This window comes from Anolis sagrei, chromosome 2 (assembly GCF_037176765.1).
Source record: "Anolis sagrei isolate rAnoSag1 chromosome 2, rAnoSag1.mat, whole genome shotgun sequence".
Classification (NCBI taxonomy): domain Eukaryota; kingdom Metazoa; phylum Chordata; class Lepidosauria; order Squamata; family Dactyloidae; genus Anolis; species Anolis sagrei.
Genome location: NC_090022.1, coordinates 52,465,980 through 52,538,068, shown reverse-complemented (window position 1 = coordinate 52,538,068; position 72,089 = coordinate 52,465,980). Strand labels below are relative to the sequence as shown.

Below are 72,089 nucleotides of genomic sequence, written 5' to 3'. Positions count from 1 at the left end.
TACTCCATAAACTTGAATTGGTTGAGACCTGATGAGATATTCATTGAAAAACTATAGCTAAATGTGCTACAGGATGATCGCAAAGAACCAAATTTTTTGCAGTTATTTTTTTTTGCAATAATTTCTTCCCATGTTTTGAGATAGAAGCAGTTAGGAAATGACATTTATAACCCAGGAACAAAAACTGTGTTACATAGTGTAATGGGCAGAAGAGCAGTGATACAAAATAGTATTATGAGAGATCAAGAACAACACTTCTTTCCAGAAATTGATGAGGTTGGCAATTAAAGGTGGGAAAGGTTTTCAAAAAGTCTGAACAAAAAGGAGAGCAATTTAACAGAGCTAAAGGACATCCCTTGGATTTGTAACTGTGCCATTATATCACATGCTTTTGATCAAAGATCAAATGCCATTTGGCATTAGTATGCTGCCATAGGACAGGGAAGGATTTTGCAGGAGTTCAATTAGAATTTAGGAAAGATGACTGGAATCTGTCAGTCTACAGACCTGAGTCAGCAAAGGTTTCAACACTGCAAACCAATGAGCTTTAAGTTAAATCTCCAAACCTGAGGCCTTGGTGAAATCCATAAGGGTGGCATCCTCTGTGATGCAACTTTGAAGAATTCCAGCTTTTCATTTATTCAAATGTCACCTTGTTATAATGCAATTTAATGAACAACACAATTAGTATGTTTTGCTCCTCCCATTGCAAACTGCATATATGAAAGAAGGGGTCATTTGCTGCAATGCCAGGTTGGTTAAATTACAGAAACTCGTGGAAGGATAGCATTTCAACAAAACCAGGAGTGCTGCTAAAATTAAGTCATTGTTCCCCCAGACCAGAATTCTGTCTCTTTGTAACCCTCCTAGGGTTCCCAGATTTCTAGCACTGCTGTAACTTCAGTTCCACATTTAGAAATACACTTTAGGCATTCAAGGAAAGAAAGAAAAAAGTAGGTTAAAGCAGCTAATACAGTATAATTCACAAATGCAGTTTTCTTCAATGTAGTTGAGTGTCTATTTTCAAATTGGAAATCTTAATTTTCTGTGTGGTTTGGGGATTTTGAGAACTTTCTTCCAAAAAATTAGTGTATCCAAGTTCAGATTCTCCCATGAGCAAAGCAAGTATAAATATGACACACCTGCCTAGGCATGTATTTGCTTTTGGGAAAACACAATATCAATATGAGCAAATACTACTATGAAAACAGTTGGTTTTCCTTCTTTAATTGCTCCTATTATACAAATTACCGATTTGGCTACATGTAAAATCACACCCCTATTCATTCATACTGGAATTAAGTTACCATGGGGTTTAATGACAGGGCGTTTTAGTCTTGCAAATATTTACTCAGAATTATGTTCCACTGAAATTACTATATCCTAACTGACTATATTTTAACTAGAAATTGGGGAAATTACTTTTCTGAATTCCAACTCCCAGAATTTGCAACCCTTAGCAACCTGCAGTCTTCTATTATTCCCATCACATGGATTTCTTTGTGTGTCAGGAGCGACTTGAGAAACTGCATGGTGAAAGAGAAAGAAGAAGGGAAAGGGGTGAATTGTCTTCATTTTCTTCCTGAGCCATTGTTATCCTCACACCTAGCTTCACACCTCCATGATTTTCAGAGAATCTTCTTAGTCAAGAAATATTCAATGCAGTATATCTGTGGAAAAAGAATAAGTGTGGCAGCAAAGAGCAGGGACAACTCTGTACAAGTGAATTTGGATATAAAGCTATTTCATCTGCTTTTCTCTGAACATCTTGGAGATGCTCTCTAGCTGGAGATCCTGCACTGAGCAGGAGTCTGGACTCAATGGTCCATGAAGCTTCTACCAACTCTATGGTTGTATGATCCTATAAGATTTTTTGTTTTATTTTTATGGCTGTGCTCAGTGCCAGAAATATGGAGTAGGATACACCATCAGTTAAATACTACGGAGGAATGGCATTTAGTACTTGGTCAGTTTGCAAACAGAGTCAACCTCAGCCACTGTTTCTCTCTTCCACAGTTCATCAGATTAACATGTTTCATTTCTTGGCCTGTAACATTTTGTCACTGAATCATTGGTATCTTTTAACAGACTGCTTTTTAGGAGAATGATGCTCTAGGTATTCTATGGTTTGGTTTTTATAATAAGTGGTTTTGGGGGATTCTGGCTTCTTTGTGTACCCAGAGCCATTCCCACTAACAAATAATGGTTCATTAGCCAGCTACAAACAGTCATTAGGAATCCTTATTGTTGCCTTATGATCTCTGGCTATTTTAAACCATTGTGATTTATTCTTGGCTTCTCCATCAACTGTCCATCACAAAATAGAAGTTCACAAAAGGTGTGAGAGAACAGGAAATGAGAAACAGATGAAAATATGTTTTGCAGGTTTTTTAACCATTTAAAGCATCAAAATATGGCAAATATTCGAGTGATGGGTAAACACAACCTAGAACTCTTCCCTTCTTGTTAAGCTGGGCCAAAAGTCCTGCATGAGAATATTCCCATCAATTGTAGCGTGCATCTTTCTTATTTTTTTGTGATGTGCAAATTCCACATATGCAATATTGACAGGAGTACTCAGTACTGAAAAGATCTAAAATTAGGTGTTTTTTTTAGGACAAGGGTTGAGGCAAACAGATGAACACAAGTGTATTGCATGAGTGCTCTGGTTAAAATGAAAAGTTTCTAACCAATAATAAGGTCCAAACAAGACAGCAAGGGAAAGTCAGCGTTCCAACCCAATGAACCAAGTCACCCGTTCCAGAACAGTGCTTTGGTTGGTGGAACGAAGTAGCAAACTCAATGTACATTGCTGAGATTTTTTTCAAAACTAAGAATGTTCGTTGCCTAATTCTTATTAATTTTAACAGAGTTAACGTGTTTAAATCCTGTCCTGAAAACATCAGCTCTTTAAAAAAAATGCATGCTGTTGGGATTTCTTAAAGTGCTGTAAACCCTTGCAAGAACATTTTGGTCCATGGTGTAGTGGGTTGATCACTGGACTATGGAGATCAGAGTTCAAATTCCTGCTCAGCCATAGGTTTTTAAATTGTGACCTTGCACAAGCCATGCTTGCTCATCTTTAGAGCAAGGCAAAACCAAAGCCCCACTAAACAAATTCTGCCAAGAAATCTCCATGATAGGTTTGCTTTATTCATAATTGACTTGCAGGTACATCACTCCACTCTCAATTCTATTTTTATCCGTAAAAAAGAAACTTCAGAGGTAAAGCAACATGCAACACAAATTAGGCCATGTCAATGGCTGACCCTACATGGCTGGGCTAAGAGAAACCACACTTTTGCAGTGTTCTGCCATGTAGATGAGACATTCATTTTTCCATTTGACTTTTGATGCTCGTTCAGTACTACAGTTCTCCAGACATATGGTATTGCTTTACCTTGAGCATAATAAAGTGCTTTCCCAATAGCAATTCCAATTACAAAACACAAACAAAGACTAATGAGAAGGATATGTTTAGTCAAAGATTGGGAGACTTTAACTACTTATTTTGCCTTAGTTGGGGGTTTTTTATCCCCAAGGAAAACTCAGTTGCCTCTGGAGCAGTTTCCACCCTAACAGTGGCTGCCCTATTGTTGTGAATATTCCAAACTTCAAAGTTAACTTCTGTACTTCTAATAGAGATATTCCTTCCTTTACCCTAAGTAATAGTGTGTTTACAATTTTCCAGAATGAAGATGATCTCCTCCAGATCTCCCCCAGATCTTTGAGCCTTTCTTGAAAGATAATCCAAGATGGTCACCACTTGAAATGAAAGATCAGATGATATCAGTGGTTGCCACTGAAAAGTCCAATGCAGAGGTTATTGGGTTTAGGCATTTCCCAGGACACCAAGGCAAGCAAAGATCTAGAACAAGGGTCCCATGGACCCCTTTGCCCATCAGATTGTAGTGGCAGATAGTTTTATGGCACTCAACATCAACATGTTGCACAATGGTTTATACACAACAGAACTGTGATCACATGTGATTTAACATCAGGTCTAGTAACTACCATAATTTAAAATTATGGATGAACATCAAGAACGCAACAATTGTAATGTGATATGAAATAAATACTGCTGTAATTTATTGCATACATCTATAAGTGAAGGAAATTCTACATTTCAGATAGAAGTCAGTGAAAATAAAGATAATAAGTTTATTTTTTCAATTCAGGTTCATGGACCCTCTTAAATCTTTCCACAGATTCCCAAGGGATCCATGGACCATTCGTTAAGAACCCCTGATCTAGAGGATTTACACTTTCAATAAGTCATCTCAACCCAACTATTTTCAGTATTTCAGGTTTAGGGGACCCCCGGAGGCTGGCCAGTACCAGGTTCAAGATGTTCCTGGGCATGGTATCATCTGTGCTTTGCTCATCTCCAGGATCACCCTGCCTTTCTCCTGCAAATAATTAACATAGGCCAGAAACAGACTGATTCCATCGCCCTTATTTAAAGTAGGACTATATTCTTTTGTTCTCATTTAACTGGCCAGGCTTTGAGAATTCAATTCTCCCCCAACCTTACCCCTCCCTGATTTTGTTGTCATCATTGGTGTTATGCATAGCTGTTTTGGACTACAATAATTCTTACTATCTTCCCATGCTGTTTGCAGCTAGTGGAAGTTATTGTACAAAACATATGAACAACACCAATTTGCTTGACTATACTCTGTAGCTTTTTTCATATAAATGCTTGAGAAGCCATACTTGGTTAATCTCTTTCTGTGAAATTACTACTAGGATGGGAGACTTCTGAGCAACTGTTTACAGTCGATCTTGTTATGATCTGAGTGACTTAAGAGGGGGAAAGGGAGCTTTATTGTTGTGTCTACAAATCATTTCTGATTTATGGTGAACCTTAGACAAAGGTATTGTGGGGTTTTCTCAGCAAATGGTTTTGAAGATTTTTCCGTGTTGCTTTCCTTTGAAGCTCAGAGAGTGTGGATTGCCCAAGGTCACAAAATAGGTTTCCATGGCCAAGAGGAGGTTCAAACCATGTTCTCCAGAACTTCAGTTTAAAGTTTAAACCACTACATGACACGAGATTTTTCTCTGCAGCCTGCCAATTGTAATATTACAATGCATTCAATTTCTTTTGGCCCCTACTTGGGGAAAATATTGCGATGCTTTCAAATGTATCATCATCATATACAAGGATCACAGCTCTGTGCCTGCACCCTCATGTTGACAATGACCAAATGACATTACACTTTCACTAATACAGCTAAATCTCAAGAAAGAGTGGGGGGTTGTGAAATTTAGGGTTATCTTTGTAGTCTTGACTGTGCTACTAATCCTTTGTGCTGCGGATATTGTTTCATAATTTCAGTAAATATTGTTCTCTAGTTAAACATCAGTAACATGGTTCTAGTTTCTTTTCTGACTCAGAGCTGAGCCAGAATCAAATATATAAGAAGAAAAACAATGCCTAGACTGAGAGTGGACAACTGCAATGCCTAGATTGAGAGTGGACAACTCCTTAAAATCCTTCTCATAATGGTTCTCAGATGTGACGTTGAATCATTTCCTGTCCCCATTTTGAAAGTGAATCTGATAAAAATGTTGGGTGTGAGGACTAGAGAGGTTTACGGAGGAGTGTTTCTACACTATGCACTTGCTGGGTGAGGCTTTCTCTGAAAACCACAACAAATGTTTTGTGAGGGATTTGAAGCTTTGGGAAGACTTCAGGGGCTGAAGAATGTGGACCACACTTGATTGATGCTTGCTCTGTTTATTATTTTATTTAATTTTAGAGCACTTCAAGGCAATTCCCACCTATTCCTCATTTCCTGTATCATGTGTTTGTGCAATCCGTGGGTATAACAGTGAAGTTTACTTCTTGTACAATATTGCCCTGTATCTCAAATCTGTCATTTTTCCTCCAATAAAGTTTTAAGAATTTTGATCTTTGTCATCTAACCAAGGCAGCAAATGGCCTCATTTGGCGTGACAGTGCAGTGAAGGGATATACTGACATGTTCCTTGTCATCTGGATGATAAATTTCATCAGCAACAGTGAAAGAGTTTGGAAAATGTGCTTAGCTGAGCAGGAGCTTTGTGCAAGGGCAGAGAAAGTGAAGGCAAAGAACACATTTGGCAACCTCCTTTGAAGATAATATGAGAGACAGCAAGAGTGGGAGGGAGAGACAGAGAGAATATAAACTGGGCAAGAAAAGTCCTGTTATACCAAGCTATATTTGTGCTTTCAGGTACAGAGGCACACTTGCAATCAGACCATCGTTTGATGAAATGCTATAAAAATAGTGTGAAGTGTCACGCCTGTTGATTCAACTTGTTATTGTTAGATAAAACAACTTTTATGACACTTCTTTCTCTCTCTATATTAGCAACTGCAGGTTTTCTAAATTTAGAAGCAGCTCCCTTTGAAACAAACACACACAAACCTAGTAGTAAAACAAAACTGCAAGTCTGTCCTGTCTGCAGTGAAATACTTAATTGTTTCCTGAATGAATAAGCTACTTTTTTACTGGCACTCCTTTGTCTAGGGCCATTTTATCCCAAAGTGATTTCCCTTATCTAATGAGCAGCATGGGACCTAGCCATAGTCTTTATCATAATGCACAAACTGCCTCAAGTGGTGTGTTTCGAAAATCAAAGTAGCCAGGACTGCATTGTTAATTGGACAAAAAATGGAGGCATGCCGAAAACCCATAAATAGGTCACTAGTGAACATTCCTGTTGCTATGAGATACTACAGATTGCTGTAAAGGATTTGTTTGGACTTTTTGTCAACCAAGGCATCAGAGAAGAGCAGGAAGGTATTCTGGAAAAGTCTAATTTACTGTTGTTGTATGCTTTCAAGTTGGTTCAAGATATTAACTACCATCAATTCAACACAAGGTGTATCTACACACTCTAGTTAATGCAGTTTGACTCCACTTAAACAACCATTGCTCAGTGCTATGGTATCATGGGAGCTATAATTTTACAAGGTCTTTAAGTTAGGCTGGATCTACACTGTTAGGGTGCTTCCAGAAAGCAATTTATTCTGTGTGGAAACCTGTTTTGTCTGTGTTGCTGTTTGCATGGGTGCCCAAAAGAAATGGGCATTCCCATCACTTGTCCCCATTGCAGCGCAGTAATTACCGCATTGGAATTGGGAAAACCTAATTCCCTCCCCACCCCAAAAAAACATTTAAAATAAAATAAAATAAGTCTGGTGACTTTCTGGTGTGTACCAATGTTGCACCAGGATGCGGGGGGGGGGGGGCAATCCCCCCCCAGTTCCTTGCACAACATTGATACATGCCTCGAAGTCTCCAGACTTCAAGGAGAAAGTTTTTATTTTATTTTAAAGGTTTTAGAGGGGATTTGGGGAAAGAGCGGGTTACCTCTTCACTTCTCCAGACCCACAGGGCCCGAAGAAGCAAATTGGGCAGTGCAGACCGACCCTTTGGTAGTCCCAGGACTACCTGGGGGTCAGTCCCCACAAGGCCCATACTCCATTACTCCCGGGTCTTTCAGGAAGACCTGGGTCTAATGGAGTATCTTAATAATTCATGACAAAGCAGGGTTTTAATGCTTTGTTGTAAATTATTTCTCTTTTACCTGAGGCATTGTTTAAATGTTTCTGATAAAAGCACAAGGGCTCGTGCATCTTGGGCCCTGTCTGGATGGGCCCTTAGATAGAAATGGCACAGAATTTTTAATCATATAAAATACTGTTTACTGAATATGTGGTTAATTGATAGCACCTGGGTAGGACTGTGAATGTCATGATGCAATACCTAAGGGAATGTGGTATTGGCTGAATTATAACCATGTGAGGGTTATTGGCATTACATCATCCAGTATCCCTTACCAATGTTCTATCAGCAGGTGGCTCTATAAGGAGGATGAAAGACTCCATCTTTCTTTCTCCTTTGTGACTCAGTGTAAGTATCTACCTATGTTGTATGCGACTATTTGATGACTCTGATTGTTTGCAAGTACAAGGAATGTGGATCTGCGAATCCTGTTTGTAAATTTGTATATATTGCACCAGTAAAGATTAAACCCTCTGGATATTTTAGAATCCATGCATTTACTAACATAGTATGTAGATAAGGACCGATGCTAGGAGTTGGACTCTGCTGATAGACATGCAACATCCTATCAAATCCTGGGGTTTATAGTTTGGGCAGACATTGAAATGCTCTGCCTCAAAATTCTATGTTGTCCTTCCCTAAACTGCAAATCCCAGAATTTCATGAAACAGAAATATAGCACTATAATTTTAGCATGGGAGAGCCACAGTGCTTGCAAAAGAGAAGTGTACATCAAGGGAACTATACAGGAACTACCTTTTTTTTTCATTTGTTTGCAATTACTTGGATTTAGGAGTCAGCAGTGAGCTGGCCAAATCTGCACATGATACTCAATTATTTATGGTATTTAACCCCCCCCCCCCCAAAAAAAAAGAGAACAAAGAGGACACAGACTTTATATTTGTGTGAATTTAGAAATAATGACCCAAAGGGCCAGTGTGGTGTATTGGACCAGGATATTGGGAATCATTGTGGTTTATTGGACCCAATAAATGATGTGTATGCTCAATCTGCTTTCCTGGTTCCTGCTGCAATGAACAGCTCTTCCTCATGCATTGTCTTTTCATGTTCCTCCTTTTCAGCCTTGCTCTATGAAGTCATAGTACTGATGCACTTCTTTCAACTGCACATTGCTCATGCTAGTCAGGGTCTGTAGTGAAACCTTGGGGCTTCTCTGTTGTTATGTTTGAACTATACTGAAGGCTGTATTTCTTCTGCAAGTGATATTTCTTGGTTCAGCATACACAATGAATTTTGCATTGAGATTACAAAGCACGGTTTTTTTCTTCTGTGTCACCAGATAAATAATTCACCTTCAGAATATCTGGGTCCTGTTTATGAAGCTGGGAAATGTTCTACTTGATTCAGAAACTTGGCAATGTTTATTTTCCTTCTTCCCCGGGAGAACTGGGTCACTTGAAACACTGAAAAACAGTCAGCCTTGCACCCCACAAGATGTTCATAAGATGTCATTAATGGCACAAAAAAGAAGGAAAGGGGAGATAAAGGCAAAGAAAACGCATCATAATGTGTTTTTTTACTATATTTTGCTTTAATCTCACATAGGCACCAATTATTTCTATGTTTTTGCAGTAGCTTTGCAATTCATTGCTCTATTCTTTTCTGCCTTGTGTACACAATCTTGATTTAGTGCATGAGCAAATCTCTTGTGTTTCTAATGGATGATTAGATGGAAAGAAAGATAGGTCTTGTGGACAGGTCATTGCAGGGCCCCATTCAAATAGTTAAGAACTCTATTTGAGTATTCCTGCTCACAGCATTCAACTCATGTGAAAGGGGAGTAAAGTCTTGTAAACTGTACCCTACCAGTGACATCCCTGTCACCCACCTTGGCTGCCTTCAGTGCACTGTCTCCAGTGATGAACCTGACATACCATATATGACTTTACAACTCTGAATCTCTTTGTGTGGCTTTTGGAACTCATAAAGCGTTCTAAATCACACAGGGCTCCCATGTAGACATAAAAGGCCCCTAGATTCAGAAGAGTGGGGCCAGGAAATGTACAGTACTTCCTGACTTTTCTTTCTTACATGACTTGGAAATTCATGAGCTAGAAAGGAAATACAAATGGTGCTAAAGAGCAAACTATTTACAATTCTGTTTAACAGAGATAGCTCCAAAGCAAGTCTCTGCAGCATCATACCATCACAGAATTCAAATCTAAATATGAAGTTGGCTATTTTAACACATTTTACATAGTGTAGTAGTTTGACCATTGAACTAACTCTGAAGACTAGGATTCAAATCCCCACTTAGCCATGAAACTCACTGGAAGGACAGGAAGGCAAAGACAGTCTGAACAAATCTTGCTTGGAATAAACTCTTCTTATGGTCAGCAAAGGTCAGAAACAATCGGAAGGCGCACAACAACAAAATATTCTACAGCAGTGGTTCCCAACCTTTTTTTTTTGACCAGGGACCACTTTGACCAGGGATCACTTTGACCAAGAACCACTTGACCAGGGACCACTTTGACCAGAAACCACTCTCCAACATTAGTATCAAAAGGGTTGTGAATTGGTTTTTGGTAAACTTTAGATTCGGTTTGGTTATTTGGGGTGCTGATTCAAAAAATTGTATTGGATGGACCACATCAGTTCTTATTTCTGATACAGAACATATGCCACACAGTAGTCGCCATCCGCTCACCCACAGAAAATCTAGAGCTGCAGACCTTATTTTAGGTCTGGCGGCCCACCAGTGGGCTGCAGCCCATGGGTTGGGAACCACTGTACTACAGTGACCAATTCTACAGAAGAGGAGCACAGTGGTGTAGTAGTGGACTAAAGAATGTTCTGAACCTATCTGCAAAACTCAAGTCAGTTATGAAACTCAAAGTCTGGCCTTCATACAGCGACTATCACACTAAAGACCTCATCACACGAGGTCTGGTTTCTGTCCTAAGATGTTTCCCTGATGGAGCAAGGATGGAGCCCACCAGAGCTCATCACATGACACAGGGCTACTTCCGTTAGGTCTCTGTCCTGGCTTTATCCAGAAAGCATCCTGGGATGGAACCCTGAGAACACGGGAGGCTTCTCGCGTTCTCATAAGGTAACCTGGGGAAACCACGGGGGAAGCTGGGCAGCAATGGTTTCTCCTGTGGGATAGGGAAGGGGGTGATGCAGGGTGTGGGGCAATGGTTTTCCCCACTGCCTGCCAGATTTGCTCCATTGCCCCATGGATTTCCCCTACTTTTACCTGGCAATGTGATGAGGTCCATAGTCTCACAAGTTTGTTGTGAACCATTGAGGGTGGGTGGTTTCCATTTTAATGGGCAGTGAATCCATTCTGAATTACAATCAGAATTTTAAAAGAGCCATGTCAGGTGCAGAATCTATTTTGGGGTTAGAATTGCACACTTCAGAAATGGCCTTTAAAGGTCAGGCTAAACTTCAAAGCACATGCACCAATACACTGATACGGATATTATGTGTCACCACTATTCTGAGGTTAACATAGGAGCCTGACACCATCTATGCCATCTTGCACTGCTTCAAGGGACCATGAAATAGTAGGCCTGGGTAACAACGCAAAAATTTGTTTCTAAAATCGATTTGTATTTGGGGGTTTTTTGCTTTTCGATATTTAAAATAATTACAAAACTTTCCTTTTAAAAAGTTCAGTATTTACGAAATTTCGTTAATATTTTTTTTTAAATTAATCTTTATTGATTTTATAGATACAAGTCATCCTAGTGCAGGGAAAATGTAGGGAAAGATAAGGGGAGGGCGGGGGGGGGGGAGTGCGGATGGGGGTGGGGGTAGAGATGGGGGAGGGGGAGGGGGAGAAAAGAGCGGGAAAAAAAAAAAACCCTTCACCGTCTTCTTCTGTACATTGACTTCCCCTGGTCTTCCAAGAGTTCTGATCTTCATATCGAAGTCCTTATGTTCACATGTCTTGTTGCTGATAAGGTTAAACTGCATGCCTTCCTTTTATTTCTAAAAATTCGTCAAGTCAATTGTTATAGGTATATCTTTTGATTCAAGATAGTCCTTAAAGCCTGTCCAGTCTGTTTTCTTTTTCACTCTGTTGATTCTTTGTGATAAATTGTCCATTTGAATGATGTCGAAAGCTTTTACGATCCATTCCTCTTGTGTCGGTGTTTCTTTTAGCTTCCATTTCTTTGCAATCACTAATCTAGCCGCTGTGCCTAATAGGAATAATATTTTATCTTGATTTTTATTTAAACTAGTTATCTTATGTATGCCTAATAGATAAACTTCTGGGGTTCGTGGGAAGGTTATATTTAGTATTTTTTGAGTGGCCTTGTGGACTTTACTCCAGAAGTTTTGAATTTTCTTACATCTCCACCATTGGTGGATGAAAGTGCCCGTCTTTCTTCCACATTTCCAGCATTTATCTGAGGGGGCTTGGATTTTTTGGAATTTAGCTATTTTAACTGGTGTATAATGCCAGCGATAGAACATCTTGAACCAGTTTTCTTTAATATCGCTGGCTGCAGTATATCTGAGTTTTGTAGACCAAATTTCTTCCCATTGGTTTATCATAATATTGTGTCCTAGATCCCTGGCCCATTTTATTTGGCATTCTTTGATTTGTTCTTCTTCTGTGTTCCAAATTAGTAATTGTTTATATAATAACTTTATTAATTTTTTTTCTTTTTCCATAATAACCTCCCATAGACCCTTTTTTTGTTCGAACCCCAATTTGTTGTCTTCTTTGAAGTCTTCCCGGATCTGATAATAATTTAGCCATGAAAGTCTCGGATTTATTTTTTTAAATTCCTCGTATGAGATTATTTCTAGGATTCCCTTGTCATTTTTCTTAAGTAGCTCTTGATAAGTTGGCCAATTTTCTACTCCCAATTCTTTTTTGTGCTTAGCTTCAAATGTAGAGATCCAAAGTGGTGTATACCTGAAAAATCTATTCTTGTATCTATCCCACGTTTTGATTAAGGCCGCTCTTATCATATGATTGGTAAAAAAATTTTCTATCTTTCTTCTGCCATACCAAATATAACTATGCCATCCGGCTCTAAGGTCGTGGCCTTCTAATGTGAGAATATGTTCATTTTTTAATTTGGTCCAATCCTTGACTGCTACTAAATTGCATGCCTCATAATAAGTTTTTAGGTCTGGTAGACCGAGACCGCCTCTTTTTTTGTCATCTGATAGAATTTTATAACTTACTCTCGGTTTTTTGTTGTCCCAAATAAATCTTATTATGTCGGAGTGCCATTTTTTGAACAAATAGTTATTTCGTATCACCGGTAAAGTTTGGAAGAGGAAGAGTAATTGCGGTAGTACTACCATTTTGATTAGTGCGATTCTGCCTAAGAAAGAATGATTTTGGTTGCCCCATTTCGCCAAATCTTTTTGAATTTTCTTCCATAATACTTCATAGTTATTTTTTATCAATGCCGCGTTGCTTTTGGTCACGTAAATTCCCAGATATTTTATTTTGGACACAATTTGAATCTCTGATGTTTTTTGTAATATGTCTTTGGCCTTTTCATCCATGTTTTTGGTTAACAATTTAGTTTTCTGCTTATTTAGTTTGAAACCTGCGAGGGCTCCAAATTCTTCAATTTTCTTTAACCAATCTCTAATATTGATTTTGGGGTCTTCAATGAAGCACACCACATCATCTGCGTATGTTTTTAATTTGTATTGTTGCTTTAGAATCTTAGGTCCTTTTAAATTCGGATCTCCGTTTATATTTCTCACTAGAGTTTCCATTATTAATATAAAGAGCAAGGGTGATAATGGACACCCTTGCCTGGTTCCCTGACGGATTTGAATCGGGTTTTTGGTTTCCTGTCCATTGATTACCAGTGTAGCTTCTTGTTTTTGATAAATTGCATTGATTGTGTTTTTAAAGTGGAAGCCCATGTCCAGCTCATTTACTAATAATTTTAAGTAACTCCAATTTACCTTGTCGAATGCTTTTTCCGCATCGACAAAGAGTAAAGCCAATTCCTTCTCTGTATGTTTATCGTAATATTCAAGTATATTAATTAGTACCCTAGTATTGTCTTTTATTTGCCGGTTGGGAAGAAAACCTGCCTGTTCCTTAGATATCCATTTTTTAAGAAATTCTTTTAGTCTCTCCGCCATGATTATGGCAAAGATTTTGTAATCATTGTTTAGGAGGGAGATTGGGCGGTAGTTTTTGATTTCGGTTGTTTCTGTATTTTCCTTGTGAATTAAAACTATATTTGCTTTTTCCCAGGACTTTGGTATGTTTCCTTCTTCTAATATGTTGTTTACAATCTCTTGAAATAAAGGGCTTAGTTCGTTTTGGAAGGTTTTATAATAAATCGCAGTGAAACCATCTGGTCCTGGCGCCTTGTTGTTTTTTAGTTTTCTGATGGCTCTGTCAATCTCTGCCATTGAAATTCTCCCATTGAGAATTTCTCTCTGTTTTTCTGAGAGTTTTGCTATATTTAAATCGCAGATGTATTTGGTTATTTTTTCTTTTCTTACTTCTGCGCCCTTGTATAAGTTTTTATAGAATTTAGAGAATTCATTGGCAATCCTAATGTCTTCTGTATAGGTTTCCCCTTTAATTTGTATTTTAGTTATCAATTGAGTTTGCTTTTGCTTTTTAATCTTATTTGCTAACCACTTGCCAATTTTATTTGCATTTTGGAAATGAAGTGCCCTTGTAAATTTCATTTGCTTTTCTATCTTTTCGTTTTGTAATAGTTGTAATTTTTTGTTAAGGGCCAATATTATGAGTGATCTTTTTTTGTCTTTAGGATTTTGCTTTAATAATTTTTCATTTTCTGTTAGTTTTTCTAGTAATTCTTTAATTTCTTTGTTTTTTTTTTTTGTTTCGTTAATATTAACGAATCGATTCGTTAAGATGGCGGACACCCCACGCATGCGCAAATCACCTCTGAAACTTCGTTATGAAGACGGGGGTCGATTCGTTAAGGTGGCAACGAATCGATTCGTTAAAAAAGAAATATTTATCAGAAATATTTAAAAATGAAAAATTAACAATGCTTGCCCTGTTTTGGAGCGAACACAGCCACAGGACAGGGACAAAACTCACACACACAGGCACACAAGGGTCTTTTCTTTTTTTAGAATTTTTTTTGAATTTTTTTAAGAATAAAAGAAAGATATTTTTCAGAAATATTTAAAAATGGAAAATTAACAATGCTTGCCCTGTTGTGGAGCGAACACAGCCACAGGACAGGGACAAACTCACACACACAGGCACACAAGGGTCTTTTCTTTTTTTAGAATATTTTTTGAATTTTTTTAAGAATAAAAGAAAGAAAGATATTTTTCAGAAATATTTAAAAATGCTTGCCCTGTTGTGGAGCGAACGGCAAAGCCTCCCCGCTGCTCCCAGCCCAGGGAATGAATGAATGCAAGCAATGAATGAATGCAAGCCAAGCCTCCCTCCTGAACCTCCCGTCTCCTTGCCTTCCGCAGCAATGAGCAATGCGGCCACGCGGAGCCGCTTTTAAAGGGCAGCCCGCCCAATCACAATCAGCCACAGTGCTTGGGAGCGCAGGATTGGCTCCCAGCGCACCCAGCATCCTCCATCCCTAAAACGTCATTTCCGAAATGGGCGGAAGCCCGTAAAAAAGATGGAGGATGCCGTTTTGATATTTAAAAACACTTCCGGGTTTGAAAATATGTTTTGTAATCGTTTTGTAATTGCTAAAAATAACGAATATTTAACAAATTACAAAATTAACGAACGAAACCGCCCAGGCCTATGAAATAGAAATACCTTACCGAAATATTTCTTTCCTGCCCTTGAATTTTTAACATTCTGTTATGTGTGCAGCCTAGCACAATAAAAATATGTTGCACCTTAACAACATGGAATATATTGTGTGCATCAACTGGTAACAGTGAGAGTCCATTTGAATTCCAGATTGTAACACAAGAAAAAGTAGGGGGGGGGGGACCAAGAGCAGGGAGTTAAGGTACTGTAAACATAATTGGAAACGGATAAGTAGCAGAAGTACAATCTTGTAACTATATAAAAGAATGTGAACCAGTGTCTTCATCATGATAAAACAATTGTAAGTGAAACTCTTTACCCTCCACACTCAACCTGGCATTCTTAATGCATCCCCAGAAAACATATGCTAAAAGATTTCTACAGCAAAAACCCTTACATATTTCAGAGGGAAAGAACCTTTTCTGGATTATTGTATAACAAGTGTGGGTATCAGATGATCATTTACATATAATAAAAAATAGGACATTGCTCTTCATCATAAAAAAGAGGTGAAGGGGACACCAATTTTCATAAAAGTATTGCAGATACCAAAATCCATGATGCTCAAATCCCAATAAATACATTCATGTAGAAAAATAGTGTCCCTTATATAAAAAGGTGAACAACTCAAACAAGGGACAGAGAAAGCCTGAGGAGCTATGAAATGGCAGGAGACTACAGCAGAGTGTGCCAAATGGCAAAAGCTCCTTGCTGCTCTAGTTTGTTGGCCCAATGAGACTCTGTAGACTGTCACAATAGCATAATTTATAATATGCATCCATTTGTACTTAACCAAATACTTAAGGGATATAGATAACACTTCACAGGCTGATTTGAAATGAAAAATTGCATTTGGGTTTGTTTTTTTTAATGATATCAGAAAATCTAAGTCACTTGGCAAGAATTCCTTTTCTTACATCAAACTTGCAAGTTAGCAGATATTTTATTTGTTTCTCTGCTGCCTGGCTTGGAAGACCCTAGGAACTAATATTGTGCAACAATTGCGCTGAAACATCCAGTACGTTTCTGATAGCCCCAACTCATGTTTGCCCGAGCAATTGACTCCAAGCACAGACACTTATCGACAGAGGCCTAAACAAATTAACTTTATTATTTTTCGCTGACTGAACGTCAAGGTCTTCCAGGGCTTCAGTTGCTGTAGCAACACTAAGGCACCCACATTAAATGATCAACATGAGTGCCAAAGCTATCAGAGTTGAATGACCAAAAGTTAAACATTAATTTCAATCTGCTGTTTGCTTTTTTCTTAAGGCCCATACTTGATTTAGTTATCATTTGCTCGATGGGGCTACTTTAGAACATTGTGGAAAACATGACCATAAGATTTTTTAAACATATAAATGTGACTAACTACTGATTTATTTAACTCAGGTATCTGGTGTATGTCAGTAACTAGATACCACACATAGCAAGGGGCAAAAAAAAGAGAGTTATATTGGATGGTTAGGCAATAAAATGCATTCTATGGTAGTGTAGATGGGGTCATGGTGTTCTCCTCCATTCCTGAACCTTTCCCTTACTTCTGCTTACATTTGGGCATCCCCTTCTGGTGACCCTTCTGGGCCGAGGATAACAGGTGGAAGCTTGGCACCAGCTAGCTGTGGTTCAGCAGCTGACTATGAGGTGTGGCTAGACCCCTGAGGAACAGCCCCAAACACCAGAACATCCAAGGTGATGCCTTTTCTGTGTTGAGGTCAAAAGATGTTATTAAAAATAACATTTAATGACTCCTTTGGTATTTCTGATTCTTATGAGAATTCCAATGCATTGCTATGGACACAAATACCTTCTGTTCAAGGTTAGCATCTATGGTGTGAAATTAAGGGTGTTTCACCCAATTATCTTGCATCAGAAGACATGGGTTGGAATGAAGAGATAATAGAAACAGAATAAAATGAAATCCCAAAACAAAACTTGTCCTTCTTTTAGTGTGCATATTTCCTGGCTGCAGTAAATTCAAACATCTCTTGAATGGAAGAGATATCAATTTCCCCCAAATGAATTCAACTGAATTTCAAAACTGCATCGCCACATTGTGATTTGCTGAAAAATAAAAGCTCCAAGAAAACTCATTTCTACTTGTCAGGAGAACTCCAGCAGTACCTTAATGGCAGCCCAATAAGTTTTTTCTTTTTTTAAGTGCTTGAGGGTGGGGTTGGGTGGCCCTATGCCATCCAGGAAGTTACCGAGATGGCAAGGGGACACCCCACCGGGAAAGCCAATTTGGGGGGTGGGGTGGCATGGGGAATTAAACCCATGCTGAAGCAGGTTTCTTAAACCCACTTCAGCATGGGTTTAAGCCCTGTCTGGGAACACCCTGAAATAGAAAGCGAGATGGGCAAGTAATGTGAACTTTCCCTGTTGCCTGTGACTTGTTGCTTCCAAACTGACTAGAATCAGGGCTGTTAGAAGGAATTGAACAAAGGACTTCCACAGTTGACTTCTCCATCTAGATTAGGTCATTTCCATATAGGAACTATAAAATAATCAGTGGTTTTCTTTGGAAGAGGAACCAAGGAAACGCTCTCTGTTTACCAGAGTTTCCATTTCTGGACCACTTTTTAAAAGTGAGAGAAAGAGAGAGAGAACGAACAGAAGCTCCTAGAGCTCTGTACCCTTCCATTCCCCACAAGCACTAAATATAGAGGGTTTTTTAAAAACCATGTTCACAAATAAAACTAGCTGTGGCTGGTAAAATGCCATTATTTATCATCCATGTTGATCTGAATGACTGCATTTAAAGTTCTGTGAATCTTAAATGTTTCACAGGTGAGGCACAGATGTAGCATTGTTCCTTGGCAAGAACTCACTTTCAGCTCTTTATACCTCAGTCTTCTATTCAGAATGCTTCAGACATGGAGTCTAGTAGCAAAAACAAGAATATGACCTCATGCTTTATGACTTTTTTAAAAAACTAAGAGGAGAACTGTAGCTAAGCACAGCCAGTTTCTCTAGCAGCAAGTATCTATGAGCCTTTCTGAAATGCAAAAGAGAAACAATACTTTCTCTCATTTAATGTTTGTTTGTTTAATATTTATTTATTTAAGAGATTTCTACATTACTTTTCAGTCTAAAAATCCAAGAAAGGTTTATAATATTATGGCATGAGAACCCACACAGCCCAAAAGACTTAAATTACAAAACATGGATAAAATTCACTATTTTGGAATTTAACCCTAAATTATGGGTTTTAGTAGGGTTTGGATTACCCTTATGACTAGGGATAACTGACTAGTTTGGTGGGCAGGAAAATACCTCACCAAAGAAATAAGGCAGCTGGAGCCAATATTTTACTGAAAGTTACTGGCATTCCATACCACAACCAAACAAACTTCACTAGGTCATAATGTAGTAAGTAAGAGGATACTGGGTTATGTTCAAAGTAGTACCTTTATAAAAGGAGGAAATTTGGGTTGTACCCAGATTTTATTCCTCCAAAAGGACAGTACCTGGTGCCTTCACAGAGAAGGTCCACACCGATTTCTTCCTACACTGTATTTCTCCCAGTAGACACAGGGGTGCCTCCCCTCAGAAAATCTCAGTCTTTAGTCACACTCACACACACACACGCGCGCACACACACAGCATATCTTCAAGTTGTGAGATCTCAAACCATTTAGAGCAGGGGTCAGGAACCTTCGGCTCTCCAGGTGTGGTGGACTTCAACTCCCACAATTCCTTGAGGCTCGGCATTCGCCGCAAAGGCTTACCTTGGCCCAACGAGGTTTGTTTGGCTCTACGTTACGCTCGTCTCTCCCCCTTTGCTGCCCGTCCTCCATGAAAAAGAGCCAAACAAACCTCGTTGGGCCAAGGTAAGCCTTTGGGGCGAATGCCGAGCCTCAAGGAATTGTGGGAGTTGAAGTCCACCACAGCTGGAGAGCCGAAGGTTCCCCATGCCTGATTTAGAGCTTTAAATGTCATCCCTAGTATGTTGCATTCACACTGCAAGCAAACTGGAAGCCAGTGCAGTTCTCTTAACATTGGTGCCAAACAGTTTCTATGAGATGTCCCTGTCAGAGGACTAACAGCTGCATCTTTCACTTGCACAACTTTCAAATGTAATGGTAGTTCACAGAGCAGACTCTCATTTGTGAACATGTGGAATTGCAAGGACAAGAAGGAAACCAATAATAAACAACCTACAATGATTTCAGTGCCTGGTTGACTTGCAAAATGGACTGAGGTTCCCACTAACATAGTCACGGCACCACCTGCTTGATTCTTCTCCTCCCTCTCTGAACTAACTGCTTCATAATGTCTCTGCTGGCTTCTCATTTTCCTTGCCTGCAACCTCTCAAAGAAATTAAATGGGAAGATGTAAATTGGCCATCGGGGCAATGGTAATGGAAAGGATCCGGGAACACACATTTAGCCAAACATAACCTGGGACATGGGCTGAAGACACGTAATGAAGGTACCTTATTGAAACTAAGCAGATCTAGCATCTGATGGAAGACCAGATTGAAACTCTGTATATGTTTGCTGGAGAGCCATGACAGAAGAAAATAGATGGAATAAAGCCTGCACGTTCTCTCCTTCCACAAACCTGCACGTTCTTTCCGATCCTCGGGGGAGGCCCTCCTCTCACCTCTTCCTCTATCACAGGCACAACTTGTGGGAACGAGGGAGAGAGCCTTCTCCGCTGTGGCCCCCTGGTTATGGAACTCGCTACCTGGTGAGATTAGGCAAGCCCCCACCCTAGCAGCCTTTAAGAAAGATCTAAAGACTTGGCTTTTCCAATGTGCCTTTGGAGAGTGACCATATATTCCAGTCCTGTTGCTTCACCTACACTGTTTCCCTCATATTGCACTTTCCCCACCTTATTGAAAGTCTAATTCCACAGTTTAGTCCCCTATGAGCTTCTCCCCCACAAATGTACCTGTTCATTGCTATCTCATCCAGTGTTTTATCATTTTATATTATGCATTTGGCCCTCCCACTCTGTTTTATTTTTCATTATGTTATTTTGTACTGTTTATTTTACTTGATTGTTTTATTTATTTTATTGTGATGTTATTTTGTTGTTTATATTTTATGTTGCTGTAATGTATCATTGGGCTTGGCCTCATGTAAGCCGCTTTGAGTCCCCTTTGGGGAGATGGTGGTGGGGTATAAATAAAGATGATGACGACGATAACGACGACGATGACGACGACGACGATGTAACGTGTGTGTGTGTGTACCTTCAAATCAGCTGTTGACTTATGGTGGCCCAATGAATTTCATGGGTTTTCTTTGGCAAGGAAATGAAAACATTGATGAGATCACAGCTGCCTGATGAAAGTGATCATAACAAAGCTTTGACTTTTTTTTAATAGAAAGGAAAAGGGGCCTTTGACTACCCTGCATAATAAATTGATTAGTGAACAGACCACATGTCTGGGGAAATTGGTGTTGTAAAGCAGGATAGGAACAGCCAATGTTTATACTAATGTGTTTTAGATGATCCACTGAAAGATTTTCATTTAGCTTCAAGGAAGTCATTTACCTGTTTTTACTCTGTAAAGTTCAAAAAACTTCTTGAACATAGCACTAAAAGCAACAGCGGTAGCCGCAGAGGAATCCAGGACCTGAGCACCTGCTCTCATCCCCCCCCCCCCAAAAAAACTTTTGAAAGCAGTTCTTGCTTAGCAAACACAAATATGTTTACTGTGGAAACTTTGTACTGCAGCCATTGCCCTCAGTGCCCTACCCAGTGGTCCCCCCTCTTCTTTTTATACCCACATAAGGAACAGATCCTTGCTCTTAGATAGTAGTATAGGGCATGTATTTAAAGCAGATGGTGGGTTACTTAAACCTGCTGTCTTGTTAGCCTGATTTATTCACTTATTTTTAGATTGGTTGGAAAGATGACATGTGAGCTTGTGGGACTGGGAAGAAGGCCAGAGTGTAATTCATACGCCATGACCTTAGTGCTTCTCTATCTGCTGCAGATGTGGAGACCACAGTTTATAATATCAGGCACTATCAGTGATTCTTTGCATTATAGTTCCACAGAACTCTTGCTTTGACATGATTTACATACAGAAGAGGGCACAGCAGACACTCTGCTGGCTGTTGTAGTGGATCACACGTCGGACACTTCCCAAGTGTCTAGGTCTGTGTGATGTATCGGTGAATAATGTGTGCAGATCCCAGTAAGGTGGCCTTCTGCAGCTGGTAGATGATAATTTTGTTAGCACCAGTTGTGTTTAAATGCAGGCCAAGGTCTTTAGGCACTGCACCCAGTGTGCCAATCACCGCTGGGACCACCTTGACTGGCTTGTGCCAGAGTCTTTGCAGTTTGATCCTTAAATCCTCACATCGCGTCAGCTTTTCCAGTTGTTTCTCTTCAATCCTGCTGTCACTTGGGGTTGCAACATCAACAATCCATACTTTGTTTTTTAACATGATCATGAGGTCAGGAGTATTATGTTCCAAAACTCTGTCTGTCTGAATCCGGAAGTCCCAGAGGAGTTTAGCGTGTTCATTCTCTGTAACTTTTTCCAGCTTGTGATCCCACCAGTTCTTTGTCGCAGGCAGATGGTATTTGTGGCACACATTCTAATGAATCATCTGAGCAATGGTGTTATGCCTCTGCTTGTAGTCTGTCTGCACGATCTTCTTGCAGCAGCTGTGGATGTGATCTATTGTTTCATCATGCTTCCTTGCAGAGTCTACATTTGGGATCTGTCATTGACTTTTCAATTCTGGCTTTGACGGCATTGGTTCTGATGACTTGTTTTGGGGCTGCCAGAATCAGGCCCTCCGTCTCCTTTTTCAAAGTTCCATTTGTGAGCCACAGTCATGTTTTTTCTTTGTCAATTTGGCTCTCAATTTTTCCCAGGAACTGTCCATGGAGAGCCTTCTTTTGCCAGTTTTCTCTTCTGTTCTGGATTGTGTTTTTATGGTATTCACTCTTTGTCTTTTGCACTTTAAGCAGTTTACTACAATTGACTTTCCTCAATGTTGGTTCTTGGACTGCTTTTACATAATCTGCCAGTGCATGTTTCTCTTCTTCTACCATTTGTTTCACTTGCAGAAGCCCTCTGCCTCCTGATTTTCTGGGCAGGTAAACTCTGTCGACATCACTACGCGGGTGTGATGAGTAGTAGATTATTATTATAATTATACTATATATCCTGTTGCATTCTATTGCCAATTGATTTTACTCTTTTTATATGTATATGTATAATGTGTATGCCTGGACACTATTTAAATTGACTTTTTATGAACTGTAACTAGGGCTAATTTTAGAAGTAGGGCTTATTTCAAGCATCCTGAAAAATCATGCTAGAGTTTATTTTCAAGGTAGGTCTTGTTTTTGGAGAAACAGGGTACCATAGTCATTAGTTTGCTTGCACAGAATGTATCACTATATGACCATGGATTATAATGGGGCCAGAAGTATGACAATTGGTTGATGGAGCACACAGAGACATAGAATAGGACACAATCTTTCTCATTCTATGTTTTTCTAAACATGCTTTGAATATGATTTTCCTGCTCTTTGGCAGGGGGTTGGACTGGATCGCCAACAAGGTCTCTTCCAACTCTATGATTCTATGATTCTTTGATTCTATGATTTTACATCTATTATTTTTTATATTTGTATCTGTTTACAAGTCTATACAAAAATAGAAAATTCCGACAGTTTTGTGTGCAGTCATTTTTTCCCAATCTAGTAGGTATTCCTGAATGCTCTTTTCTCTAATGTATGTAACTTTGTATGCAGTTTTCCTAATACCCACGTTATGTACCTGTTTTTGATTAGATAACTGTATTACAAAATTAAGAAAGTTCAAAAACAGAAGTTCACTGTCATTTGAGATCTCCAGATTAGATTGGTATATATTCAGCAGACATGAGATGGTGAAACTTAGTATGTTTGATCTATATAATATTATTGCAAGACATATTTTCTTATACTGAGTCACACTATATAAAATTTATAAGTAGAGATGGAAATAATATTTGTTGTTATTTGTTTTCTAACTGGAAAAGAGTCTCATGACAGTCTTGACACCTGGTTGGGAACAATAATACTGAGCTGAGGATTTTGCTTAGTTTTCATGCAGTATTCCCAACATCTTTTTGGCATACAAATGTTTATTTGCCTTTTGCATGAAAGCCATATTTAGGAAGCAAAAAACCCCACTGTTTCTAAAAACATGGGTAATCGTTTTGCACAGAAATATGTGTGGATGACCAAGAATTGTGGTCATCCACATGTATTCCTGTACAAAGGTATTTTTAGAAACACCTTTGGATGTGTAAATTCCAGGACAAAGCTGTGAATAAATATTCATCTTTTCAGCTGTGGGTAGAAAATTATCAAACAAAACAGTTGAAGATCTACATCTTTATTAAGATCTACATCTTTATTAATGTTGTTCCTATAGCATTTCTCTGGTATTTGCTTCTTTGGTAGCAAGCATTTAGAATTAGAGAGTTGGAGGGTTCTTTGTAAACCCTTTCATCCAAAGCATCTCTTGCATTCAGATATGGTGTATTGGCAACTATGTTTTTTCTAATTTGCCACAGTCCGGCATCATATTTGTGCCCGTTGGGTACAATTGCTTTTTCTTTCTTTCCTGGAAACTTGCCAGAGATTGGCAACCAATGACTTGTGGAGGGATGCCGGTCCATGGACTTAACAGCACAAAACAAGGAAGGGAAGCTCAAAAAAAGGAAACAATTAATAGAGGGCCATAAGGTACTGCAAGCAATCTTGCAAACGCTGTGAATATCTTTGAAATCTGGCGTACTCCATCTGTGAGCATTGGATTGCTTTGTAAAGTTCTATTCTCTGATGAAGATCCATTGAAATGACTCCACATTTCCGGGAGTAGTCATTTACAGCTCTTCATTACAGCCTTTCAGTGGCACACAGCTTGTGGATTATATTTAGTAGTCTTATGCATATGCAAGTTTGAATGGACCTTGATGTTGATGTGTCGCCATTCTTCATCATGGATTTCCAAATCTGGCTTTGAGCTATTTTTTGAACAAATCAAGGCAGCTGCTCTTATGGCATGACACTATACAACACTTTATTATACTGATTGATATTCTGCTACAGTCAGACTCTCATTTCTACAAATTCTTCATGTATGGATTCAACCATTTGTGATTTTGTTAAAAAAATTCCAAAAATCAAACCTTGATTATTTGATTTTATATGAGGACACTGTTTTACTGTGCCGTTGTATATACTGGGACTTGAGCATCCACTGATATCTATGGTGGGTTTTGGAACAAAATCCAGAAGATGCCAAGGGACAATTGTGCATTGTATTGCCTACAGGATCCAGATGTTCCTTCTCTTTTATGTCAGCGCTCTTTCTCTTTTATATGGTATATACATTTATGTATATTATTTTGTATTACTTTAAATGATATTATATGACTGGAGATCAGTTACATTGTAAAGGTGGCTTTCACAAATAATAAGATGAATAATGATAAAACAACAATTATTTATGTAGAGTAAACCAGTGCAGCTGAAAAGATTTATTGAATCTTGTAAATGTTGCATATACTTTTTCAAAGAAAGCAATTAACTATAAAAATGCCAGGTGGGGTAAATAAAAATGTTTCCAAAGTGCCTTGAAAAATGCAGAAAAGGGGTTGACTGGATTTTCCCAGATAAAAATGAGTATAAACAAGTAAATAGAACTGTGTACTAGATATTACATACCAAAGAAAACCACCACCACCCCCAGTTGCAATAAAGAAGCCTTTCTTAAAAAGCAAAACAAGACATGGAGCACTTACTTGAACTCTATTCTCAACAGTGCTATAATTATTAGGTAGAAAAAGGGTAACCACAAATATGGCTATAAAATGCTTTTGCGGTTTCCTCCGGCTGGGAATTTAATCTTGAATCTATCCCACAATGGATGGAGCTTTAAAGAATCTCTTTTTGGACTATATCTCCCAGAGTCCCCAGCTATCATAACCATTACCCATGTTGGCTGGGAAATTCTTAGAGCTGGAACTTAAAAAAAAACAAACTTTTCCCCAAGCTCTGAAAATAAGCACTTAAAACTAAGGAAGCTCATAAGCATATCATAAAGCATCTAGCCCTTCTTGTTTGTTCCCATGTTTTGTTATCCAAGGTACAGTACCCTGAAACCTGCTCCATAGCTTAACAGGGACATCCAGAACACGGAAGCTGGTGACAGAAGTCATATGACAATGGACAAAATCTGTGAAAACTCTCTGGATCTTCCCTTCATGGGAGCCTCAGCTAGACGTAACTAAAGCATGGCCCACCGTGGCCAGATCTGGCTTTACGAAGTACGGTCGCAGTTGGCACACAAATTTTAATTGTGCAAAGGCCCTCCTGGCCACCGCCGACACCTGAGCTTCATTCAGGAGGACTCCCAATCTGCAGATCTGTGTACTCAGGGATAGTGTGACCCCATTGAGCACAGGTTGCCACCTTATACCTCAATCGGCCTCACAACTGATCAGCAGGACCTCTGGATTAAGTTTCAGTTTGTTAGCCCTTATCCAGTCCATCACAGCTGCCAGACACTGGTCCTGGACTCGGAAGTTTCATTGGATTCTGGTGGAAACAAATAATGGAGTTGTGTGTCATCTGTGTACAAATGACACCAAACTCCAAAACTCCAGATGACCTCACCCAGTGATTTCATATAGATGTTTAAAAGCATTGGGAAAAGAATAGAACCTTGCGGGACTCCACAAGTCAATGGCCAGGAGTCTGAGCAGGTGTCCCCCAGCACCACCATCTGGGTCCAGTCCTCCAGGAATGAGCGGAGCTGCTGCAATGTGGTACTACCTAATTCCATCCCAAGAGCTGATCCAGAAGGATACCATGGTAACAAAAACCACTGAGAGATCCAAGAGAACAAGCAAGGACACACTCCCCCTGTCTAGTTCCCTGCGGAAGTCATCGATCAAGGAAACCAAAGCTGTCTCTGTTCCATGGCCAGGTCTAAAACCAGACTGTGATGGAGCAAGATAATCAGTTTCATTAAAGAATACCTGGAGTTGAGTAGCCACCACCTGCTCCAGAACGTTGCCCAAGTAGGGAAGATTTGAAATAGGTTGGTAGTTGTTTAATATTAATGGGTCTGGGGAAGTTTTTTTAATTGGTTCTATGGCAGCCTCAAAGCTACCCCACTATATGTTGTCCCATTCAGATGCTGCCTCACCATATGTAACAATGGCCAGAGTTGGATTAGCATGCACATTTCAGGACTTACATATCCTTAGAGCCAAACTAACTTTGAAATAATAACATGAACAATATCAAGAAAAGGAAATACATGCACATCCCCTGATTAATTCTGGAACGTGATGTCAGTGATCACAGTTTTAAAGCCTGATAAGTATCACATTTGAGTTTACAATGTATTCCATACAGACTGAGTCTCTTTTATACACAATGTTTTGAATTTTGGAATACCTATATTCGCATATATGTGTACATAATGACGCATCTTGAATATTGGACCAAAGTCTAAACACAAAGTTCATTTCAGTTTTTCAGTCATCCATGTGGACAATTTTTGAGTATTTGGCTCCTGGCATTCAGAATAAGGTATGGGCAACCTGTATGTTCTGTGTAACTCATAGAAAATCCAATCTATTCCTATTGCAATGTAAATGTATAAGCTAGTGAGAGTGTGCTGAAATTGTCTCTCTACTGCCCTCCCCCACCACAGCTGTCTTTCTCTCCAGAGGAGGATGATTGCTAGTATTTTTGGCACTGCAGTTCCTATATCTTTTTGAGGTGAAAGAGGATTTGAATGGTCAGCATTGTTTGTTGTCATTAGTACTATTACACTGCTGGAGCAAGCCAATCTGTTTGGGGGATTTCAGCCAACTAAGCCCAACAGCCAACAAAACAAAGCATTACATACAAACTTCATCTGGAAGTTATTTTTATTTATGTTATTGTAAGTTGTCAGGGTGACGTCTGGGCTTGGGCCCCAAGGTGGAAAAATCTGGAGGTTGCTACACGGTAGATATCTTTCCAGTTGGGAGGATTGAAGGTCGTTATGCTGAGGTGTCAAGCTGGGTTGCCTCACGACAACACACTTGTTGGGAAAGAGGATGGGGTGTTGTCTGGTGCCCTGTGCTTTATGGTGCCAAGCATGCTGGCCGTCGTTTTTCATGAGGAGAAAAGAAGAGAATGGCTTTTCAGAATAAATATTAAGTAAGCATTCACGTCTCTAAATGGGCACATAATATTTTGGGTTCCCTTGGTACCAAAAAAGGGATGATGAATGTTGAGATCATTCAAAACAATTCTGAAGACGACCAAGAGCTCGTCTAATCAGGCAACTTACTATCCCCACAGAAGTCAACCAAATGTCTTCAAACAAGCCTGAAATGGTCCTTCATGATCATTGTCCCAATAACTCACAGTCACCAGTAGGATTTTATCATGAGTCATAGAAACCAATGTACATAGCCAATGTACTCAATGTTGATATTAGAATATAGATATAGATACAATATGGAATATCCAGCTCAGCTACAGACTCATTGGGCAAGCAATATCATTCAGGCTCCTTCTAAAAGCTGTATAAAAAACCAGATTATCTGCTTTGAACTGGATTCTATGGCAGTGTAGACTCAGATAATCCAGTTTAGAGCAGATAATGTGGATTATCTGCCTTGATATTCTGGATTATATGGCAGTGTAGAAGGGCCCTCGGTCTTAACTCCTCATCTATAATAGCAATGCCGAGATAAAGGTTGGGAAGTATCATAAAAAGATAACTACAATAAGATCACCATAACCATGGAAGCCATATCTACAGTTTCACTTATTCAAACCTGGGGGGAAATAGTTTCTCTAGGAATTTCTTAGCTTCTCCAAGCAATTCTATGGTATAATTCCCTTAGAAGTTATCATAGAGTTGTGTTAGAGGACCTTACAAATTCCCAAAGAGGATATATCTCAATGAATCCTTTGGTCCTCTAATGAATGACCAGAAGTCATGTAATTTAATGGTGCTTGATCATGTCTGTGGTTTCAAGTAACCATAGTCAAGTTAAGAATCTCTCTCCATGAATATTGTAGTTGCCATCCAACAGGTCAAATATTAGTTGTTTACTCTTTTAACTACTTTTGAAAAAATATTTTTCTGTTTCTCAGACTGCTTACTTGTATAAAAATAATAATATGAAGGTTACAAGCTGCTGCCCTGTGTTATAACACATGCTTCTTTCCCATTCAGCTTTTCCTCAATGCAGGACCCACAACAAAGCATGTAGTTTTTTTTTCATTATTAGAAAAAAAGCAACTGGTTATTTCTAACTAATTATGTTACATCATTATTTTATGATTCTATGTCAGCATTTCAATTTTATGACCTTATGTATGATTCTGCCCTTCAAAAAAACCTTGGTGGTTTTCTACCTACAGAGCTGAACTGCATTTAATTAAGAGGCAATACATGGGACTTTATAGTCTAGACAAAATCTGAGTAGGTGGCTGACATTTAGAACTGTGCATTCAGTTTAGTATAGCGGATTTTGATGTATGCCCCTCCATTTCAGTTGCTGGAAGTCTATTAGATGGAGTGTGCAGTTGCACACACATTGTGCTAGTAGACACCCAAACATTCTTCTGGGAAACTTGGTTGGTTCTGTAAAAAAATCATATTCTATGTGGGTTTTATTTTCTTAACTTTATTTGGCACCTCCCCTCTCTTCTGCTTGTATTTTATTTTGTACTTCCACAATGCATTTTTCCTCTTGAGTTGTTCACTTTCACATGTGATATTTTGCTCTGTGATGTATCTACTGTATATTCTTTAACCATTCAACTATTTGTGCCTCAGGGGAAAGAAAAGAGAAAAATTATACATACCGGCTTAGCAACCCTTATAAAAAAATCTGAAAAACTCCAAAATTTAAAATTGTTCACATGGTTGGCTGAGAAACTCAAAGCAGCTGTATGCATATGTAAATACTGCTATTCCAAAATCCAAAACAAAAAAAAACCCTGAGCTCACCAACACTTCTGGTGCCAAGTGGTTTGAATAAGGGATACTCAACCTGTATTTCCTTTAAACAAAACTATGATGGCTACTTGGAGCCTTGATTCCTCACAGACATACCTTGTGCTTGTGATCTGGCAAATATTAAGACCAGTGCAATAGATGGCTACATTGTTAGCAGAGGCGGCCCTAAGTAATTTTCAACAGTAAGCAAACAGTATTTTGCTCCCCCCCCCCCCCCCCAACCAATCACTGATATGTATTTTCTGCTCGTCGTGAGAGTTCTGTGTTCCATATTTGGTTCAATTCCATCATTGGTGGAGTTATGAATGCTCTTTGATTGTAGGTGAACTATACATCCCAGTAACTACAGCTCGCATATGTCAAGGTCTATTTTCCCCCAAGAGCGCCTCAAGAGCGCCCCTGGGCAAAATCAACTATAATGCAAATGCTTACTTCGCGTAATGGGTTGAGCTCCCTCTGATTGTTAGTTATGTTGTTAAAGGTATCTAAAAACAACCATAGAAGCTGTGTTGGTGTAGCAATTTATGAGAACAGCAGGTAAGTTGGTACAACTATAGCACAAACGGTGATAACTAGAGAAGGCTCATAGTCCAAAGAGTTCCCAGAGAGGTTCAGCATACAATGACAGTTGCATGTGCAGGTGCAATGTGTGTCTTGTATTTTCTTTGGCACAATCTTGGCTGTGTTCTCAGAAAGGCAGCAAGAACAAGAAGCTTGAAGGCTGCCAGGAACAACAAAGAGGCCCAGATAGTTAACAGATATGAGGTACCTTACCCCAGAGCTTGGGAAAGTTACTCCTTTGGAGTACAATTCCCAGAATCACACAGGCAATCGACTCAATGGCTCTGTCTAATTCTCTCTGCATGTTCGCTATGCCTCAAATTAAAAGGAATGCTACCAGTGGAAAACTAGGATCCGCCTTTGCAATAATTTATAAAGTCACAGCCCCAGATGGACAATTGTCCCATCAGGCATTGGCAGGAAGAATTCATTTCCATCTCAGACTAGATCACCTTGTTAATATACCCATGGGCACCTCTCTGTTCTGAATACTTCTACTTGTCTCTCAAATATATAACTTTTATACTGCTCAATAAGCTAATATTATACATTGAGACAGGGTGGTGTTGTGGTAAAGAGTGTTGGACCGGGATTCTGGGATACAAGGGTTCAAATCCTGATATAGCTATGGAAATCCCAGAATGCCATAGGATGCAACCAAAGTGGAATCATAGTATTCTGACTGGATAATGTGAAAAGGCCCTAGGTGGGGCAAAAAAATAGTTTAAAAACTACAGAGGTGTTATGGGGTATCTGGGGCAACAAAACGCTCAGGTCCATAAAATAGCCCCACTTTCCCTGTCTTTCGTTTAATGTGTTTGTATTGTGTTCCTCCCCGTAATGTCTGACATGGTGACCCTAAGACAAAGCCTGCTTTTCTCTAACATTGAGAAAGTGTCACTTGCCCAAGGTTTGCATGATTAATCAAGATTTCAAACCCTAGTCTCCCTAAATTCTAGTCCAACATTTAAACCACTCCACACTGGCTCTCTATATTTTAATTGCATCCAGCTAATTAACATAACATCTTGTTTGGCCATAAGAATTGGATCAAGGTTCTCTTTGGCAACTATCTCCGCACTCTCTCTCCTATTATTCCTGGAAAATAGCATTCCCTAACATGTTTCCTCCTCCATCGGTGGTATTCTCCCTCTCAATCCAGGGCCTCAATAATTTGTAAGACTCAGCCACCAAAGTTTTCATGTTGACTATGAAATATGTTGTATAAAACTTGCACACAGAATGCCCCTTAGTGATCAGTGATGCACTGATCCAATAAATCTGCTGAAAAACAGAACATTTGTAACAAAAAGAACAGATTGTGTTAATTTTAACAAGCCCTGTTCAATTCTACAGGTTTGGGCCAAATATAATGAATGATTAAATGGTTTAGTACAGGATGAATAAAAACCACTTTTCCACTACCTTTCAAAAGGAGACAGCCTCCTTTATTCAAACACCACTGTCTATTCTAATGGATGATGGTTTAGTTGCGAGGTGTAGTGAATGAATTACCTGGATTTCTAAGGATGAGTATAAGAGAATTTCCAATTATTTATCACAAAGAGAGAAGGTTGGAAATAGTTGGCAAAATTATAGTAGAGATGGGTGAGGAATGCTGGACATTTCAGCATAGTCAGATGATGAATCATACTGTTGTCCTCCCATTATTTTACAATTTGGCCTCCTCATGATAGTTTAGGTGCCTGGAATGTAAAATCCCGCCTCCCCAAAACCGATGAAAGAAGATATATATTGTTTTCTGCAGAAGATAATAACACTATTCATGGAAATAATATTTTATAAACAAAAACCAGGCAGGTCTTTGCACTGAAGTAACTTACATTATAAAACCCATAGTTCAGGAAACCATAGAGAAGATGTGGAGGGTAAGCCAGAAAAACAAGGGATGGTCAGAGCTGGGAATGTCAATTGGGAGGTTAAGGCACAGATCTTGAGGAAAAGCTAGGACAAAGATAGGCAACTATCTGGGATTGTAGAGTACTGATTCATTCCCCCCACCCAAATGAAATCCAAGCTGTGGCAATTTTCTATTGCTGCATTAATCACCATAATTCAGTTGAAATTGTGATGGTCTTTTGTGATGTCAAGGGGTGCAAGAGCCTCTTCATCCATCATAGCACCTTGCCTGGAAGGAACTTTGTAAAAAGAAAGTACAGTTGACCCTTCATATTAGAGAGTTTGACTTTGTAGATTTGATGATTCATAGATTTGATTAAAAAATTTCCTAGGAATATCCAGGTTCTCCTCCTGAGCGATTCCTCTGTAAGTTGGCCATAGGGTCATGCTAGAGGATCTAGAGATTCCTAGAAATTTTTCTCAGGTATTTGTTGTTTTCTCTCTTTCGCAGGGCATCCTGTGCCTCTAACCCCAGTAGATGTGGACCGTTTTTAATGTATTGCCTCCAGTTTTCAGCAGGTTTGATCCTGTTGTCACCAGCAGCTGATACCGATACGCCCTCCTGGTGATTGAAGCAACTGGAGTAGCGGAGATATAAAAACAGGTTAGACAGCTATGTTCAGCTCCTTGGCTATGTTTTTGAAGGAGGATGTGATAGCTGTGGAAGAGGTTGGACCTATGTCTATATTTTGGAAAAGACTCCTGTACATTACGATTCCTGGACGAAACTTACAATGTCCATGAAATAGCTATCCACAACCTTAGCAGCTCTCTTTTCATTTGCCTCTTTATGCTTCACTTCCATTTCTTCAGTTGCTCAAGTGCCACATCTTTTATCCCACCTCAAACTCACATTCTGAATCTTATAAAGCAGAACAAATTGTGCCAAGCAATCCCTGAGGTGCAAGCACAATTCACTTGTGTGGTATATATTGAGCCCAGCATTTGGGTGGAGGGGTTATTTTGGTCCAGAGCACATACAGATCCAACTCTGTGTGCTCTGAGCTTGTAAATGACAAGGAACGAGGCTTAGGAATTGGCACAGGTCCCAGCTGCTGGATCTTTTCTCTTTCTATCCAGCACAACCCCGCTCTTCAGCCCGAACTGGTAGACCTGTGTTTGTCATTCCTTGGCAAAATCATATTTGCAAAACACTTTGCCGTCCCTCTCTGCCTGCCACTAGGGACCATCTCTTGCTGTTTTCCGCTTACTGGGGCCTGGGACATGCTGTCCATGGAAAAATAACACTCATCAGAGAAAGCAGGAGTGAGAACGGGACAACTACCTGGCTGCCATTTATAGAAGTCTGAGTAAAGGCCAATTTCAAAGGCAGCCAAGCCTGGGTGTTTATGTCCTTCTTACATTTGTGAAGGGATGGGTTATTAAATGCCTGGTGTCCATTTGGCACAACTGCCTGACATCATAATTACTGTTTCGGACCTCTGCCAAACAGTCAATGAAGACAATGGGAGCAGCAGATGCGTACAAAGAAGTGGGAGTTGCCACGTCGAATGCCATGTAAGACAGCAAGGTGACAATGTTTAAAACAGAGCTGAGCTGAAATTTCACAGGAGATTTTTTTTCTGGTAAAAAAATGCCTGGGATGTTTTTTGCTAACTACTCCTTGAAAAAGAAGATCACTTTACAAACTTTTCTCTGACTATTTACCAGTCATGTGGTGGCTATCTTCTTCTCTTCTCCTACTTGTAAACACATAGAAAATGTTATAGAGGGATGTTAGGCCATTGAAAGTGAATAAAGATGGAATGCTAACATAGTTTCAGTGTAACAAATACAAAACGGAAAACATAAGAGAGAGAAAAAGATGTGGAGAAGTTTTCCCTGCTAATTGTGGACCTCTCTCCCTAGAAAGTGCTGGAATACTTATATTCCCATGAAGAAACTGAGATAAATTCAATTCATTTGCATATAAACAGGGTGTAAAAATTCATCTGATGAACATGATCTGATGAATCTGATAGAGTGGAATGGGTACTGGAAAATATTGAAATATATCACTTGGTCTCAATGGTGTTTCCAGGTGCCTCTTTCACCTTTCTTTTCCCTCCTATGGGGAAAGATACAAACATGACTATCTCTTTGGAAACTGGACAGTTCTATTCAGTTATCCCATAAAAGTCTATGGACATAAAGATATTCTACCTTTTTTGCATGAAATGTAGTTGATTCCAATAATGTTAAAAATGTACACCACCAAGCTTTCTCATTTGAGTTGCATGCAATTAATAGATCCAGGTTTCACTCCTACACACAGTAGGGATACCTCATTGAATACAATGGGGCCTACTTCTGAGCATACATGCATTCAATCATCTTCATTGTGTATTGCTTTTACTACATGGTGGCTTCATAGTTTAAAATCTTAGCAATAGTGCCTTCATCTGTATTTGTTTTATTTGCTGTTAGTACCATACTATGAACCATTTGTTCACTTGACCTAAAACAAGTGTACTTCTGTCAACTATTGGAATGTGCAACCTTATAAAACATCAAGGCTTCAGCTTACATAATACACCAAAGGGTCAGAGTAATCATTAACCTTGCCCCCTTTTCAGTTCACTTTGTTCTCAAGTAACCTGTTTGCTTGGATTAAACATATAGCAATATCTTAGAGGAGGAAAAACAAGTCCACAGCTGTAGCATTCCTGAAGGAAGCATGTAACCCAAGGGAGAAAAGAGAAGGGTACCAGGAGGACCAGTCTTGAACACAGGCATTCCCGAGGAAGCACCTTTCTCTTTCCTTCCACGGAGCGCCAATAGATTTGCAAGAGAATGACACTAATAATGCACAATTTATTAACCGCAAAATCTAGAAGACTTACGGGGAATATTTCAGTACAAAAGGACCATTCATGGCATTTGATTAGCACATCCTTCTCAAAGACATGTGCGTATTTTTCAAAAGAAAAGATGGCTGTCTCTGGACTATATACTGATACATCCCCATCCCACACCAGTTTTGACCATGTTGGCTGGCTGTGGAACAAAAAGATGGGACTGGGAGATAGCAAGAGAGAAAGAGAAAGGGGGAGAAAGGAAAAGGGAGGGAGATATGATGGATGCAGGCCCTTAGGATCATCGTATCATTTAGAGAAAGGCAGGGAGTGAAGTACTGGCATCATGGCATATGGGATACGGTTGCAAGGGCTCAGGGCTTGGTTTTCTGGTCCCCATGAAAAGGGGCAGAAGCCACAAAGCAACAGCACTGCCTTTAAAGGTGGTTGTTTGTTTCGCACTTCTCAGAATTGATATTTTTCCTTTTAATTGAATATCCTGTGCACTTGTGGCTGGGGTTTAATGTATCATAATTAATGACATTGCCAGGGCCCAATTCTTGTGGCATCAGAGTTGCCTCCTCTGACATCTGCCCATGGAGCAGTTCCATCCCCTGCCCTGCTTCTGGGACATTACAAGTTACAAGGTCCCAGCCCCAATCTTAAATTTCGGGTCTGAAAACCCAGTAAATAGGATGCTATTGACCTGGCGTCCAATGTGAGTGTGTCAGAATAACTTGGCAGGTTTTTTGGGTACTCTCCATCTTAAGTTGAGTGGAAGGAAAGGTATAATTTATTACTCTGTAGCAAAGTACCTTGTGCCAATAATGGAATGCAAATTCACCCAGATCTATTTCGAACTATGAGTATTTTAGAAACTCGACATATAGTAAAAATGAAACCCTTTACCACACTGCATCTAATCACATAAGGATATGATCCATTGTGATGTCTACTGTCTAATATCTCTGAATATCAGAAACCTGTTTTAATGGGCCTTGAAAAAATATGTTGATTATATGGCTGTTAGAAGTTGCTAGTCACAAAAAACCTCTTTCCATGAGGACTGGTCAACTTTTAATGACTATGTTTACCCTGAATCACGCCTGCTTTCAGAAGATGTTGATCTGTAGATAGAGTTCTTTGTTGAAGCTAATGACTCAGAAAACTATGCACCTTGTCCAGATCCTGAGTCTGTTTTGAGAATAATTTATTATTAGTTTGAATTTGTTCCTGCAACTCTATATATATCCACTACCATGTGGAATAATGGTTAGAGTGCTGGACTGGGACTTTTGAAGTCCACCATTAGGATGTGAAGTTCAGTGGGTGCCCTTAAGCCAGACATTATCACCCTGACCTAAATTCCAGAGTTACAGTAATGACTAAATGAGAAGGGAGACAAGATACAAAGATACAAAGATAACTAAGATATATTACTCTTCCTTCTACTATTATTACTGTTGAGTTATTTACATATTTACATCCTTCTGTTTTGGCTTCTACAACATTACATTCTACCCACTGATTAATTAAATTATTAATTAATTCTTCAAAAATGGCACTCAAGACATTGGTATTGCCAGCACCCCAGATCTACTTACTGTCCATCAGGCTACTTCATAAATCTCATTTGTTGGCATATTAGAAACCAATGAAAACATAAAACATCTTTTCTAAAATTTCCATTTTTGTTTTATTGTCAAAGTAAATATATTTTATGAAGAACAAAAGAAAAATATACAGATTGTAACTTATGTACATTGGCTTTAAAGATATTTTTTGCTTCCAATTTACACAATTTCATATGTTATTAAAAGATAGTTTATATAGATATGTAGTATGTACAGTTTTATTTACATACATTCATAGGATGTGAGATAAAAACCTGTTGACAGAAGGGTCATTTACACTTATTTCGAGAGGACACAAGGAATGCATTCCTAGAGGAAAGTAATGGAGCTCTTGTTCTTAACATGACAACATGGGACTCCATTTGACCTACTAATACTAGAATTGCAGTGTTTTATTTCCTCAGTTGGCTCACCAAAAAGTAAAAAAGAGGGGGAAAGACACAAGGCATTATTGTATAGAGGCATTCATTGCAACAAACTCTTATCAAAAGCAATGGAACTTAAATTGTTTGCAGCTAATTTTGTCCTGCTGCTTTCAGTGGGATCATGTAATAGCTTATGTCTATATTTTGCTTATAGACACTATCAAGGATGAAAAAGATGCGATGTCCTTTATATATACATATCTTTTTTTAAAAAAAAGTCATTTCTTATTAACGGATTCTATTTTGCTAGGAAGCTTCATACAATCAGCAAAGTACAGAAAGAAGAGGACAGAGGGAAGAAAGTGTTGCTTCACGCAATAATTCTGCATCCAGCATCTGCTTATATGTATTTACTTATTTTATATATATATACGTATGCATATATTCTCTTCTGAAAGCCCTTGACAGCTACCATGCTAGCTGGCTAGAACACTCCCCCGAGCTGCACCGTTCTCTTGATAGTGGCCTGTAAGGAGACTCCACGCTTGGGCACCACTTGCCTCCAAAGGCGCTAAAAGTGCTTTTGCAAAACATTCACTAAGTCTTAAGTTCTCTCATCCCAGGCACCAAGGACAAGTATTCAATTCCATATTGTAAACATGGGGAAATGGCACTCGAATATATTTACAGAGCCTGAATTTAAAAACCAAACCAAAAATTACAATCGGCCCTCCACATTTGCAAGTTTAGTTTTTGTGGTTTTACTATTTGTGGATTTGATTAATGTGCTTGCTCTAGAAATCTATGGTCAACCTAAACCAGAAGTTGGCCATACAGTTTCACTGGTGGACCTAGAGGTGCCTAAAGAAAACACTTCTCTAGGTATTTGTAAATCGTCCAGGGTGCTTTTATTGCCAATGTCCTGTGAAGGACATATGACTGTCTCCTAGCGCGGTGTTCACTCAGATTTACAAAAGTGTTTGTATTCATTCATAGGTTTTCCCTTTTGCACTAATCCTGAGCCTTTAATTTCCATGAAAAGAGAGGGTCTACTCTAGTTCTAGCTTAAAGGGCCGCCCCCAAAGTAGTTAGCTATTGCTATCATTATTTTTAAAGCAATGGTTTCATTGCTCACTTCTAAAATGCAATCCAAATAATTATCACATAGGTAGGGTTTTTGAAAAAAAAAATCTCAATATTACAAGCTGCTGGTAAAAAAAACATTCTTCTCCAACCTCCCTCCCTGATACATCAACACTCAAGACAGAACACAAAGAACAGCACAAGACTGTATTCCAAACATATTATATCTTTCCTCCACTGTTTAGTGATGCTGCACTCCTATCATAGAAGTAACCTGTAAACATTACAGTATGATGGCAAAATAGGGAATAAGCTATTCCCTGTGAGCTGCTGAGCTGCTGAACTTGCTGACTGATTTGAATCCGGGGAGTGGGGTGAGCTCCTGCTGTTAGTCCCAACTTCTGCCAATCTAGCAGTTTGAAAACATGCAAATGTGAGTAAATAAATAGGTACTGCTTCTATGGGAAGGTAACAGCGCTCCATGCAGTCATGCCAACCACATGACCTAGGAGGCATCTATGGACAGCTTAGAAATGGGGATGAGCACCACCCCCCGGAATCAGACACGACTAGACTGAATATCAAGGAGAAACCTTTAGCTTTATCCCTTGTGACATTATAACCTTTATGTAATGCAGCTACAGTTCTGTTATTGGGGAAAGGAATTAATTATGTGTTTGTTATTTCTAACTAGGTAGTTGCCAGGTCTGTTTGTTCACCTTTTAGTCTGTAAAGACACTAAGTGACCACAATGGTGGTGATTAGAAGTCCTTGATCACTTTCAAAAAGGTCAGAAGTAACACCCCGGCAGAAAGGGTAGAAGGGGTTTGTGCTTCTTTTAGGTTCTCCTGCGATGGACTAACTTCTTGTTGTTTGTTATTCTACCCAGAGAAGGAGACGATTCCTTTTTTTGATAAAAAGTTACAGTACTCACATTGACCTGTGGATATGTTGACTCAGGAGATTTGAAATTTCTAACTGGCAAGGAGTTTGACTGGATGGCCCATGTGGTCTCTTCCAACCCTACAGTTCTATGATTCTATGACTTACACATGAGGATATAGGGTAGTCAATGGGCAAGAAACACAAATTCCTCTTCTTCCTCCCTTACCCTATTCCAATGTTTGATCATTCCTGCCCTGCCTTTGTTTCATGCTGAGAGAGTAAACATGGAAAATGCCAGAACAGGATGGAATAAGGAGGAAAAGAGCCACAGAGTGAAGAGCAGAAGCAACTGGCAGATCAATGGTTCCGAAAGACTATCTTGGTTTTATGCTGTGGTTGGGAGAACCACAATTCTTATTGAAATCACAAACTCTGATTAGAAACAGAACCCTATTAAAACTGTCTTCTGTCCATAATCATAATTACAATTTGAAAAGTAATTTCCAGACTCTTAGGTTCTGCACTTTCTCCCTGCTCATTGGGGGGCTTTGGGAGTTCGTTCAAAAAAGTAACTCTTTCAAACTCTACTGGTTAATGCACACGCACACACATAACCTTCCAGAATGGCTTCTTGTTTTTCTGCTTTTGATAGTTGCTACCATTTTCAACTAATGGGAATGCCCCGCACTGTTGCCATCTCAACACTGATAACAACAAAGCACCTCACTCCACCTGCCAAATAAAGGAGTTGTTTCCATTTCAAAAGGAATTTGCTGTTTCCAAACTGGACAACTGCAATGAGATTTTTAAAACAAAACAAAACAAAAACTTACATTGAATAGCCCTGTACATGAGCAAAGCCCCCAAGAATGCCAAACCTATAATTAGCTAGCAGCAAGTAGCCCATAAATTATCATGGTGCTGGAGAAAACAGCTAAAAATAAAACACTGTAATTTTCAAAGGAAGCAGCAGCAGTGGAGAAAAGGAAAGGAATAAGGAAAAGGTGTACGGAGGGGAGACAACAAGTAGGATGTATGTGTGAAGTCATGGCATCAGCTGTTAGGTTGAGACAAATAAATTATTGTGAAAAGAGAAAGGTACTGAAGGCAAAGCTGGCAGCACCTGCTCTTGGACAGACAGATGAAAAGGAGCAAGAAGGCAGGACACATCAGTTCCCTGAGCGCATAGATCGGCTGCTTCTAGGAAATCGGTGGACTTTGACGTGTTTGGACAAGTGGTCGCTTCGAGCAAACTTCTTTTCACACACAGGACATTGGTAAGGCTTCACTCCAGAATGCGACCGCCTATGTCGAGAAAGCTCATCCGATCGCGAGAATCTGAAAGTGAAGGAGGAAAAACTATCAGCTGGTTTCTTTCAGATTTGGGGAGGCTCTCAAAACATGCAAAAATATAATTAAGAATATTTGGTATAGTATAATGGTTGGAAACACTGGGCTCTGGGCATCTAGGAATACAACTCCCATACTTTTCTGCCATGGGCCTAAATACCCTAAAGACATCAAATCCTGTCTGATCTTGGAAGCTAAGCAGGTATTGGTCCCAGTTAGTACACGGATGAGAAACCACCAAGGACTACTTGGTGCTGTAGACTATGTTTCAGAGGGAGGAATTGGCAAAACCACCTCTGAACATTTCTTGTCATAAGGCAACAGGTCACTGAAAAACACATTTTCACACAATGTCCTGCTATTGGTGATGCTGGGTAAGTCATAGGCCAACATATCTGGAAGGTCAATGGTTCCCCAACACTCACATAGTACTGTAAAAACACTTTTGTAAGAAAATACAGTATTTACATACATTACATACATTATTCTGTCCTTACAGTAAGGACATCACATAAAAGTATTCTTTAAATATTGTGAGCAGAGAACACAAAGGCAATAAAACATTGGCTTGCTTAAGACCTCCTGTGTTATCTTCTCAAACAATCACTTTTTATTTGAGCAATAGATTTCTTATATTTTCTGTTGTTTGCATTGACAGGAGGTGTGTGAGGAATCAAAAACTTCTCTTCTTAGTGAGATGAAGCGCTGTAGTACTGAGATCACTGCTAGACTACTTTTCAGGAGTACAGTAGTCTCTGAAGTCAAGCTGAATTTGTACCAAGAACTATCTGTAACCACTACAGGACACCACCAATGACATGAAACCTTTGCCTGTCTGTCTGTTTCATGCACATATACACATACTATGTCAACAGTGAACTTCTATCAGAATAAAAATGACTCTGTCCTTAATTCCACCCCATTATTCCCTGCCACTACAACTTCATATCAGAAACATCTGGAGGTTTAATCCAGCAGATGTAAAACCTACACAATGTTTTCTTCAGAAGGGATTTGTTAAACCTAGGCCCCTTCCCACCTCTGAACATCTAAACATCCATTATCCTTTTGCTTCCCACTCATGTTCCTCATGCATATGGTTTGCAAATATTGTTGTCTAATCTATTGCTCTTTTTAGTAAACAGTGGTTAGAGTCAGTTGAAGACTGGTGCACAAAAGCAGCTAGCAAGCAAAATACTGTGTTGATGTCTTCCTCTCTCTCTCTATATATATATAAAATTTCTCTAGAGACAGAGATGCGCATGAACCATCTAGACAGAGAAACCCCCCTCCCCCACCACCACCACCACTACTACTACCACCACCACTACCACCCTCCTTTGCAATGGCAACTGAAGTAATCTGGAGATAATTCTTCCAAATGTTTGGTGAGACATAATCCTTAGTGTCAGCTACACTGAAGCAGCTGTCTGCCATCAAAGGTACTTAAAAACAGCTGTTTCATATCCATTGATCCTAATTTAGAATAGAAGGAGACAGTATTGTCGCATGCCGCAATCTCAGCAGTATCTTGATCAAAACAGAGCTCAATTAAATAGATGCTCATACAGTCAGGGAGGAAAAGGTGACCCTGAGCAGCTGAGAAAATTAAGTTCTGAATGAAAAGGGGTAGGTAATCTGTCTTCCACTGCAAAATCCATAACTTCTGATCATTGGATGTGCTGGCTATATTTTTAGGAAATTATCATTCAAACCCATCTGAAAAACAAGGGGTGATCCACCTTTAATTTACAGGAATCTCCAAACACAAAGAACTATATAGGGTAGTTGCTATAGTTGCTTTGGCTGCTATTTGACTTATCAGCCTCTGGGGAGAGGAGGGGTTGTATCTAGCGAAAATTAGAAAGAACACCTATATCTTTAATTGTTGTATAAAAGAGAGAATTTCAGCAGGAGTTTTTGTTTTAGCCGCTTTGAGTCCCCTTCAGGGTCGATAATGCAAGACACAGATAAATAAATAAATAAATGTAACACAACCAGTTGTGGAAGGCTTCATCATGCCATTCTATATGTTCTATTTAAAGCTGTCTTTCTAGCTTTTGAGATCTAGCATCAAGAAGCCAGGTGCACACAGCTCTAGCTGAAACTCCTCTGAAAAAATCCAAGTGACACATAACAGAAAATGCTGGCCCTTTGAACAGTGGTGTCACAAAATGGGTGGCGGCCAAAACAGGAGCAAAGATTGGCACAAAGAAGAATTCCTAAGAAATATAGTCAGCTGCTTGTTTATAGTAAATAAATTAAGTCATGGTCATTTGGTACAAGCAGAAATTAAAAGAGAGGGGGAAACCTGTGCTGTTAGCATCAGAAGATGTCATACTTTGATCAAAAGGCAATGTTAATTTTTCTCAACTAAAATGTAGGACTTCTCCTATTGCAAAATCTGGTGCAAGGTTACTGATGATTATTTGATTCTTGAATGTATGTTTTTTTCTGATTTAATTCATTTCTTCAAACTCAAGGTAGGCTAAAGTTCCCATTTTTGACTCCAATAAAATTTCAGGGAATTGCATAGTGGCTTGAGTGTTAGACTATGACTCTTGGCCCATCCACACAGCCATATAACCCAGAATATCAAGTCACATAATCTACAATATCTGCTTTGAACTGGGTTGTCTGAGTCCACATTGTCATATAATCCAGTTCAATGTGGATTTTATACAGCTGTGTGGAAGGGGCCTCTGGAGACCAGGGTTCAAATCCCAGACTAGCCATGAAAACACATGTGAGTGACTTGGACCAGTCATGACTTGGACTAGTCGTAACTTGGACAAGAGGCTGGATGGCCATCTGTCAAGGGTGCTTTGAATGTGATTTTCCTGCTTCTTGGCAGGGGTTGGACTGGATGGCCCACAAGGTCCCTTCCAACTCTATGATTCTATTATCTATATACTCTCACCTTCAAGGAAAGCAATGACAAACACCCACCCAACAAATTTTGTCAAGAAACGCCAGTGATAAGTTCACCTTGAGGTTGCCATTAATTGGAAATGACTTGAAGGCACACAACAAAAACCAATTTAACTGCAGCCCATTCATTGCCTATATAAATTATCTGATATTTATGTAATATGCTTTACCAAAGCAAGGGATACTGAGTCCACTAGAACCTATTTTACCATGAGCAAAACGAGGTAGAGAATGGAGATGTGAATATCCAAGACATGTGCTCTCAAAGTAATGGAAAGCAAGATGAGTTAATACGATAAAAATATGTTTTGCATCATAGCTAAACCTGCAGTTGATCGGGTAACAAATGTTGCTATGCTCTTGGCCAGCACATTTGGAAAGATCGCCTTACCTCGTATCCACCAAAATAATATCAGTGCTCATTATATGTTTACAGAAACAGAAAACCAAGAGTTTGGAACATAATAATTCTGTGTGTTCTTATGTACCACAGCAAGTTTGCAACAGCTTTACAAGCTTACATTTGTCAATTTTGGCTTGCCTTTACCTCAAGCAGTTTTACAGTACAACATCTCTTAACTGCTTAATCAACAAATAGATAGTTCCTGTGTAAGCAAGGAGTAATCCTTTTGACCTATAGTGGATCACTACAATAAACTTTCTTACTTCAGCAGAATAACAGTAATTATTTGAGGTGAACTTCCATTCATGAAAACTGTAGCATCAGTGGAACAGAGGGCCCTTCCCTACAGCCATATCACCCAGAATATCAAGACAGAAAATCCCACCATATCTGCTTTGAACTGGGATATCTGAGTCCACACTGCCATATATTCCAGTTCAAAGCAGATCATGTGGGATTTTATTCAGCTGTGTGGAAGGGGCCAGAGCTTTCTGACCCAAGTTTGGAAGCCAATAAAAGGGAAAATATTTTTCTCCACCAAATAATTACAAAATGTTTCTGGAATTCTACTATGAGTGCTACTATAGTCTCAAGGAATATTTGAAGGCAGACTCTAGGTTAGACCAACATGGAATACTCTTTAAAAGCCATGACCCCAGTACAAAGAACCAGTGTTGTGTAGTTCAAATCAACCATGGAAACCTATTGGGTGGGCAACTAACACACACTCAGCCCACCAAAAGATGACAAAGGCAACCCCCTTCTCAACAAATCTTTCTAAGAAAACCCTGTAATAGGTTTACATTAGGGTCACCATAAGTTGGAAGCTAACTTGAAGGCAAACAAAAAATATGGTGTGCATGTATATGTCTTCAACACACCTGTCAAATTATGGCATCTGCATACATTTCATAAGTTTTTCTTAGGAAAGGAATCCTCAGTTATTTTTGTGAATTCTTTCCTCTGAAATATAGCCTACAGAACCTGATATTCATTGGCAGTCTCCAATCCAAGTACTAATCAGGACTGACCTTGCTCAGTTTCCAAGATCAGACATCTGGTGCCTTTTAGGTATTCAAGCCAGCTTGAATATTACAAAAATTGTCAGAACATTAACAAGAACAATGACTAAGATCATTTTCAAAAGAAAGAGACTCAACATCATGGCAACTTGTGTTCCTTTCAGCTATTTTGCTTAATGATTCCTCCTGAGTTGTGGTAACATTTAGCTGTCTCGTAGTCCAATTCCATTTTAGGCATCAATATATTAACAAAGAAGATTAAGTGAAAATGACCTAAATGACTACTTCTCTTGGGATACAGGTGGAGTATTAGTATTACTTTGCTGTGAAGTATCTCAGTGTCAGAATTACTGAACTGCAGCATCATTCATGTTGCCTCATCCACAGGTTGCAAAAATCATGGAAAATCATTTCCTCCTAGGGAACATATTTCTCATCTGCCTGCCAGGCTTGTCTGATTGCATAAAGCAACCACATTATTTATCTTGTAGAATCTCATAACAGCATAATAGTAACAAAAACTGTCAAGGTAACAGAGAATAAAGCATGACTGGTCTCAGCATGTCAGCTTAGCCAGTCCTTTTCTCATGGTAAGTTTGCATGCCTGCTGTGCAATGTCTTCATTCATTCACCACAAGATCTGGTTTCAATACACTGAGACTTTTCTTGCCTTTAACAGTGACTTCTATAACAATCTAAAAAGCTGACTCATAACTAGTCAGGCAATTTCATAGAATCGTAGAGTTGGTAGGTAATACCTTCTTATCTCCTGCTATCTCATCCTGACGTGACTAATCCCACAAAAATATTAATTTTCTTGCTCCCAAACACTCTCTTGGGCTGGGATGGAACTACCCCCCTGCCCCATTTTTTTCAATAAAGAAGCTGATTTCTTCTTTATTTTCAATGCTTGCTGTTTTGTCTTATGTCTGATATAACAGACTGTGTTTTTTATTTAATTTTAGTTGTTAAGTCGCAGTTTGTGTTTATATGATGAGTTGCTAAATTTCGTTACTATGAATGTATTGTTGTATTTGGGTACTGAATGTTCACCTATTATGTTTGGAATCCACCCTGAATCCCTCCAGGGAGATAGGGAGGAATGTAAATAAAGTTGTGTTGTTGTTGTTGTTGTTGTTGCTATTATTATTTCCTCATTTGATGCCTCAACAATTATAACAATAAAACAATAATAAAATAGTGCTAAAAACATTTAGCATAAAATATTTTTAAAGTCCTCTCATTGGCTTAAAATGACCCAAGGAACCCTGGGAACCCTTACTCCCAAGGAACCCTGATGGCCACAAAAATGGCCCTGGGGTAACATGTAAGTCAGGCAATTGGCAAATTTTGGCCCTCTGAGTTCTTTGGACTTCAACTCCCACAATTCCTATGCCTTATGTAGTTGCACATTATGCTTAGCCCACCCTTGTTTTAAGTTAAGTTCCAAACAGAACCTCCAACATGCAAACGCTCAAATTAATTGCTGAACTATGGCCTTTCCCCATGGCACAGATGTGGGACAGGGACAGGAAAACCTCAGTTTGATGATTTTGTGTCAGTTGGTATTTTAAGAAGAGTGACTCAACACAAGAAAGCAGCTGAGCTTTAGAGAAAGTCACATGGAGATTGGCACCATGTGTAAGAAAGACAACTGATATAGATGGTAGACTGCCAACCTGAAAGCCACCATGACTGCTGGTGCTGCTGGCAGTACGGTGCAAACAGGAAGAAGAAAAATGAAAGTTGATCTCATCCAGTGATAGGCAGCCTTTGGGCTTTCCAGCTCTACTTTGTTTTCTACAAGAACACTGAGATCCACCAAGCACAGTCAGGTGCCAAAGAAATACCCTTAGGAGGTATTCAAGCCAGATGCTTCCATGTCAGGGTGCAATGAATTTGCTCTGGGTTTTATTTTGGGATTTACCACATCTATCCAAGGTGCTGAATCTATTTTGAGGATAGGGTTTAGCTCTCTGGATAGCTCCTTTAAAGTCTGGAACAAAACTTCGAGATTATTCATCTCATCCCCAACATGGAAGCATCAGTCTTGAGCCCATTCTTATCCCAAGAATTTATTTTCAGCATCAGAACTGAGCCAAGCTTACACTTCTTTCAAACCAGACTCTTTTACTGCTTAGTCCCAAACCTTCTTGGCAGCAGCTGCTTCATTTTGTTGCTTCTTTTGTTTGACTATTTAGAGGCAGAAACACTTTCCAGTCCACTGAACATCACCTAGAGAGCCACATTAGCTGTGATCTATTGCCCAGCAACATGGTGGGAGAAGATTAAACAAATGGTATCCAATTTCCTGAAGCATTTTATACATTCATTTTCACTCATAAAGAAAACTACTCAACATCAGAACTTGGAAACATAATTTGGATTACACCTACCAATCACCATGATAGCTGGGGGAATTTGGGAACTATAGCTCAAAAAAGTAACTTTTCCAATTTCTTCTCAATGTGTACTAAACCTACCTTACTGTACATTTATTTTTTCGTTATCTACCAAATGTAGATATTATCTACCTTTCACTACAGAATGATAGCATGATGATTTTGCTTTAAAATGCCATGGCTCCATCCTATGGAGTCCTGGAATGGGCATTTAAAATTCTCTACTAGAGTTGCTCCAATGCCTCACCAACTGTAAATCCAAAATACCATAGGATACAGGCATAGCAGATAAAATGAAATCCTCGTGCTATAATCTTGTAGTGCAAAAGTGCCCTGGTGATCCGACCATTTTGTATTTAGCTCATCATTTAATCAAGAAATCACTTATTGTATTCTGTGACCGATGAGTATAAGCTTTGTCTAAATTTGTCTTAAGTGCAAACCAGTGAGAGTGGAGCAGGGGAGAAATGGGAAAATAAGAAAGAGATGGAAGAAAAAGACAGCCATTATGTGGCAAGAGACCCTCAACAATATATGTTATTCAAATCCTGGCATTTATTCTTATGGAGGAAAGGGCAGCTGCTACAAAAGCACTTGAGAAGCTCCTTTTAAAAAAAAAAAGAAGAAGAAAAGTGCTTTTTGTTTTCAAAAAAACCTTTAGTTTCAGCCATTCTCTTATTGCTGAGATGTTGAGAAATTTCACCAGAGGGAGAAAACAAATGTCATGGGAATCTGACAATAAATCTTGCACTTATCAGTTAAATCTTTCCTTGGTTTTTTAATTGCCTTCTAAATCTTTGTGACCCAGAGAGAATCTGTGACTATGAAAAGAAAGGACCTGTAGTCTAGGATCCAGCATATAGTAGAAACTGCAATTTTAATAAGGAAGGTAACTCACCAAAGAACAGACGGTATTGCAACCTGAAGGACACTCCTTCAAGTCAGCCTTGTAGGCTTCTATGCCTTTCCCAATACTCTTACCTGTGCAGAATTGGGTGAAGAGCTAAATAACACCCCCAAAGAGAAGAAGCTATACTAGACATGCTAACACCTACAAACCTTTGGGGCAACAGTTTTGTCAACATCTTGGAAAAGTTGTTGGTATTTGGATATAGAAAATGCTTACTTTGGAAGTCCGGATGCGGCTCATTGAAGAAGACTTGCTTTAAAAGGTCTGCCTTGTTAAAGAAATCCTTAGGAATGGAGAAAATAGTGTGTTGTGTTTTTTGAGTAAAAAGCCATAGCTCAGAAGCAGAGCACATGGTTTACATGAAGAAAGTCCAGGACTCAGGTTCAGTTCTCACATGGAAGGGGTAAGGCTGAGAAAGATCCTCATCTGAAACTATGGAGAGCAACTGCTAGACAATATTTTAATGCATCAAAGATCTAACTCTGTTTAAAGTGACTTCCTCCATTCCCAAATAGACTAATAGTGGTATAGTAGGATCACTACCAAATATACAGAATGTTAAAGCAAACTAAATAGCTTTAATGTTGAGAGACATGTGGCCCTTCAGACAATGATGGATTGTAACTTTCAGCAGGCATAGTTGGCATAGTCTATAATGAGGAATCCTGGGAACTGCATTATTCCCACTGTATTGTCGAAGGCTTTCATGGCCAGAATCACTGGGTTGTTGTAAATTTTTGGGCTATCTGCCCATATTCCAGAAGCATTCTCTCCTGACATTTCACCTGCATCTATGGCAGGTATCCTCAGAGGTTGTGAGCCATTGATGCAGGTGAAACATCAGGAGGGAATGCTTCTGGAACATGGCCATACAGCCTGAAAAACTTAAAACAACCCATTATTCCCACTCTTGTTTTATATTGTATTTTCTCCTTTACTTTCAAGTCAGAAGAGTAGGTGCACTCTATGTTTTTCTTTAGATTGAAAAGCAAAATAAATGCACAGACACCATTTGCACAGACCTGCTACTAACCTATCAATTAAGAGCAATGTCCACATAATATATCAAGGAAATAGCATGGTTGTTTTGTTATTCTAATGGAGCTGCAGACCCTATGTTAAAAGTGGCAGCAATTCCAAGACCTTGTGATTTTAACTGAGAAAGAAAGAACAGTTGCAACTGCACCCATAACAGTTATGTTCCCATTTATATATTTGTACCAGGAAAACATGTTCTTAATTGTTCTTGAAAACAGCATTTGCTCAAGGGGGAAAGTCTTACCCGTGTTGGCACAAAGAAAAAAGGGAAAAGACTAAGGGGAAAAATACCAGAAGTATCTTGGGCTTGTTCATTTAAGATGATAACGAACACTGGAAAAGCACAAGAAAGAACAGAGGCTCCAGATGTACTCGGCTAAATCATGTGAGGTCCCATTCTCTCTCTGAGCCTCTGAAAGGTAAACATGTTCCACTGATAAAAACAGAGCTATGTAATTCCAGGCTCAGTTGGCTCTAGCTACTTGCCAGTTTGACTTTGATGTTCAAGAACATAAAGCAAGGGCTAAAATGTCAGTTTTCTCCTAGCAAAAGATAAAATGTGAAGGAAACAAGGTCCATGAGAAATGTATAGCCATCCCAGTTGGAAAGGACTGAATCAACATGAGAATCGCCCCAGAATTAAAGTAGGATTACATCTGCCACTTAAAGATTTCCTATGTGCACACGAGGAAAGACTGGCATAAGCTTCCAAAACAGTCGTCTTGCCAAAATGACAAAGCTCCTTTGTATTCAGTTCAATTAATCCTTAACCTAAGAGCAATTCTTATATTACCTGAGTTGGCTGAGGTGTGTGTTTTGTTGCTTGCATAAATGGTCGGCTCCCCCCCCCCAAAAAAAAAAAAAAAAAAGGAAGGAAGGCGGACACAGAAAATTGTCAATCACCTTCCAAGAACAGGGTTTTCTGGTTTCAGAATATTCAGCGCTCAATAGAAATTGACCTGCAAATCTCCCACAAAGCCTTCTACTCATACTGACCACATAAGAGTTCAAGCATCATACCAGTTGGTGAAGTTTAAAAGAGTAAAAGAGGTATTGATCCCCAAGTTCATGCTGTTTGCTGATTAAAGAATGTGAAGTGCTTTTGGTGAATGATATAATTAAGTTCTTCGAACACTTAGATTATTTATTCTACAACTCCTCTTTTGCCTACACTAGATGACCCAGTGGCTCAAAGCAACCAAAGTTCTATTCTGCCAAATGTTGATACCATCCCCCATGATAGACTCTTCTCAGCTGCTTTGGCAGACCCAGGGAAGTGGTAAAGGTGCAAGGTCCATCCACACTGTGGCATTAGGCCTCTGGAAATGGCTAAGGATTGATTACATTTGGGACACTATTGCAAGGATGTGGCAAAGTGGCATAGAAGCAGGACTGTCACTTTTGGTGACAGTTCCTATCACAACCCATTTTCAGTCTCCCACCTTCCCACACAAGATCTGTCTATTAACAGGCAATACCACCAATTGCCCTTGGTCGCACTATAGTTGCACTACTCAGCTTGTGTAGTGATCCTGAGCCATTTCTATGCCATCATGTTAGAACAGAAGTTACATCAGGGAATGGGATTGTCCTCTTCTCTCATTCATGGAGCAGTGTAAATGGGGGAGGGTGCTAAACCAAATGTGTGGCTGTAAAACCTCAAATTGCCAAAGCATCACAATTGAATGGTGACTGGAGAAGTGCGATACCAAAGGTTAGTATGTTGCCATTATCTCTGATTATGCAAAGGGCCTGGGGTAATGGCATCATGCAATAAAAACCTCAGACCAGTCAGTCTGTACTCAGAAAATCATAGACTCAAACAGAAGAGGAAATTACACCACCATAGTAACCACACTTACTTTCATATAACCAGGAAAATGGCCATTGTTTCCCCTCTAAATAGAACTGTGTAGCTAGCTATCACTTTCAGTTGCCTACCCTCAGTTTTTCATACAGAATGCCACTTGGACATTGTGCCTCGTGACCTTATGATAAGAAGATGCAAAGAGAGGGGGACTGCAGATGCTTGCATACTAACAGCAAATCTGTAACATTCAGTTTTAGAAATATTTTTTTTCTCAATAGTTCAAACTGGAATCATCTGCATGTGATTTCACTGAATGATAACATCAACACATTACTTGGACCAGGAAGCCCCTGTGTTCATTTGGCTTAGAAACTATATTTCACAGAATGATTCATCCATCTCTGTCTAAATGACTCCTGCCATTATCATCATATGATACTTCCACACACCCTTCCCTGTTTAGCTTTAAACTACCTGAAAATTAGAGACATCACAAATGGCTGTTATAACAATAAAGGACTTCATTAGGAGAAAGACTGTAAATAGAAACTATTTCACACTCTACCATAAGCAACAATTTATCAACTTATGTTTTCTCTTTTAGAAAGAATTCTGATGAAGCCCAAATTCAGAAAAAAAAGGTTGATTTGGGCAGATTGAAAGGCTGCCTTGATCAAAACGGGATTCTTCAGAAGCAGAAAGAACCTGAATCTGAACAATCCTCCTGCTTCATTAGCAGTAGTGTCTTGCCTAGGGACACTTCTATGACATACACTTTCTTTTTCAAAATTGCAGTAAAACACATAGAGGTCAGCTGAAATAAGCAAAAACACCCCCCCCCCCAAAAAAAAAACATCCACGTTCCAATTGAAACCCCTTCTGCACAAAAATTGACACCACCTCCTTGCAATAAGACCACAAATGTAAGCAATCCATCAGCCATTTCCAGAGGCCAATGCCAAAGTGTGGATGGGCCTTGCACTTTTACCACCTCCCTGGGTCTGCCAAAGCAGAAGAGAAGAGTAGAGGCAACCCCCAAGTTATGAATAAGATAGGTTCTGTAGGTTTGTTCTTAAACTGAATTTGTATGCAAGTTGGAATGAGTACATTTTTAAATGTAACTCCAGCCAAATACATATTTTGTTTTAGTTTTGGATGCATAGGGAAGGGTGAACACCCGTGTTGTTTGTTTTGCTGTCTGTGCCCCTGTTCAGAAGATCTCACCTCACTTTCTGTCCCTGTGCTAACTGAATTTTGAAAAATGTGTCTTGCTGTGGAAACAAGAATTAGTGAGAAAGCTTCAGTGGAAACACCTTTTCCCATGACATCTCTTTCAGGAGTGAATTTCTCTTTGTAGGGGTTCATTTCTCTCACTTCCTGCTGTCTCACCCCCATTTGTAACTATGAGTCGTTTCTAAATTGGATTTTTGTTAATGGGAGCTGCCTGAATATTAAGGGAGAATGGTATTAACCATTGAACAGAATAGAACTGGTTGCTTTGGGCCAGGTATTTTCTGAAATGTGTGTGTGCGCGTGCGCCTTCAAGGCATCTGTCAATTTATGGCAACCCATACATTTCATAGGCTAGGAATACTCAGAGGTGTTTTTTTCTAGTTCTTTCCTTTGAAATATAGCCTACAGAAACTGATATTTGTTGGAAATGTAGCTTTACTGCTTCTGTTTCACACCTCATTTTCGTAACAACTGTCAATGGAAAAAAACTAGGAGGTTAAGCACATTCATTTAATAATCCCACAAAGACTGCTCCAGGTCAAAATGCTCTTTACTTTTTCTGAAATTTGGCAGGCTTGATTCCCCCAGAAGGGGCAACTCTCCCTGAAGATTTCATCTAATTCTGCCAAGAACTTTTTGAAGTTATTGGAAATTCCCACTTTTAAAAAGCATTTAAATTTAAGAACAAATACAGTAGTAAAACCAAAACAAAATGCCTTGCAACTATTTCTGTGAAAATTGCCCCTTAGTCCTAATGGGGTGTTCTTCTGCCATTTTTGTTTAATTCTGATTGAGAAGTGAAACATTATTCCCCTGCACTGATTTCCACTATGGCAGCATTTCTCAAACTGGGAGTCGGGACCCCTGGGGGGGGGTCGTGAGGGGGTATCAGTGGGATCACTAAAGACCACAGTATTTTCTGTTGATCATGGAGGTGCTGTGTGGGAAGTTTGGCCCAATTCTATTATTGGTGGGGTTCAGAATGCTCTTTGATTGTAGGTGTACTATAAATCCAAGCAACCACAACTCCCAAATGCCAAGATCTATTTTCCCCAAACTCCGCCTGTGTTCACATATGGGTATATTATGTATTTGCGCCAAGTTTGGTCCAGATCCATCATTGTTTGAGTCCACAGTGCTCTCTGGATGTAGGTGAACTACAACTCCAAAACTCAAGGTCAATGTCCACCAAACCCTTCCATTATTTTCTCTTGGTCATGGGAGTTCTGTGTGCTAAATTTGGTTCAATTCCATTGTTGGTGGAGTTCGAAATGCTCTTTGATTGTTGGTTAACTGTAAATCTCAGCAACTGCAACTCCCAAATGACAAAATCAATTCCCCCCCCCCCCCCCCAAACCCACCAGTATTCAAATTTGGGCATTTGGACATATCGAATATTTGTGCCAAATTTGGTCCAGTGAATGAAATTACATCCTGCATATCAGATAATTACGATTCATAACAGTAACAAAATTACCGTTATGAAGAAGGAATGAAAATAATGTTGTGGTTGAGGGTCACCACAACATGAGGAAGTGTATTAAGGGGTGGCAGCATTAGGAAAGTCCAGAAACTTTCCTAATGCATGTTTTCATACTCAGTTATCCATATCTAATAACAAAATGTTAAAAGAATTCTGCAATTATTATTTTTTCCACTGCAAGTTAAAATTATATTCCCATCGCAGAAGTAAATCACTGCTGGTGTCAGTTATGGTTGGCACATGGAGCAATTTGTAAGCTAATAGACATTCATGAAGCCACATTTGAAAAAGCATTTGTGTACACTAACAATGTGAATGAGCACTGTTCCACTCTTGAAACACAAACTTTCACAAGGTTGGATGTGTGACTTCACATAAAATATTTTTTACAATGAATAATACAGCAATTTTGCTAACTCTACTTATAAACGTAATAAACAGGCTTGTCCCCCATTATCCCCACGACTGCTGCCTGCTCCAACGAGCCAGAGTTCTCTCAGAGGTGATCTCTGACCATTGAAATGAAGGTCTAATTTGTGTGTCTTTAAGTCACCCTATGAATTTAGCTCAAACCACTCCACTAGACTAGTTCTTATACTTTATTTCGGTGCTGCTTGCAGGAGGAAAGTTACAATTGGAGAAGCATTGAACAAATAGCAATGCCTCCTCCAAACTTAATTCTTCTTTTAGGAAATGCCCACTTGCTTTTTTAAAAAGATATCTATATCATTAAATTTATGTAATCCACAGATGTTACTGGGATGAACTAATCTGAAGAAAATGTGCTTCATTACTAATAATAGTCAAGCACTGGAGAAAAATGTTTGCTTATAAATCAGGGAAAGGCAACTTCAGTGGGTTTAGGGCCCATGTCGACTTTCAAGAATGTTCCTCAAGTGGCCAGAAGTCTACTTCCAATTTTGAAAAAGAAATCCTTCTTTGTAAAATGTTAAAGAATGGAGGGAGAGAGTAAAGAGGGAAAGAGAGGGATGCCAGTTTTGGGGCTTAGCAGAAAAGATATTCATTTTTTCCACACAAGTGAATGATGGGAAATATCAGAGGGCACAAAAACAGACTTGAGGACAAAATGTGCCCACCTTTGTTCTAAATTAATTTTGTTTACAGTTGTAGGTTGTGAAATGAGGGGAAGAATACAGTAGTATTGTGAAATGTAGCATTTGTCAACCCCCTCCCAATACTAACCTCCATCCACAACCAGGCCATGTGCATGCAAAAGGTTTTTCTCCTGTGTGCCTTCTCAGATGGGCTTTTAAATGGCTGCTTTTTGTATACATCTTGGTACATCCAGGAAAAGTACATTTGTGCATTTTAATAAGTTCAGCTGCTGGATTCTTTTGAAATTTTTGACCCATGATGACCCCTGTTTGACCCTGGATTGTACCTCCAGGACCAAGAGGTTTTGCTGCTATAGGAACTGGGGCTATGCGGACAAATTTAGAAGATGAGTTCAAGTTAGACGACTGGACAAGCTGTGGTACTAGCGCAAACGTTTGCCCTTGGATGTTGACCAGGAGCTGTGCAATTTTAATGTTGTCTTGAGCTTGCCCTTGTGAACTAGGACTTGTGTCTGATTGTTGTTTAACTGGTACTGGTTGGATTTGGAGCATGACTGGAATCCCTCCATCAAGGGACACTGTTCCATTTGATGCATGGCTACCTTCCATTGTGCTGTTTGATTGTTCATTTTTATTGTCTTTTAAACTACTGTAGGACACCATGTGGTCTTTTTGCTGTATGGAAGCCACAGTAATCTGGCTACAAGCTCTCATGTCTTTGGTCTCACTTTTAGGCCCCTCCTTGAGATCGGTCTCCATGTTCTCTTCGAGAAACTCCTCTATCTCCTCAAGTGTGGGCTGGAATGGTCCACCATCGTCCATTTCGACCATAAACTCAGGCATCTGGAAATGTTCGTCCTTCACAATGGGCTGAAGTCTCCTTTTGTCCCACCAGGAGGCATGGCCATTCCCCAAGGATGCCTGGGACAACAAGTAGTCCAAGATACTGTCCTGACTCTCAGCACTCGATGAGCTTCCATAGCTTGAGCCAAGAACCTGGGAATCAGGGCTGGAACATGAGCAAAAGCTGGAAGAATCACTGTCATCTTCAGACAAGGGAGAGGGCAGCATTTGGTAGGACCTTCCAATTGCTGCCATGTCCCCAAAATATCCAATTGAAGGCCTGGTGGATGAGAAAGATTCATCCACAGGAAGCAGGTGATCCACCATTCCGGGATAATCTCTTTATGTGTATACCACCAGCATGTACCACACGAATTAAAGCCTGAATATGGGAAACACAAACAAGGACAGTCAGAAGTCAAGCTTAATCATTCATTTCAATTCACTAAAATTACAAAGCGCTCTGCAGCTTGGCTTAGAGTCCTGGCTGAGCATACATGTTGCTGCATGTTTTGATATTATTCTTATCACCCAAGAGGTTTTCCTGAGCACTTGAAAGATTACACCACATAATTGCAAAAGAATTATCTCCAAAAGCCATTTCCCAACTATGTGTTCTATACATTTTCAATGGGTTCAGAGAGGGGGGGGGGGGGGGGAGAGAGAGAGAGAGAGAGAGAGAGAGAGAGAGAGAGAGATGGCTGGCAAAGAAGAAAGATGTAGTTCAGTATCCTCCTTCTTGAATCCAAAGCTATAGGATGGAAAGAAGGGGAAAACCATTGAAACTTCTACCATCCCCTAACCTCAATATCAAATGAGGTGTTTATTGCTGAGCTGTAGCTTTCCACTGGCTGTATTTTTAACTTGCTCACATACACAAATATAGGCTAATCGGTGTAATGCAAAGCTCAATGTGGCAGGAGCTAAAAATATTGGCTTGACTTCAACAGTGAATACTCTAGGAGGATTTTCCTGTGCAGATTAATGAATCCAGTTTCTAGCCCCATTATCTTTTGTACTTCTGCAGCATCTACCAAGCTGAGCAAAGTAATGATCATATCTTGTAAAATGGGATCCCATTTCCTTTCCTACCTGTCTTCACATTTAATTTTTTTTTTACAGCCATACAGAGAGAGGGAGAGTTAGAATTTCCCTCTGGCATGCAACCTCTGACATGTCCACAAGCTCCCTGTGATAAACTACAGGGATGTCTTTCCCACTTATCCTTTGGCTGACTATTGGAGCATACTGCCTTGCATAGGTATGTGATCCAAGCCACAACAACATCTAAATTTGGAAGACCCTTCTTAGAATTAGCATCTCATTCTGGCTTTGGATTTCAAAGCTTTGCGGCCAACTGCATGATGCTGTTAGTTCATCTCCTGAATGGCATCTGTTCTTGCTGCTTTAGAAGGAAGGCTTCAGTCTGCCCTTTCCATGGAAGTCCTTCAGTAATGAACCTCAACACCTTAATCTTTCAGGTAAATTTGTGTAGGAGGCACATGCAAGAGCTGTAGGTTGTATGCACACAGTTATCAAAGGAAGAAGCAGAGCTCACAAATGCTTTGGAAATGACAGTTCTCAGAATCTCTAAATGAATATGTCTAGTGTCCATGCTCACTGGGAATTATGATCCCTGTCTCCAGAAAAGTACATTTTCTAAGTTGTTGTAAGTTTTTCGGGCTGTATGGCTATGTTCTAGAAGCATTCTTTCCTGACGTTCCACAGATATATAAACCCAATTTTCCTAGTTTCCAACAGACTTCATAACCTCAGAGGATGCCTACCATAGATGCAGGCAAAACGTCAGGAGAGAATGCTTCTTGAACATGGCCATACAGCCTGAAAAACTTACAACAAACCAGTGATTCCGGCAATGAAACCCTTCAACAATACATTTTCTAAGCTTCGAAGCAACTGACTCAGGCCAGAACTGAATATTTGACCCGTGTCAAAGAATACAACTCTTTCTGTAGGAGGTATGTGGGTTGCAGAGGCAAGACACCAAATTAGATTTTTAAAAGAAACAAACAAATAAAAAGAAAATACATGTTGTAATAAAATGTGCATGGTCTAATGCCTTTTCCACCCTGTCATTTTCAATTTGTCTCTGCTCTTACTGCTACAGCCACTTTGATTTGACCTGTTGTCTTGTCCAGCAAGGAAAGGCAAAACTGGTTAACTTATCCTTCTAGAAGCCACCCTGATTTTTCTGCATGTTTAACTGCGGAAGCATCATAATTTTCCCCACTTAAGGCAATAAAACCCCATGTTTGCAATACGTGGCTGACTTGGCAAGAGACGTTTTGTACAATGTCGCTCACATGCTCCATCAGTACAAATCCATTAACATTCCACAGGAAGCCTGATTGAGTAAAAGTACATTTCTTTGAGATGGGGCTTCCTGACTGATGCAAGGCTAGAGACATAGGCAGATAGCTTTGAAGAAAAGGCACTGGTTGACCTGCCACACTGCACGCTTTTCTAGTTTACACACAAATGCCAGTCCCCTCTTCCTGTCAACTGACAGCACTTATGAAATGCTCACAAGGGTTAGGAGGTTTGCACAAAGATTAGCGCTAACTTTAAAAGCCTGCAATAACCTTGAGTAGAAAAAGTGATTTTTCTACTCAAAAATCTAGGCATGGCCAGCACATTCTGCCCACCTGATAAGACAGCATTCAAGCTACACTAATCTCCCCTGGACTATAAGTATGCCGGGGAATCCTATGCATGCCTTAACTCTTTCAGCGGGATTCCAGTTTTAATGAGTGCAACTGGTAGATTAATTAAGTCAAGCTTTAGTAGAATAACTGGAAGGGTAAACATTTTCCCAGCACAGCTGAAGGTAATAAATATATATTGCTATCCTACATCAGCTACTTAGTTTCATATGCCTAACTAAGTCACATCTTCTCGCCTGACCCCCGTAGCTTACCGTAACATCCAGCAACTGAATTGAGTGAAGGAAATCTGTTTATCTGCTAGTTGGGTAGACGGAGGATGACATTTCCAGCCTCCTTCCACCAATGAATGAGGCTGTGACAAGAAATTGTGACAGGGATCACAGTCATGACTGTCACAAACTTGTTTGCTGGTGGGAGAGGGCTAGAAACATCCTCTTCCTCCTTGCACCTTCATTATCAGCCACATCCTTCATTTGATCCTGCTGCTGACTGTTAAGGTGGGCTGAGAGTGGAATTTATGTAGTCCTGAAGTAAGACCACATATTCTGACTGAATACAGAATAGTTACAGATTCATAACTCTAGATTCTGAATCAGTAGCTGCAATAGTGAATGCCAGTGATAATTTGCTAATTTTATGCAAACTATTTTGGTGCATGTGTTTTACTGGAATTGAGGATGAAAATAAGACTATTAATTTTTTTTTCTGGCAATTAGTGCCTACTTACATCACTTTCAATATCTAAAAATGAAGACAATTCTAAACCCATATAAAATTTTTGATATTATATAAATGAATTGATTACAACAGGCAGATGTTTAAGAAGTAAAGTATTACATAAATGTATCCTAGTTTTGCTTGGGAAATAAAATAGAAAAGATATACAATGAAAATTCCAACAGATGGTCTGAGGTTATCAATAGATGGCATGAAAACAAAAAGTAAAATTAAATCCAAAGCTAATGCTGGAAGATTTGATTGATCTGGGTGTTGGTAGTGTTGGGTGGGGTTGCATACCTCCTGGAGGATTAGGTGAGGAGTTTAGGAAAGACTTCTGGATCTGGCAATACTCCTGGCATTCCAGGTGAGCAAGTAGCCTGCAGTACTTTTTACCTGTGGCATTCCCTACAAAAATGGTAATTTGTGCTGATCTGAGACTTGGCAGTGCCAAAGGCGGAGTTCTGTAAACTCTCTATGTAGAGCCACCTTTGAAAAACTATTCAGAAGCTATTGGTTTTATTTCGAAGTTTGGCAATTGCATTTTAGCAAGAATTTGTCATATAACACCAGTACAAGTTGAACATCCTTCATCTGGAATTTTGCAATCCAAAATGCTCAAATAATGACTTCATGGATGGCTGAGTTAGGGACACCTCTGCTTTCTGATGGTCCTCAAACTTTGTTTCATACACAAAAATATTAAAAATGTTGTGTATAAAGTTACCTTCAGGTGTATATGAAAAATGAATGAATTTTGTGTTTATAGTGGGGGCCCATTTCCAAGACATCTTATTATGGATACCCAAGTATTCTGAAAAATGAAACATTTCTGGTCCCAAGTATTTTAGATAAGGGATGCTCAACTTGTACTAAAATAACTACATTCATTTCTAAATCAAAACACAGCAATGTATATCTTAATCTTGATATCGGAAATGAACTTTTCCTATATTTAGGACACAAATGGGTAGATGATAGATCAGGTCCTATTGGTGGTTTACAGGAAATTTGCAGGTGTCTCTAACATCAATTGTTAGGTCTAAATTAGGCTGATGGGTTTCCTGATCCACAGCACCTCTAGGAATATTTTATTTAGAAGCATGCATTATGGGTTTAATCTTCCCAAAAATACTCTTGTATCACCCAAACAAGAACACCAAAAGATGTCTGTAGAAAATGTACTCTGAATCCTACATTTTTCTTGAAGCAATTTTAAAGAAATAACAATGTTAGTTTATTTTTATATAATGGAAAGAAAATGAAGACTTGGGACATTATTAAGACTAACCGATTTATTTCAACATAAAACTTTGGTGGACTACAGCTGACTTCTTCAGATGCATCTGAAGCCAACTTTTATGTCAGAAGAAACAGATTCCTTTTCCCACTTCTTGTTTTATTTTTCCCCCCTAGTTACCTCATGTTAACGTTGCATTTAAGGCACTCTGAATATGTTCTTAATGTCCTGATATTTTGGTTATTTTAAGATTATTACTATTGTCTCTGTACACATTGTTGTGCCAGATTAAGCAAGTAATTAGAAACAATTGGATCAGATAAGAGATAGACCAAGGACCTCATCACATGAAAGCAGAGAAAGCATAAGGAACCATCTTCTCTTGTTCCCTACCATTGAAATCCTGTGCCTTTCCATCTTCAGGGATGGCAGGCATCCCATGTCATTTCCCAGCCTGCTTCTATCCAGTTTCTGTCATTGGCAGTTGGATAGCAACCAACTCCTGAAAACACAGCCTTCCCTCCATTTCGCTGCACTGCCACATCAAAGTCACATGGGCAACCACCAGAAGTGGCCTTGTGTTGTGGGATGGCCTCCATGCAATGCTGATTCAGCAGTGAAAGAAACGTTGAGAAGACGGAGTGAAGTCTGTGTTGGATGAAGTCCTGTGGCTGCAGGATGTCTCCCAGATAACTCAATGAAACTCATTTGTGAGCAGAGTTAGAGATAGAGATGCACTTCACAGGTTTACTTAGCAGTGCAGGTCTATCAGGATCCCATTGGTATTTGCTCTGATATGCTATGCTTGGGAAACAGGAAACTGAACTGTCCAAAAATGCAAAGAATGTATCTCAATTCTCTACATCATGCCTCTTTTGGCTCCTTTACCTCACACGGCTCCTTTTGGCTCCTTTACCTGCATCTCTCCTTTACCTCACACTGTCACAATCTAGATTCACTTTTAAAATACTATTAAACAGACAGTTCCACTAAGCTCAACAGAACTTGCATCGAGATAGAGAATTTAAGATATAGAATTGTATCCCAAATCCCTATGGCAATGGATTTAAAATGCACCTAATCCTTTTTGAGGTTTTGACTTTTTAGGGTTATAACAACAAATAAACATGTTTTGTAATATCTAGGCTACTGTGTAAAGAGACAGGAAAATTTACTTCAGAATGCAAATATGAGGTACAATACCAAAAGAGAAAAGAAAAAGAAACATAGCTGAGAGGATGGATGGATGGATGGATGATAGACATGCAAAAGAGACAGAATTTCTCAGTACAAGCTTTCAAGTGTTGTCACCAGCTTCAAATCTGCAATTTTGACTTGTGATAACATTTTATTACAGTGATTTCAGAAAATATGGGCTTTATATCAGAATAAAGAGGAAAGCAGAAGCAGGACACAGTAAGAGTCTTTAAATCATTAGTATGGCTTCTAATAAGGGGCTGATTTTTATTCATTTAACATTTACATCCTCATATGACATAAATCCATACCATCACATGAACATGAGGTGAATGAGTCATGAGACATATGTGAAACCTTACATCACTTTCCTTATCATAGAATCATAGAACTGGAAGTGACTCCAAAGACCATGCAGTCCAGTCCCATTCTGCCAGGCAGCAATACACAAAGTACTCCCGACAGATGACCATCTAGCTTTTTTAAAAAAACCTGCAGAGAAGACTTCACCATACTCTGAGGCAGCAGATTCTACTGCTGAACAGTACCTTTGTCCCATCAAAGATCAAACTGAGCCAAGGGCATATCTAGGTATGGAAAACAGCAACATCAATAACAACAACAACAACAACAACAACAACAACAACAATTATTTCTTCCCTGCCCTAAGAGTGTAGAATAGTGGTTTGAATACTGAAGTAGGACACTGGAAGACCAGGGTTCAGATCATCACTTGGCTATGAAAACCTACTGGGTGACCTTGAACAAATCACACTCTCAATCTATAGAGTTGTTAAGGCAAATCTTCTCTAAACAAATTCTGCCTTGATACCCGCCTCCCTGTCATGGCAGACAATATGTGTGTTTCCACTGATTGAGATATGCCACCTCAGGTCATGTGCAAGAAGAAATGTGGGATATAAATTAAGTAAATAAACAGCCCCTTAGTCAACTAATAGGATCTGTGACTCACATACAGCCAGCTTTGATGCATGAAGAGAAGTTCTGCTATGATTTCACAGCACCATACAGGCTTCCAAAGTCTCCTTAGGATTATCACAGCTTTACCACCTTGATATTGATCTTAAACACTGCCTGTTTGGAACAATAGTTGTCTAAGTAGGTCACCAGATAAATACTACAAGGGCAAGAACTCTATGGCTTGCCAGTGCATGGCTATATTTCGAATAAGCATTCAGAGAAGAATGTAGAAAGTGATGTGAAAATTGAGCTGTTTGTCACTCCGGGGGACACTGAGAGCACTACAAAAGAATGCCATGTCATTGCTAACTACTTTGTGCTTTTTAAACAGCTGTGCATACACTGACAGCGACACGCTTGTGGTGTCTCTGTGAGGCACAACAACTCTGTAAATCTACATTGTCCTTACTACGTGGATTGCATAAACACCATATGCTTGTTTTCCTATGTAAGCATCGGTTAGGGACATAAAGATCAATGGACCTTCAAAGAAAGCCCTTGCATAAATTCACTGGAATGCCATGGCTGAGGAATTCCAAGAATTGCTTAACAGTGCAGATGTCAATGTTTCCCTATAGTGCAGAAGCACAACGGCAGAAGCTTCCAATATTGACTTTGCTTTAAAGGAGGAAAGCTGAAGCTCTAGAGTTTGCTTAATAGTAGAGGAGGTTGGTTCAGGGATTCTGGGAGCTGTAGTCCAAAAAATAATTTCACTAAAACCCTGAGCTATATGTGAACATACATTTATGAATGCAGTGGTGATGATGGAAAAGGGATAGCTAGCATACCCATATAAATTATTCATTTGAGGTTTGATTTTCAGAGGATGTGCCCATTCAGGCAGGCATTGGCATTATGCTTTGTTATTTTCCTCACTGTGACTGCCTCTCTAGAGATGTCTTAACTGAATGGCTGTGCTTTAAGGCACTTGTGCAGTGTCCAAAACCTATCATCCACTGTCCCCATCTACACTGCCTTATAATGCAGTTTTAGAATGCATTTTAACTGCATTGAACTGCATTATATGGCAGGGTAGATGAGGCCACTGTTGGCCCTTTGATACTTCAAAGATCTCACTCTCAGTGGTGCCTTTGGGAATGGCACATTTACTCCTACATATCTATGTACATCTACAGGCAGGCCTGTAGCGAGGGGGTGGTTTTAGGGGTTCAAACCCCACCCGAAATGTTTCAGATTTTTTAAAAAAACCTGGTTTACTCATGAATTTTAACTGGTTAACCAAATCCTCATGCTAAGTCTGTGAGATGCAAAAAATTAAGAGTCCCTCCAGAACTGTAAGCACTATCTCAAGCAAATATTGACAATTTATTCACACTGTCATTACTTGCAGCAATAGCCGATGTAGTGAAGCAACCAAGTTGGGTGTGTGTGTGTGTGTTGAATGCTCTCATTAAGGAGACCAGACTTGGTGGAGGTGGTTGATAGGAATGGAGCTGCAGGCTATTGAAGGTTGCTCTGCCCCCTGCTGTGCTCTTTGCTTCAGCGTGAGCTAGGAGGCAGGTTTCAAACCCCCCCCCCCCGAAATTTTCAACCCTCCCCGAAATGTTCAACCCCCTCCCCCCTGAAAGTGTCAACCCTCCCCGAATTTTTTTTCTGGCTACGGCCCTGTCTACAGGTACAGGTACAGGTAATTCCATAGGAGCCAGGACGCCCATTACTGCACAAGGACACTGCTGACTACACCTTTGAGCCACCTTTAAAAATAAAAAGCCCTTTCTTCCTACAAACTTTGTTATTTCAAATGAGAGGAGCATTTTGGCACTTGTAATCAGAGTGAACATGTGGGCTTGATCATTCAGCCTGTAAAACAAAGCTGGTTCAAGCTTTGGAATATGACTCTTGAAGCCAGGGTTTGAATCGCCACTCAGTCATGAAAGTCCACTTGGTGACCTTGGGCAAGTCAAGTCAAACACTCTCAGGCTCAAAAAACCTAGTGACAGGCTTATGTTAAAGTAGCCATAAGTCCAGAATGACTTGAAGGCACAGAAAGAAAGAAAAAGAGAATCAATGATATTGGGCCTGTGGCTCAAAAGTGAAACTACGGAACCTCGTAGGCTGCGTAGAAATATGTATACGATAAGCCTATTTCATGGACTGCTTGATTCATCCCAGTTTTCCCTAGAACAGCTTGAGTCAGCATACATGTCATATTCACAATAATCCATAAGGTAGGATTGGCTGAAAAGTCATCACCTAGCCAAGGGAACCTATTTCATGACTAAGCCAAGAGCAAGGCTGGAGGATAGACATGTTGCACACAGTCCATCAACTCATGTTACATGCAGACTGGTAATTCTGGGGCTAGTTTACAGAGAACTTCTGCAGTATTTACTGAATGACATGAACTTCAGAAGTGGTGAACACCTGGGGGCGTTTCATGAAGAAAGGGATCAATGCTGCCCCCACATACATTTGTCCATTCTTCTTATAGACCAGTGGTTCTCAACCTGTGAGTCCCCAGATGTTTTGGCCTCCAACTCCCAGAAATCCTAACAGCTGGTAAACTGGCCAAAACACCTGGAGACCCACAGATTGAGAACCACTGTTCTAGACATTTGGGCATTATTCATTTTGAGTAAATATGTAAAAACTCAAAGGAAGCACATGTATGCTGTGTCGGCATGCAAGGAAGGAACAAAAGTGTCTATACAAAAGCCCCTCATGATCATAATGAGATTAACAATCACCACATTTTTATTGCCAATTTCTCTTAGGCTAGTTTTTGAAAACAGAGTTGTTCTTGAAGATTGTATTCCTGCTAAAGAAGTCCTCAGTCTGCATAACACATGACTGCACAGTCATACCAGTTAGTCATTTAAGGGAAAGGCAGCTCTGACAGCACATAGAAATAGCCTCTGTGTATAAATTCAGGGCCTGTTCTTACTGCATGCTTGCAGTCAAGCAATGTTCTAGTGGCAGCGTTTGTGTCTACACTGTAGAATTAATACAATTTGATATCACTTTGAACTGTCATGACTCAATGCTAAGGAATCCTGTGAGTTGAAGTTTGGTGAGGCTTTTCTCCAGCACAGAAGGCTAAATACCTTGTAAAACTAAAACTCCCATGGGCCCATACCATTAAGCCATGGCAGTTAAAATGGGCTCAAACTGCATTAATTCTACAGTGTAGATGCACACGCTGCCACTAGAACAGTGTTTGACTGAAAGCATGCAGTAAGAACAGGCCCTGAATTTAGACACACCCATCCTCTTGATTCTTACATGCATTCATGTCCTCTCAAGATATGGGGCAAGTTTCTCAATCTCATGGTTAGTATAATGAAAGGTCATGAACAGGGGTTTCAATGGGAAGCTACTAGATTTTTTTAAATATCATCCTCACTCCACAATGGAAGTCAATCTCAGTTCCTTTACCTGTAATTTTTATTCATGTCAGGAGTGACTTGAGAAACTGCAAGTCACTTCTGGTGTGAGAGAATTGGCTGTCTGCAAGGACATTGCCAGGGGACACCCAGTTATTTTGATGTTTTACCATTCTTGTGGGAGGCTTCTCTTATGTCCCTGCATGGGGAGCTGGAACTGACAGAGGGAGCTCATCCATGCTCTCCCCGGATTCGAAACTCTGATCTGTTTCGAATGGGCTTAACCCATTGCACCACTGGGGGCAATTATTAATAATTACCTGTAATTATTGCGTACCTTGGGACCTCTTCTCCTTTCCATTACAATATTTTGCCAGGAAAAATTCAGAATACATGATCCAGCATGCTTGGGCGGCTTATAAGTAACCTAAATTCCCAGGCAATACATTGAAGGGAGGGGATTAGTTTGATACCAGATCAAAATGTGGTCTAGTTAGCCGAATTTCACAGCTTTGTTGAATTTTCTGCAGCGGGGTGGGGGATGGTGAGAGAAATCCCTTTTTGTGGTCCCAAGCCAATTGGCTTTAAAGTGCACCCATTCTCCTTTGTTTTCCGAAGGAGGGGAGGCTTTGTTTACAGCAATAATGGCCAAAGACTTTAATCCGCAGCACTGGATGGTGTACATTCCACGTTGACATTCATGCAAGTCACACACTTGCAGCCCCAAGCTTGTCTATGCACATCTATCAAGGCATGAATGGATAAAAGCTCTGGGATCTATTCTGCCAGCCATGGAGGGAGGGAAAGGAGGAGAGGAAGAAGGAGATGAAGAAGAGAGGGGCATGGAGCTGGAGGGATACATTTCACAGCCTAGCAGGCATCAGGCTATGGTTTAATATGAGACTGGGGGTGCATCTACACTGTAGGATTAATATAATTTGACATCACTTTAACTGTCATGGCTCAGTGCTATAGAATAATGAGGTTAGTAGTTTTACAAGGTCTTTAGCCTTTTGTGCCAAAGAGCATTGGTGCCTTGCCATAGGAGAAGTTGTATTATTCCATAACATTGAGCCATAGCAGTTAAAGTAGTGTCAAACTGTATGTTTTCTATAGAATAGATCAGGCATGGGCAAGCTTTGGCCCTCCAGGTGTTTTGGACTTCAACTCCCACAATTCCCAACAGCCTCAGGCTTAAGCGGCTGAAGAGGGAAATGAAAGGGCCTGAGGCTGTTGGGAATTGTGGGAGTTGAAGTCCAAATGACCTGGAGGGCCAAAATTTACCCATGCCTGGTGTAGATGCACCAAGCGTATTTCAGCTTCACAAGGCATTGCAGAGAGTGGCTGAGCACAACTATTACAACTTGCAGAGTTGTATCTTCTCCACTCCCTTCCTTTGGCCTCTGAAGTTTGACATGACCGATAGTAACCTTGCAACCATTTTTTTCTCTCTCTCTCCCTTCTTCCAGCATTACCATAACAGCCATAACAGAGCAAAGCACACAGCTGCCTCCTCCTGTTGCTGCTGTAGGTTAGTTTTCCCACCACTGCCTTCCAAAAACAAACTTCCCAAGATGTCCTTCTTTACTCTTTTTCTCTGCAGTAAAATCTCCTGTAAGAAGCAGGGTCCTTTCTCCATCCCCTCCTCAAACATGTACAACAGTACATCAGAAAGAGACAGGGTGGTTTAAAAATCAATTTAGATCACTGCTTGGAGATAGATCCTTCCCCTCTTCTGGATTACACCTCCCAGGATTTCCCAACTAGAAACTTTCCTCCCAAACCTATGTTTTAAAACAACAACTGCCTCCACACTGCAGAATTAATGCAGTTTGACACCAATTTAACTATCATAAATCCCACCCATGGGAGAAAAGCAGGATATAAATAAATAAATTAATTAATAATAATAATAATAATAATAATAATAACACATTTAATGTTTCTCTAAGTCTGTTTATAAGCTGAGTCCCCTCGGGGAGAAGGGCAGAATATAAATAAAAGATTATTATTATTATTATTATTATTATTATTAGTCCCATGCCACACGTTGATGTGGCCCAGTCTGTGTATGTGTGTTTTGTGTGTATGTGTGTGTATATATTTGTAAAAATATGTATATATGTGGTTTTGCACATGCAAAGTTGTTTTAGAGTTATGTTAATCTCAGAAATGAACATTACATTTTTATTTATAACTAGCTGTCCCTTGCCACACTTTGCTGTGGCCCAGTCTGTATATATGTTCTTTGTGTGTTTGCATATGTGTGTTTGTGTATATATATGTGGTTTTGTACATGCATAGTAATGTATTTTTTTTTGGCTTTTTAAGTCTCTTCTGCTGTGTTTTTCGGTATTTTTATGAGTGATGGTCACTCATTGGCCTGATAGGTGTATTGCATCCAAATTTGGTGTCAGATTGCCCAGTTGTTTTAGAGTTATGCTAATCCCACAAACGAACATTTATAATAGCTCAATGCTATGGATTCTGGGGAGTTGTAGCTTTGCAAGATCTTTACTCTTCTCTGCTAAAGGGTTTTCACTAAACTACAAATCCCAGGATTCCATAGCACTGATTGAAATCTTTGCTTTTCTCCGCAGGTGGAAAAGTACAATCTAATGCTCATCACATCACATGGAAAGTCACCCCAGTGTGTCCCTTTTTGCCATATGTTTAGAAGCTGCCACACTGAGATGTGATGGAAAAAACCCTTGATTTCCTCACATGTCCATATCCCCAGCTTTTTAACACAGAGAGAGAACATTATGGAGAAATGTCATCTGCTAGAAAGTCTTTGCCTCCCTCTAAAGCCCCGAGAAACAGGGTCAAATGGCAAGCTTCTAAACAACAAAGCTTCATTACACCAAAGCATTTCTGAACTCAAGACCTTTTCTCCAAACGACACCACATAAAAATCCGATTCTTTAGAAATTCAGCCTTTTGCCTCTTTTGTCAGGTTCCCTGTTCTCTGCAACGGCTGCCCCTGCTCTCTAGCTTAGGCACATCAAGGGTACATACACATGGTAGAATTACTGCAGTTCGACACCACTGTAATTGCCATGGCTCAGTGCTATGATATCCTGGGATGTGTAGTTTGATGAGGCACCAAAACACTTGGCAGAGAAGGCTAAAGACTTTGTAAAGTTACAACCCCCACAATTCTACAGCATTGAGCCATGGCAGTTAAAGTGGTATCAAACTGCATTAATAGTACAGTACAGATGCAGCCCATGTTGCATTTCCCTTTCTCTTGTTTCACATTCCATAGGGTGGCAAAGATGGGGGAGAAGCTTTTGAAATAAAACAAGAGACACTTAAGAAAACCTGCTGGAAGGAATGGAGCCTAAGAGTCAAAGGAGGGTGCATCTACACTGTAGAATTAATGCAGTTCGGCACCACTTTAACTTTTTTTCATGTCAGGAGTGACTAGATAAACTGCTAGTCACTTCTGGTGTGAGAGGACATTGTCCAGGGGAAGCCTGAGTGTTTTACCATCTTGTGGGAGGCTTCTCTCATGTCCCCACATGGGGAGCTGGAGCTGACAGATGGGAGCTCACCCAGCTCCCTGGATTTGAACCATCGACCTTTCAGTCAGCAGTCCTACCAGCACAAGGGTTCAACAAGAAGACATAGTTTTTATAATTTTTATTATTCATTGATTTCATGGTTTTTAAATGTATTGTGATGTTTTTGTTTTTTATTGATGTATGTATTTTTATATATGGCATCTAATTGTTGCTGACTTGTACGCCGCCCTGAGTCGCCTTCAGGCTGATATGGGCGAGATACAAATGTTGCAAATAAATAAATAAATAAATCCATTGTGCCACCGGGGGCTCCTTTAACTGCCATGGGCTCAATGCTATGCGATCACGGGAGTTGCAGTTGTACAGCTGTTCAGCAGTGGAACTCTCTGCCACGGAGTATGGTGGAGGCTCCTACTTTGGAGGCTTTTAAGCAAAGGCTGGATGGCCATCTGTCAGGGGTGCTTTGAATGCGACTTTCCTGCTTCTTGGCACTGCAAGATCTCTTTATGATTGTATGATTCTAAGTTCTCGAGCCTTCTCTGACAAAGGAGTGCTGGTGTTATGTCAAATCTCACAATTGACATAACACAGTGCCATGGCAGTTCAAACTGCATTGATTCTACAGTGTGGATGCACCCTTGATGTGAAAGAGGAGGAGGGAATATGTAGCAGATCACTCATACATATTGGAGGAAAGGAAGAGCTAAGCAAATCTTCCAACTGGGGACTGGAATTGGGAAAGTACTATTTACATGTAAAAGCCTCTCCTGCAGGAAAAGGCACTGAAGGCTGTGGATCACTCAGGCCAGTTTAACATTTGGTGTAGTGTCAAACTGTCCTTCATTCTATAGTTTAGGCATGGGCCAACTTGGGCCCTCCAGGTGTTTTGGACGCCAACTCCCACCATTCCTCACAGCCTCAGGCCCCTTCCTTTCCCCCCTCAGCCGCTTAAGCGGTGAGGGGGAAAGGAAAGGGCCTGAGGCTGTGAGGAATGGTGGGAGTTGGAGTCCAAAACACCTGGAGGGCCCAAGTTGGCCCATGCATTAGCTATCTCGGCCTACTAATTTGCATATGGCTTCTGACTGGCCAGCCCCCAGTTATCTCGAGCTCCAAATTTGCATATGGTTTCCGATTGGCCAACCTCAACATTCTAACATTCTTAAGCAGCTGAAGGGGAAAAGGAAGGGGCCGGAGGCTGTGAGGAATGGTGGGAGTTGTAGTCCAAAACTCCTGGAGGGCCCAAGCTGGCCCATGCCTAATCTAAACTGTATGCAGTTTGACACTACTTCAACCGCCAAGGCTCAATGCTACACAATCACGAGATTTGCTGTTTGCAGAGGCAGCAGCACTCTTTCCCAGACCTTGCAATACTACAACTCCCATGATTCCATCGCACTGAGCCTTAGCAATTGGAGTAGTGTCAAACTGCATTCATTCTACAGTATATAGACGCATCCTCACTCGATTCGAGGCTCTTGGACGGAGATCTAACCCAAGCCCTCCTTCCCGCGTTGCTATACACGTGTCGGGTCTATTCACACGTGACTCCTTCTTCTGCATGCACCCCAATCTCGCGTCTTCCCATCTCCTCCCTCAGGTTTGCCTTCGGAGCTTCTTACCTGGGCTTGAGTGTGTCTGTCAACACAGCAAAAATAGTTATAATAATAATAATAAAGGGGGAGCTCTCCAATCTCAAAAACCAGGCAGTTAAGAATCCCGATGAGCTTGAGCAGCAGTTCCTTTTGGGATTAGGAAGAAGGCAGTGAACTGGCAGCGGCGAGGAAGTTTCCAAAGCCCCACATTTCCCCGGGGGAAGTGTCCTTGAGGGGCGAGCAGAGTCCCGTGTCGGGCGAGCAGCGATCCGGCTGCGAGCGATGTGTGTCCTTTCGCTCCGCTTGCATAGTACTATATTCGCCCGTCACGTGACCAGCCCATGGGAGCCAGCGCCGGAGAAGCGGGAGGAGGCTTGGAGGAGGCTCGACCCAAGACGGCCTCCTCATTGGCCCAGGCAGAGGCAAGGGGCGGGGCCAAGGGTTTGGCGTCATTGGGCGCATCGGGCACGCGAGCAGACCCTCGCGCTCTCGCTTTCTTGGCCGCGTTCTGCGCATGCGCTGGTACTGCTACTTTCTCCCCTCTATCCCCATGGAATCATGAAAATCCGAGGCAGAGAGGAACATCTATGGGCCCTTCCACACAGCCCTATATCCCAGGATATCAATCCCACATTATCTGAGTGTGGAATCAGGATATTCCACACAGCCCTATATCCCAGAATATCAAGGCAGAAAATCTCAAAATTATCTGAGTCCACACTCAGGTAACGTGGGATTGTCTGCCTTGATATTCTGGGATATAGGGCTGTGTGGGAGGGCCCTAAACCTCTCAGGATCCCATAGCATTCAACCACGGTAGTTAAAGTGGTGTCAAACTGCATTAATTCTGCAGTGGAAAGAAACCTCTTTGACTTTTTTTTTTCATATCAGGAGCGACTTGAGAAACTGCAAGTCGCTTCTGGTGTGAGAGAATTGCCCATCTGCAAGGACGTTTCCCAGGAGACGCTCGGATGTTTTCATGTTTTACCATCCTTGTGGGAGGCTTCTCTCATGTCCCCGCATGGGGAGCTACAGCTGACAGAGGGAGCTCATCCGCGCTCTCCCCGGATTCGAACCTTTGACCTGCCGGTCTTCAGTCCTGTCGGCACAAGTGTTTAACCCGCTTGGACGAATGCAGGTCGATTCCACTTGGAAGGAGGGAAGGAAGGCGCGCGTGCGGATGGCAAAAGGGCATCTGATTTGCAAAGAGCAGAACAGATTGTTCTTTCTCCTGCTCGTTTCCTCTGTTCTGCTCGGCCTCCTGCCAATCCACAGAGGCCTCCTTCTCCATTTCCCTCCATTGAGCCATTCTCCACAACGGAATTCCCACCGGGCCTCCTTATCCGCGGATTCTGCACCCACAATGAGACGTTTGCCACCACATAGCCATTTCTCAATACAGTTATTTCCCCTGTAGTACTTACTTACTTAGGCAATCCCTCGTTATCCAAGTATGATGGCCTTCCCAGTGTAGTGTCTTGGTAGTGGGTAGGTAGGTGACTGTGCAGCCCTATTCTTGATCTGCATGTTCTTCCATACTGAGGACATTGGTTTCCAGGTGGAAGGCAGTCCCAGTCAGGGTTGGCTTGACGTGACTTCTTTTTAGCACATTTCTCCCTCCATTCGTGCCTCTTTGAATTCTGCAGCACTACTGGTCACAGCTGAGCTCCAGTTAGAGTGCTTCCCAGGGCTTCCCAGTTCTCAGTGCCTATGCCACAGTTTTTAAGGTTCTTTAAATCTCTTTTCCTGTCCACCAA

General features: G+C 40.1%; 1 protein-coding gene across 1 annotated transcript; it reads right to left on the bottom strand.

The window, feature by feature from the left end:
* Positions 1-36,251: 36,251 nt before the first annotated feature.
* Positions 36,252-70,657, bottom strand: KLF15 (KLF transcription factor 15). Its single transcript, XM_060766205.2, has 3 exons — positions 70,360-70,657; positions 54,332-55,429; positions 36,252-39,884 (listed from the first exon to the last, which is right to left on the bottom strand). The coding sequence occupies exons 2-3, from the start codon at positions 55,372-55,374 to the stop codon at positions 39,716-39,718; spliced, it is 1,212 nt and encodes a 403-aa protein (XP_060622188.2). The 5' UTR covers positions 55,375-55,429; positions 70,360-70,657; the 3' UTR covers positions 36,252-39,715.
* Positions 70,658-72,089: the final 1,432 nt, after the last annotated feature.

Excerpts from the sequence above, each read along its gene's own strand:
- KLF15 (XM_060766205.2), bottom strand. The coding sequence starts at position 55,374 with ATGGTGGATCACCTGCTTCCTGTGGATGAATCTTTCTCATCCACCAGG. Across the intron at positions 39,885-54,331 it reads TGGCCTGGTTGTGGATGGAG|ATTCTCGCGATCGGATGAGC; the intron begins GTTAGTATTGGG and ends CTTCACTTTCAG.